General features: G+C 45.8%; 1 protein-coding gene across 1 annotated transcript; it reads left to right on the forward strand.

Moving 5' to 3' along the window:
- The first annotated feature begins 1,758 nt into the window (after positions 1-1,758).
- Positions 1,759-31,550, forward strand: BST1 (bone marrow stromal cell antigen 1). Its single transcript, XM_070371879.1, has 9 exons — positions 1,759-1,964; positions 3,265-3,391; positions 6,401-6,536; positions 14,172-14,254; positions 18,371-18,447; positions 18,993-19,085; positions 20,413-20,499; positions 24,035-24,094; positions 30,137-31,550. Exons 1-9 carry the CDS (start codon positions 1,768-1,770, stop codon positions 30,234-30,236), a joined length of 960 nt encoding a protein of 319 aa, XP_070227980.1. The 5' UTR covers positions 1,759-1,767; the 3' UTR covers positions 30,237-31,550.
- Positions 31,551-71,910: the final 40,360 nt, after the last annotated feature.

The raw sequence follows: 71,910 nt of genomic DNA on the forward strand, positions 1-71,910 counted from the left end.
TCTGGGACAATCACACATGCCTCGGAGCAGCTAAGCCCACACACCGCAAGACTGAAGCGCCTGAGCTCTACAACCTGTCCTCCGCAAGGAGAGAAGCCACGTCAAGGAGAAACCTGTGCACCGCAACTAGAGAGTAGCCCCTGCTCACTGCAACTAGAGAAAGACTGCAGGCAGCAACCAAGACCCAGTGCAGCCATAATAGTAAGTACGTAAGTGTTAGTCGCTCAGTCATGCCTGACTCTTTGTGACCCCATGGACTGCAGCCCACCAGGCTTCTGTGTCCATGAGATTTTCTAGGCAAGGATACTGGAGTGGGTTGCCGTTTCCTTCTCCAGGCAGGGATCAAACCTGGGTCTCCTGCACTGCAGGCAGATTCTTTACCAACTGAGCTACAAAGGAAGCCATAATAAAAATAAATAAATCTTTAAAAAAAAAAGACTTGCTTAAAGAAAGATACAGAAGGCTGCATTTTCCCCCCAGTGTATTTGACTGCAACGAGGTCTTTATTGCAGCATGGGAGATCTTTAGTTGCAGCGTGGGAGATCTTTAGCTGTGGCATGCAAACTTCTAGTTGCAGCTTGTGGGATCTAGTTCCCTGACCAGGGATCGAACCTAGGCTCCCTGCATTGGAAGCATGAAGTCTTGGCTGCTGAACCTCCAGGGAAGTCCTAAGGCTGCCTTTTGAGGATATGTGGAGTTAAAGTTCAAATTTCCTTTTCCACGGTGGGAAGTCAAAGATACTATCCAAGATGGAAACATCAAGAAACAGCATATAGGTTTATTATTTGGAAACGTGGAAGTCAATATCAGGGGGAAAAAAACCTGCTGAAAAAATATTAAATGCTTATTTCTAGAAAGTGGACTTCAGTTATGAAGGGACTGGATAGGACAATGCAGATTTTGACTAAAATTTCAAAAACAAAAAAAGGAGATTAAAATAAAACTTTAATAATGTAAATACTGTCAATTATTAAATTTAATAATGTAAATTATTTATTAAAAGTTAAATTTATTAAATGTAAATTTAATCATGTAAATTCTAGAATCCTCCCACCTTACCTCTCACAGACCTCCCACATTTATCACGTGTCTGCCAGGCACTCAGTTCAAAGCTATCATCACGGAGGGACTGAGGACTTGGCCCTCCACCTGGAGTTCTGATAATCTTTGCTCCCTGCACTGATATCTCAGGAATTCTGCATCTATCTGGAAAGGAATCTTAACATTCGATTTCATTTCCCTGAAGTTACTCACCTGTAAACGGGAGTGATAAGCCTAGCTCAGAGAGGAATTGTGAAAAGGCAATGAAAAATATGCATGCTTGGCACTTAGTAATAAATATGCATGCTTGTATATTTAGTAATAAAAATATGCATGTTTGGCACTAAGGCTTGGCACTTCGTAATAAATAAGAGAAAGCAAACATCATTCACTTATTATTGGGCCGTTGAGAAAGAGGGCGTCTTTGAAAGCTGTCTGTGTGAAACTTGGAAACATCTTCCCTTGGGGGACTGAACTCGTCCTTCTCCAACCCGGCTTCTTCTTGAGAGCTCCCTCCCGGTGGACTCCGGACACGGTTAGCTGAGGGCAACAGTCCTGCCCAGAGTGATGTCCCAACTCGATCCCGGAGCTGAAGCAGAAAGTGGGGGACAGGAAGTGAGCGCGGGTGCCGATTGGGCGAAGAGCGCGGCGCGGGGGCAGCTCGGGGAGAACCCGGCTGGGAGGGGAGGGGCGGGTCCCAGAGCAGAGTCGCCCAAAGTGCCCGCGATGGCTGGCCCGGGGCGCGCGCGCGGGGGGCGCCCGCGGCCGGCGCTGCTGCTGCTGCTGCTGCTGCATCTGCGGTGGCCCCAGGTCGCCGGCGCTGCGGGTGCGCCCTGGAGCGGGCCGGGTACCACCCCGCGCCTGCAGAGCATCTTCCTGGGCCGCTGCGCCGAGCAGATCGCACTGCAGAACCCGGAGCTGCGGTGAGCGTGGCTGGGGGCTAGGGAGCCGGAGGGGGAGGGGAGTGGGGGGAAAAAGGGTGGGGTGGGACAAAGTGGGAGGGAACGGGGCGGCGGGGGGGATAAAGGGGAGGGGAGGGATAAAGGGAGAGGGGAGTGAGGCAAAGGCAGAGGGATGGGATAAAGGGGGAGGGGTGGGAAAAAGGGGGATGGGGGTGGGACAAATGGGGAGGGGTGTGGGATAAAGAGGGAGGGGGGTGGGGAATCTACTGGGTGCTTGAGTGCGCTGTAGGGGTCTGGAGGTGAGTCGTGTGTGTGTGTGTGTGTGTGTGTGTGTGTGTGTGTGAGTCTGTAAAGATGAAGAGAAGGGTGTATGTGGGGGCTCGTGGATGGGGATGAGGCAGCGGTGTGTTTGGATCGCAACCAGCTTAAAATATAAGCAGAATGCTCAGACCCAGGAACGTGGTCCCCAGCTGGAATTCCGGGAGCCCAGCTACTTGGAGAGTTCAAATTTCACATCTTGTCATTTAGAGGGCGTTTAAAAGTCTGAGTCTCTCTTGCCAGCACTGTGGTTCTTAGTAATTTTTGTTCCTTCTTGGGACACACCTTTTCAGTTTTCACAAGGCCCCTTTTTTGTGCCATTTGTTTTTATTGAGACGCATTTTAGGCAAATAAAAAAGAACAGAGAGTAACGCAGGGAACACCCATGCTATTCACTGCCCAGCGTGAGAAATAACAGGTAGGAAAGGCGTGGGAAATGTTTTTGGAAAGCCAGGCGGGACTTAGGCGTTCCTGAGGGCTCTGGAGGTCATGCTTCCTTCCTAGCGGGAGGTGGAAACCCTTTTCCACACTTGGTCCTCACTCCTGATTTTACTAACAGGAGGTCCTGCCTGTCCACCTGATCTCACCTGGCCTCCAAGCCCAAGATGCACCTGTGTCTAAGTGAAGGGGCACCTGAAGCCAGGAGCCCATGTGATTTATCGGGATCTTCTCCTTCTAGCTCCCTGCATTCTCTGCCACCTCTGTGAGCCTGTTCTAAGTTGCACAAGATGTATGTGGCGCCTCTGAAAGACAATTCTACTGTCAGCTTTCTAAATCCATTACCAAAGTTATTTTCCTTCCTCTCCTGAATTGGGGTTAATGCATGAGTCATGGCAATTTTCTGTCTTTTTTGTATGCGCACTTCTGCAGTGCTGATATTTGACAAAATTGCTCATAAAAACACTTGGAGAGAAAAGAGGAAATGTATCACACTGGAATGTAGTCTTAAAAAATGAACAAACAAACAAACAAAAAACCCAAACAAACATGTGCTTTTCTGCAGGGACAAGAACTGCACAGCCATCTGGGAAGCCTTTAAAGTGGTGCTGGATAAGGATCCCTGTTCTGTGCTCCCCTCGGATTATGACCTTTTTATTAACCTCTCCAGACACTCCATTCCCAGAGACAAGGTAACCCTACCTTTGGACACTGCTCTGCTTCATCAAGCAGCCAACTCACAAGGAGTGCCAGTTGGCTGGTGGGAAGGTGGCTCTGTCTTCACTTGTGCCCCTGGGTCTCCTGCCTGTCGTGGGCAGAAGGTGCTTTCTTAAGTCAAGAACTCAGTGTGCAGGAACCACTAGAACATCAGGGTGTCACCACACGTTTCCCACGGGACCGCTGCACCTGGCCAGTTCTGAACAATCTCCATCCTAACCTACCCCAGAGGCTTGAACATTGAGGACTTCAGAAAACCCCCTCCCAATATCCTTCCAGGAGGCCAGTCCCTCCCCTCATCAGGCCTTAAGATGATGTCCATTCAGGCCCAGTTTCTTTAAGAAACTGGTTAACATGTACACAAGTGGCTTACGTGTGTGTATCCTGTCTGCACTCTAATCCCTAATACAGTGAAAGTAAATGAAAACATCCTTGTAAACTGCTTGTTTAGAACAACACCTTGAGTTTAGAGAAAGCTAGATACCATTTTTATTTCTCTGACATAAATTCTTTTTTTCTTAATGAAGGACATATTTATTTTTGACATAAAATCTTTAAATTGTAAAGTCATGTAGCACTGATGTTTACAAATGAAAACATCTGACTGGTTTTGTTTGTTTGGTTTTTTTTTAGGTAAAGGCAGGTGAATGGAACTGGGAGGTTCAAACGTATAATAGGCTGAAAATGTGCTTTTTGAATATATGTTGCCATTTGAATCTTGCAGTTGCTCTGTCAGTGAGAAGAGGAGCTGTTACTGTGTTTTCTTTTCTTTTGGCTGTGCTGTGCAGCACGAAGGATCTCAGTTCCCTGACTAGGAATCAAACCCTCAACCCCTGCAGTGGAAGTGCAGAGTCGTAGCCATTGGCCTGCCAGAAAAGTGCCTGCATGCATGCGTGCTAAGTTGCCGGTCATGGCTGACTCTTTGTGACCCCATAGACTGTAGCCCACCAGCTTCCTCTGTCCATGGGATTCTCCAGGCAAGAATATTGGAGTGGGTTGTCATCCCCTTCTCTAGGGGATCTTCCTGACCCAGGGATGGAACCTGCATCTCTTAGGTGCATTGGCAGCTGGGTTCTTTCCCACTAGCGCCACCTGGGAACGCTCAGGGAAGTGCCTGGGAGCTGCTGTGTTTGTTCTCCTTTCTCATAGACTTTGACTGATAGACTCATAAACACCGCGCCTTTCTTATGTACCAGGCGTTGTTCTCAGGGTTTCAGTTGCAATGGGGAACACAGTCTGCCCTTGGGTAGCATCCAGTCTAGACCAAGCCCCTGGTTGGGATACTGAGGATATGATGGTGTGATGAGGGGAATATTGTTATTTGTGTTATTAGTATCTGGAAACACTGGAACTTTATAGGAGAAAACTATAAAGTATAATCTAAAAGCAATGTGTTTTTGAGGCATCTTACCCTTTAGGAATCCATCTGTGATTGTACGTCATCTTAGGCACAGCTGTGAGAGAAGAGAAAGGGTTCATACTCACTATTTTCTACGTGTGGAAACTGAGGCAAAGGGAAATGACTTGCTGTGTTCACGATCACACATTTAGGGTGTGACAGACCCAAGATTCGAACCCAGGTCCCTTGATTAAAAAAAAAAAAATTCAATCATTTTTTAAGTACTAGAAAATGTAAGTATATGTGTGTGTGTGTGTATGTGTGCTTAGTCACTAAGTCATGTCCAAATCTTTGTGACCCCACGGACTGTAGGCCACCAGGCTCCTCTGTCCATGGGATTTCCCAGGCAAGAATATTGGAGTGGGTTACCATTTCCTCCTCTAGGGGAATCTTCCCCACCCAGGGATTGAACTGTGTCTTTTGCATCAGCAGGCGGATTCTTTACCACTGGCCCACCAGGGAAGCCTCTATATATGTATCTACCTACCTACTTTGTTTTTACTGCTGGGAAAATATTTTGTTAACATTTTCATGTTACCCTTGCAATAAAGGGAAGAGAGCTGGTGTGTGTTAATCACTCAGCCACGTCCAACTCTTTGCAACCCCATGGACTATAGCCCACCAGGCTCCTCTATCCATGGGTTCTCCAGGCAAGAATACTAGAGTAGGTAGCCAATCCCTTCTCCAGGGAATCTTCCCGACCCAGGGATTGAACCCAGATCTCCTGTGTTGCCACTGTCTGAGCCATCATCTAAGCCATCAGGGAATACCTATCTACTTTTTTTCACTGCTGGGAAAATATTTCATTAGCATTTGTATGCTGCTGCTGCTAAGTCGCTTCAGTCGTGTCTGACTCTGTGTGACCCCATAGACGGCAGTCCACCAGGCTTCCCTGTCCCTGGGATTCTCCAGGCAAGAACACTGGAGTGGGTTGCCATTTCCTTCTCCAATGCATGAAAGTGAAAAGTAAAAGTGAAGTCGCTCAGTCGTGTCCGACTCTATGCGACCCCATGGACTGCAGCCTACCAGGCTCCTCCGTCCATGGGATTTTCCAGGCAAGAGTACCTGAGTGGGGTGCCATTGCCTTCTCTGATTTGTATGCTACCCTTGTAATAAAAAGGTTTGCTGGTGGCTCAGATGGTAAAGAATCTGCCTGCAATCTGGAAGACCCAGATTTGATCCCTGGGTTGGGCTTCCCATGTAGCTCAGTTGGTAAAGTATTTGCCTGCAATGCGGGAGACCTGGGTTCAATTCCTGGGTCAGGAAGTTCCCCTGGAGAAGGAAATGGCAACCCACTCCAGTATTCTTGCCTGGAGAATCCCATGGACAGAGGAGCCCAGCAGGCTACAGCCCATGGGGTGGCAAAGAGTCAGACACTACTGAGCAACTAACACACATCTGCAATAAAGAGAAGAGAGTTGGTAGCCTTCTCCAAGGGGTCAATAAAGACAAAGATAATGTTTGCCTGTCATAAGGCAAGTCTCAGTTGAATGAAAAATGATTGTCTTGACTTGTCTTGATGATGCTGTGCCTGAAGGAATCTGTTGTGGTTTTATGTTTTCATTTTGTGCTGATTTTTCCTCAGTCCCTGTTCTGGGAAAACAACCACCTCCTTGTCACCAGCTTTGGAGAGAATGGCCGCCGCTTTGTACCGCTCTGCAACATTCTGTATGGCAGGGTTGGAGATTTCTTGAACTGGTGTCGACAGACAAATGCCTCAGGTAAGACTTCTGCATGTATCGCAAGAAAAGTCAGTGTTCCTATCTACTATGGGACTTCCCTGGTAGCTCAGCTGGTAAAGAAACTGCCTGTAATGCAGGAGACTCTGGTTCTATTCCTGGGTTGGGAAGATCCTCTGGAGAAGGGACAGGCTACCCACTCCAGTATTCTTGGGCTTCCTTGGTGGCTCAGCTTAAAGAATGCTCCTGCTGTGCAGGAGACTTGGGTTCGATCTCTGGGTTGGGCAAATCCCCTGGAGAAGGGAAAAGCTACCCACTTTAGTATTCTGGCCTGGAGAATTCCATGGACTGTATAATCCATGGGATTGCAAAGAGTCAGACACGACTGAGTGACTTTCAATGCATTTGCCATTTTTGTTAAATGCTTTCATATGCATTTATCTCATCTGATTGCCCTCAAACCCTCCCAGGTAAAGTGGTCATAATAATAATAATTAATAACAGTAATAGGGAGCATCCATCTTTGCTAGGTGCTGTTCTAAGCACTTTACATATGCAGTATGTTCCCTACATATGAACGAGTTACATTTCAAGAGTGTGTTCGTTAACTCCAATAAGGTAAGCTAGGTACATGACTAACACAGCTATATAGTACTGTATTGTGATAGGTTCATAATACTTTTCACACAAACAATACATAAAAAACAAACACAAGAATAAAGAAGACATTTTTAACCTTATAGTACAATACCTTGAAAAGTAGAGGACAACAGCTGGCATACCCGGGCTGGCATCCAGTCAACAGGCAAGAAGAGTTACTGACCGGAAGAGAGAGAGGAAGTGAGAGATGGTAGAGCTGAAAGATCATCAGCAATAGGAGACGGAGGGCAAGCTGTGATTTCACTCACGCCCGTTGAAGATGGTACAGGTTAGGGTTCCTTGCTGGAACCAGACGCACACTCACATCTTTGAAAGTTCGCAACTTGAAGCTTTGTAGTAGGGGAGTTACTGTATTAATTCATTGAATCCCTGCAACGGCCCCATGGGACAGTCCTCTCCTGATTCCTATTCTGACAAACGAGGAAACTGAGGCACAGCAAGGCTGACACAGTAGCTCAGGAGTGCGCAGCATGTTAGCAGCACAGTTACACCGTCTGACTTCAGTCCTGCATGACTCTGTCTCACTATCCTTAGAGGGGTAAACTGAGGCTGAAGGCAGTTAAATGACTTGAGGAACTGGGACCAAGATTCACCCCTCTTCCCACTGGTTCTGAAACCACACCAGACCACTAGCCAATATTTTGAAATTCAGATTGTTAACTGAAAAAGAAAATGCACAGTGTTAGAGCTGTGAGTCAGTTTTATTTAGGGCAACATGAAAACTATAATCTGGGAGACAGCATTTCAGATAGCTCTGAGAAACTGCTCTAAAGAGGCCATGGGGAAGGTCAGTGTTATGTATGATTTCAGTGCAGGGGGTGCATACAGTCAGGCACTCACTTTGGCAAAGACTGGCTGCCAGTCACGAGGAGCAGACATCACCACGAAGGATTTTAGTGCTTTTCTAGGTACGAGGAGATGCAAGAATTGGGTTCGTTAAAATCTCTTGAAAATATCTGACTATCCGAAGACCTGTTCTGCCAGTTTTTCCCGGAGCACAGAGCGTCTCATTCTTGATCTCCACCCTAAACTCTTTTCAAGGGGTGTTGAAGGGCAGCAACTGCAGCGGCTCATGATTTAATCCTTGTAGAGGTGGATGGAAAGTGCCAACTTGTAGTTGGCGAAATCACAATGAAAGTTAAAGTCACAGAAGCTGACCTGATGGTAATGCAGACACGTCTCATTCAACGACTCCCGCTGGCGATACAGCGGTCTCTGCCCTCAGGAGCTTGTAGCCTTCGTGGTAGGTGGGGGCGGGCCATTTAGTCCAGAGATGTGTACTCTGAGGCAAGAAGAACTGGGCAGTCAGGAGTAAGCAGAGAGAGACACCAGCCTGGATCCGAGACTCCAGAAGCTTCCCGAGGCTCTTAGTTCTCGGTGAGTCTTACACACTGAGCAGGAGCAAGGCCAGCAAAGAAGTGGGTGCAGGGAGGTGGCCCTTTCGTGAAGACTGGAGAGTCTTCCTCCCTGGGTATTGGAGTCACTTTAAACGTTAACTTCAGTTCAGTCGCTCAGTCATGTCTGACTCTTTGCAATTCCATGGACTGCAGCACCCCAGTCCTCCCTGTCCATCACCAACTCCCAGAGCTTATTCAAACTCATGTCCATCGAGTCGGTGATGCCATCCAACCATCTCATCTTCTGTCATCCCCTTTTCCTCTTACCTCCAATCTTTCCCAGCATCAGGGTTTTTTCCAAGGAGTCAGTTCTTCACATCAGGTGGCCAAAATATTGGAGTTTCAGCTTCAGCATCAGTCCTTACTGATGGGTTAACTTACCGTGTATAACTTATAGGTTAACTTACTATACATAAAAGTTAGCTTACTGTGTATAAAATAGACAACTAATGAGAACCTACTGTGGAGCACAGGGACCTCTACTCAGTGCTCTGTGGTGACCTAAATGGTAAGGAAATCCAAGAGAGTAGATATATGTATATGTATAGCTGACTCAGTAAAGAATTCACCTGCAATGTAGGAGGCCCAGGTTCAATTCCTGGGTTGGGAAGAGCCCCTGGAGAAGGAAATGGCAACCCACTCCAGTACTCTTGCCTGGGAAATCCCATGGACAGAGAAGCCTGACTGGCTACAGTCCCTGGTGTTGCAAAAAGTCAGACACAACTGAGCCACTCACACACACATAGCTGATTCACTTTGCTGCACAGCAGAAACTAACACAACATGATTAAGGAAACTATACACCAATAAAAGTTTTTAAGAAAGTTAAAAAAAAAAAATGTTAACCTAAGCTCAGTTCTGTTTCTCCTCCATTCATTCATCCATCTTAAAGTTCGTAGAGTACTTGCTCCACGCCAGTGTTTGCTCTTCTAGGCACTAGGAGCACAAGAGAGAACAAACCATCAAATCAACACCTGATCCTTACGGGGGTGAAGATAAGACCATAAATAGGCAAGTGATAATTTATAGTCTGCCATACTATGAAGTATGCTATAGTCTGCCATACTACAGAAGGCTATGGAGAAAAACCAAATAGGGAATAGAGGGTAGGGAGTGCTGGCTGATGGGGAAGGGAGAGGAAAGCCTTGCAGTTTTACATGGGTCCAGAAAAGGCCTCACTGAGAGGCTGGTATTTGAGTAGAGGGCTGAAGGAGATGAGGAAGTGCCGAGGTCCAGCCCCGGCTGATCCAGGGTATTCGAAGCGGGGACGGCGTCGGCGACTTATTTAAATATTAATTAGAGATATAAAGAGTAATAGAATGAGGATAGCTCAGCAGGAAAATTCAGTGGAGAAAAGAGGCTGAGTAGCTTGGTTTACGCGGGAAACCAATAAAACTTCAAGACAAGAAGCTTGCACCACTTACGTAGGCCGCAGGCGTCTTTCCGTTCTCCTGAAGGAGAGGAGACACTGAGGCCTCCCTGGTCGGATCTTAGAAGCCCAGGCATACTTAGTAAGCATGGCGGGCTCCGCACTCCAGATGGAGACTCAGCCAGAGTTTGAAAGAGAGAGCGACATGGGGAGACCAGTATTTCGAGAAACTGATCCCAATTCTTTATTTTCCATGGTCTACTTTTATACACTGAGATGTTATGCAAAAGTCACGCGGGGTCAGCAGTCCTGACTTTTATCAAAGTCAGGTGCTTCATACAAATGTATACAGAGGTCTTAGGGGTGTTACATCATCTTCTGGCCAGGGGGCCTGCTGACAATTTATGACCCTCTCCTTGTGACAGCGGTCAGTCAACCAGGACACTTATTTCTCCAGGGGTGATTATTCTTAAAACAGACGCCACCCAAATAAAGTTACATTCCTATAGGGTGAGGGTGTAGTGGGTTTTAGTTAAGGAAAGAATTTACTTAGCCTAAGGTCTAATGTGATTAATATCAAAAGTTAATACTTATTTCTTCTATATATTCATTAATGTGTGTAAGGGCAGGGGATGTGGAGACTTAGCAACAAACATTGGCTCAACAAATGAAAAACCCTTCACCAATACAATTTCTAATCAGCCCATTATACTTATACTAATAGCTTTCTAACTTCTCTAAAGAACCTGTTTTTAGGTTTAAAGCATCTCATGCCTCTCACGGTTGGGAGGCTGTGAGCAATCACATGTGGCCGGACAAGCCTGTCAGGCAGGCTACAGAACCTTCAGAGGAGTTTGTAGGTTGAAACACTCCTATCACGCCCAGGAATTATTATTAACTGGAGCTCTAAGTTAACTCCTTCTCCGAAAGAGGTGGTGGGGGACAGCCCCCGGCAAAGTCAGAGGTGTAGATGAGAGCACAAAGTAGTAAAGTAGGCAGGCTCTGGTTATGGGGGTAGATGCTCGAGGATTTCCAGGGGGACTCCTGAGGCTCGATCCCACCTTTGCATATGTTGAGCCTCCTTCCTCGTGACCTTTGCCATGGGCGGAGTGCCTCACGCCGGCTCCTCGCAAGGAAGAACACTTCCTGCAAGTGCAAAGGCCCTGAGGTGGGAGGGTGTCTGGCAGATTCAAGGAACAGAAAGGCAGGCAGTAAGTGAAGAGGCAAGTCGTTGGCTATGAGGCTAGGGAAATAAAGGGCCAGACGGCACAGGACACTGAGGATGCTTGCTTTCACTTTGAGTGAGATGGGAAGCATGGCAGGGTACAGATCAAACGGCCATGGACATTCTTCCAGTGGACTGTGATCAGGAGACCACAGTTTGATTATTCTGCAGAAGGTGGGGAGGCTGAAGGGGGAACGTGGTGGAAAGACTGCGAAGAGAGGGAGTTGTTACTGGGTCACTCAGTCATGTCCTATTCTTTTTGACCCCATGGACTGCAGCATGTCAGGCTTCCTTGTCCTTTACTATCTCCCAGAGTTTGCTCACATTCATGTCCATTGAGTCAGTGATACTATCTAACCATCTTATCCTCTGCTGCCCTCTTCTCCTTTTGCCTTCGATCTTTCCCAGCATCAAGTTCTTTTCTAATGAGTTGACTCTTTGCATCAGGTAGCTAAGGTATTGGAGCTTCAGCTTCAGCTTCAGCATCAGTCCTTCCAATGAATCAGATCAGATCAGATCAGATCAGTCGCTTAGTCGTGTCCTACTCTTTGCGACCCCATGAATCACAGCATGCCAGGCCTCCCTGTCCATCACCAACTCCCGGAGTTCACTGAGACTCACGTCCATCGAGTCAGTGATGCCATCCAGCCATCTCATCCTCTGTTGTCCCCTTCTCCTCTTGCCCCCAATCCCTCCCAGCATCAGAGTCTTTTCCAATGAGTCAACTCTTTGTATGAGGTGGCCAAAGTACTGGAGTTTCAGCTTTAGCATCATTCCTTCCAAAGAAATCCCAGGGCTGATCTCCTTTAGAATGGACTGGTTGGATCTCCTTGCAGTCCATGGGACTCTCAAGAGTCTTCTCCAACACCACAGTTCAAAAGCATCAATTCTTCATCGCTCAGCCTTCTTCACAGTCCAACTCTCACATCCATACATGACCACTGGAAAAACCATAGCCTTGACTAGATGAACCTTTGTTGGCAAAGTAATGTCTCTGCTTTTGAATATGCTATCTAGGTTGGTCATAACTTTCCTTCCAAGGAGTAAGCGTCTTTTAATTTCATGGCTGCAGTCACCATCTGCAGTGATTTTGGAGCCCCCAAAAATAAAGTCTGACACTGTTTCCACTGTTTCCCCATCTATTTGCCATGAAGTGATGGGACCGGATGCCATGATCTTTGTTTTATGAATGTTGAGCTTTAAGCCAACTTTTTCACTCTCCACTTTCACTTTCATCAAGAGGCTTTTGAGTTCCTCTTCACTTTCTGCCATAAGGGTGGTGTCATCTGCATATCTGAGGTTATTGATATTTCTCCCAGCAATCTTGATTCCAGCTTGTGTTTCTTCCAGTCCAGCATTTCTCATGATGTACTCTGCATATAAGTTAAATAAACAGGGTGACAATATACAGCCTTGACGAATATTCAGGGTTAATTTCCTTTAGGATTGACTGGTGTGACCTCCTTGCAGTCTAAGGGACTCTCAAGAGTCTTCTCCAACACCACAGTTTGAAAGCATCAGTTCTTCGGCACTCCGCCTTCTTTGTGGTCTCTCTCATCCTTACATGACTACTGGAAAAACTATAGCTTTGACTAGACAGAAGAGAGGGAGACTGTGGTATAATGGAAATGAAGGTCTTGGTCCCCTGGTTTCTGGTAAGGCTCTTGAAAACCTTGGCATCGAGGAGGGATAAGAGCGCCTTTTGTATAGTAACGTGATGACTGGTGGTTGGGAGCCCCTAGGTGACTTTTGATGGGGGCTGCTTGCCAAAAACACAGAGGCATCATTAGAAAGCTGGAACTTTCAACCCCGTCCTCTGTCCTCTGGGAAGGGGAGTGGGACTGGAGATTGAGTCAATCACCAACGACTGACTCAGTGACACCTACATCATGAAATCTCCATAAAAACCCTTCTCTGATGGGGTTCGGGAAGCCTCCAAATTGGTGATGCTGGTACACCCAGAGGGGCCAACGAATCATCATGCATTTCCCTTCAAGCAGTTCTCATGGTGCTCTGCTTGGTCCTCCCTGGAATGAATTGTCAATAAGCACTTTCTCCTTCTTTTTTTTTTTTTAAATAGTGTAAATGGGGGACAAATCCCATTATATAGCTGCTGAATTTTGCCCTTAAAATTTTTAAACGTCGTACATTTTAAGTTTTTGTATATTTTAAATGTTATAAAATTTCTGTTTTCTGGCTAAGGACTGTTATTGTCTGGGTCTGTTTTTCTTGTATTTATTTCCAACACTTGTGCTAATTACAGAAAACATTTCTCCCAATAAAGCAAATATATATATATATGTATATATATATAATGCATATACATTTTAAATATTTATAATTTTTAATATGTGTATAATTTATGATATTATATATAATTTTGGATATATATATATGAATATATGTTGGAGTAGGAAATGGTAATTCATTCTAGTATTCTTGCCTGGAAAATTTCATGGACAAAGGAGCCTGGCAGGCTACGGTCCATGGGGTTGCAAAGAGTCAGACAGGACTGAGTGAGCACGCACACACACATCAATATATGTATCACTGGCTAGAACTCCAGCAGAGAAATAATCCATCTGTTCAATTCTCCACCTTCTTCACATTTGTGTGGAGCAGAATGACGAATGTCTTCTTATCAGGGGTTGGATGCTCCTCACCAGGCTTCTTGTGGCCTAGGTAGACAGAGCTATGAATTTTAAGCCCATACACGTTCTGTAGAATGCGGTTCAATGTATTTTGTTGGAGGGACTTCCCTGGTGGCCCAGTGGTTAAGATTTTACCTTCCAAAGCAGGGGATGTGGGCTTGAGCCCTGGTTGGAGAGGGCTCAAGATCCTACGTGCCTCTTGGCCATAAAGCCAAAACATAAATCAGGAGCAATATTGTAACAAATTCAATAAAGATTTTTTTTTTAATCCACTAAAAATTCTTTATACCTATAGTGGACCCAGCAAATATTTTCAATAAATCCCTTCCTGTTATAATCTTTGAAATGAAATGTGTCTGTCTGTCTGCCCTGTAGGACTCGACTACCAATCCTGTCCAACATCAGGAGACTGCGAAAACAACCCTGTGGATTCTTTCTGGAAAAGTGCATCCATCCAGGTAATCCTGGGGTGCACGGCTGGGCGGCAGAGCAGGTGTGGGACCTGTGAAGAGGGCGCCGGAGGGTTCAGAGGCATCACTGGGCCATCGCGTCAGTCCTTCATTTCCCTGTGTCTCACTTTCTGCCACGTTCTGATTCAGCCTCTTTGCTCCATAAAGGCTTGAGGATTTAAGAAGCTGAAATGCTTAATGCATTGCCTGGCGCAGAGAAAATATTCTAAATAGTAGCTTCAGCTGAGGATCTTAAACAGTTGTTATTATTACAGTTGGGTCGCGGTTGTTGTTACTGTTTCAAATCAATGTGATATTGGTTGCGATGTGAAGTGGCGTAATCCCTGCTTTACGGGAGAACCTGGGCCTCCTGAGACCTATATGTGGGGGTCAGAGGCGTCCAGAAGGCTGATATTCTTGGGGCAGGAGATGATACACACCAGAGATAAACTGGAGGTGCAGAAAGTGAAAGTGAAGTCACTCAGTCGTGTCCGACTCTTTGCAACCCCGTGGACTGTAGCCTACTAGGCTCCTCTGTCCATGGGATTTTTCCAGGCAAGAGTACTGGAGTGGATTGCCATTGCCTTCTCCAGCAGATCTTCCCGACCCATGGACTGAACCCCGGTCTCCTGCATTGTAGGCAGACGCTTTACCGTCTGAGCCACCAGGGAAATCCCACAGTCCCCTAATGGCCACGGAGAATATCATCAGCAGAATCGATAGCGATCAGTAGCTAGAAAACACCAGTGACTGCAGCTTACATTTCCTGCCACCAGCATTAGACCAAAGATTCCAAATAAGAAGGTGACATTTTTAGCTCAGTGCCTGACGAAGAGCAGTTGACTGTTATCTGCATTGGCTAGGGCTCTGGCGATGTCCGGTCCTGCCACTGAGCCCCTTTCAGGGTTATCTGTGTCCCTTTCGGTCTCATTTCCTGCCCTGGATCACCAGGTGTCCACCGGAGCCACTGTTCATCAGGGCAAGAGACTCTTCTGTTATATCTTCCGCTACAGGGGCAGTTTGGAACTAAGCGGAGGGTGGCTCCCGACAAAGGTGTTCTTATTCCTCTCTCTCCTGCCAGCTCCGGGGAGCCCTCGGTCTGTGCCTGCTCCCCACAGGTTCTGCCTGGAGTACAGAACCACTCCAGGGGGTGAGCTGCCCAAGCCCCTCATTGAGGAGTGGGGGGCTGTGTGTGGCATCATCATCTGAACATGGGGTCCTAAGGACCACACAGGAGTGACATCAGCATTGTATGCAGAGAAACCCAAATGTTACCCGTGGACCTACCCCATTTCAAAGTGCGCTCCAAGCCACCTCCAACCCTGAAATGGGAGTTTCGTAACCATGCTCACCTTTACGACTGGAGAAGGAATTGGCAACCCACTCCAGTATTCTTGCCTGGAAAATCCCATGGACAGAGGTGCCTGGCAGGCTGCAGTCCATTGGAGTTGCAAAGAGTGGGACTCGACTGAGTGACTAACACAAACACACACACATTTTATGAACCCTCAGAATATGCTGGGTAGTCTGAACGTGAAGTGAGATAATATAGTATTGATATACTGATGAGGAGAGGGTCCGAACCATGGCAGAGAAATATGCCATAAATAGTAGTATCATTTAAAATAATTTGATCATCACAGCGATCCTATAGGTAGAGACTCTTACTACCCTTGTTTTACAGATAGGCCTTGGTGACGAGGCCAAGGAACTTAATCCGTCTAATTACTGAGCTAACAAGTGCAGCAACTGGACACTGTGACTTCATACAGCCTCACTGCATCTGCATTCCTTTTTCTTTTTCTTGGCTGTGCCGTGTGGCATTCAGGACCTTAGCTCCCCGACCAGGCATTGACCCTGTGCCCCCTGCAGTGGAAGAATGGCGTCCTAACCACTGGACCACCAAGAAAGTCCCGACATGCTTTGTTTTAATGAAAAAAAATTTTTTTTGTATCACCAGTTTAATAGCTGCTCATGATAGAGAATGATAATTATAGAATGTATAAAGAAAAAAACTAGTTATTCACATTCCTGCTACCTAAGAGCAAATCATTTAACACAGTGGTCATCAGACTTTGGCATTTGCAGATTTAACCTCGAATGTTCGCATGTTTGGAAGCAAGCTGAGACAGGTGTGGTGGCATGGAGCGGAGTGTTGCAGCCGGTATTGGGCGGCCAGGCTCTCCTGGTGGTTCAGATGGTAAAGAATCCACCTGTGATGCAGGAGACCAGGGTTCGATCCCCGAGTCAGGAAGGTCCCCTGGAGAAGGAATTGGTAACCTACTCCAGTGTTCTTGCCTGGAGAATTCCATGGACAGAGGAGCCAGGCAGGCTACAGTCCATGGAATCACAGAGTCCATGACTGAGCAACTTACATTTAACACTGCCAGAGAACAAGCCCGGCCTTGCGAATCTCAGATCTGCGTGACAGCCCTGCCCTGCTCCACCTCAGTCCAGAAGAAGCATTTTATCAGGGAAATTATATGCTCCAGTAGTGTGCTGAGCAGGAGATTGGGGAATTTCTCTGGCCCTGTGTCTGCCTTAGGAATTTCGGGGGTTGACTGATTCCCACACTTCTGCCCATTCATTTTTGTGTTTTTCTTTATTTATTTGACTCCACTGAGTCTCAGTTGTGACAGGCAGGATATTTTCAAGTTGCAGCACACGGGAGCCAGGTCACTGACCTGGGATCGAACCCTGGCCCCCTGCACTGAGAGCACAAGAGGCTTAGCCACTGGACCACCAGCCAAGTCCCTGCCCATTCATTTTGAACAGAGTTGAGCGCGAGCCATCTCATCTCACACACTGCTCTGGATGTAAGCACTTCTTGGGCTACGGCCAGTCTTTCGTAGTCTTTTACCAGCAGCTGGGTTGTATTTCAGACGTGTGAGTACCACGATGGACTTACCCTTCCCTGTAGCTGACCGTTTTAGATTGGTTACAAACCGTGCTGCAGTATAATTCTGTGCACCGGGGGATCCTTTGTGATGTTTCCTGAGTATTTCTGGCTCATCGTCTGGGCGTGTGTTTCGCATTCATTCTGTCTCTTGAAGTTACTTCTGTGTGACTTGCGTTGGCTAATAGGATATGAGTAGGAGTGACTGCCTGACTTCTGGGTGTGTGCGTGCATGCACGCCAGGTCACTTTAGCCGTGTCTGACTCTTTGGGACCCCATGGACTGTAGCCCGCCAGGCTCCTCTGTCCATGGGATTCTCCAGGCAAGGATACTGGAGTGGCTTGCCATTTCCTTCTCCAGGCGATCTTCCCACCTCCAGGATCAAACATGAATTTTCTGTGGCTCCCACATTACAGGCAGGTTCTTTACCACTGAGCCACTGGGGAAGACTTGAAGAACTGGTCTGTGGCGTGCCACTTTTCTCTCCCTTCACTGATAAACTATGACTCTGCAGATGTGGAGACTTCATCAACTTGGGTTCCAGAGCAGGAGCATATGTAGGAAAACCCAAACCCCAAATCCGAAAACCAGTGATACACATGTAGCATATGCATGAAATAAACCTTTCTTGTTTAAAGCCACTGGGATTTTTGAGACTGTTTGTAATGGCAGCAGCATAAGATAGTGTACACTGGTTGATACAGGGTTGGAATCTGATAGTTTTGGATTCTTTTATTTTTTTAAAAATAGTTCTTTATTTATGTTGGCTGTGCTGGGTCTTTGTTGCTGCTTGAAGGGGCTTTTCTCCAGTGGCGGTGTCGGAGTTCTCTTTGCAGTGGCTTCTATTCCTGCAGAGCCCAGGCTCTAGAGCACAGGCTCAGTAGTTGGGGCGCACGGACTTAGTTGTTTGGTGGCCTGTGGGATCTTCCCAGACCAGGGATTGAACCCATGTCCCCTGTATCGGCAGGCAGATTCTTAACCACTGGACCAGCAAGGGAGTCCTGTATTGTTTTATGATGGTAGATGACAGGCATGAGGTTTGCACATTTCAAAGCAATTTGCTTTCCAAGATATGCCAATTTACATCCCTTCTAGCTCTGTGGAATACCAGATTTATCACATCCTTGTCAGTATTGAGGATTGTTAATTGAAAAAAAAAAACGGTTGACTATTTCATAGGTGAAAAATGGTGTCTTGGCTAACTCAAAATGCTTGTTTCTTTTTTGCAGTATGCAAGAGATAGTTCTGGGGTGATCAATGTCATGCTGAATGGCTCAGAGCCAGCAGGAGCCTATCCTGTAAAAGGGTAAGAATGCGAGCCCTAGCATATATGACAAAGATGCCAAGATGTCTTTTTAATTGTTTTGAATGGAGGCTTAAGAGGATCGTCCGCATATCCCAATCTAGTGCTTTTGTAAGTTCAGCTGGAGCAAAACCACTGAATGACCTGAACATCAGAGCCATGTGCATACCTTTATACCACTAACAGCTGAATGCACGAATGCAATAGTAACCTAAAAGTTAAAGCTAAAAGGTAATCCCCAAAGGGCTTCCCTGGCGGCTCTGTGGTAAAAAATCCACCTGCCAATGAAGGAGACTCGGATTTGATCCTTGAGTCAGGAAGATCCCCTGGAGAAGGAAATGGCAATCCATTCCAGTATTCTTGCCTGGAGAATCCCATGGAGACAGGAGCCTGGTGGGCTACAGTGTGCATGAGGTTGCAAGACTTAGCAACAGAATCGCCACCACCAACAACCCCCAAAAGTGTTAAAAGTAACGTGTAAGTCAGCTAACAACGGTATGGGAGCAGTGTCATATTGCTCTAGGACTTCACAGAACGTGTTTTCTCAGTTTTTTTGCAGATTTTGAAATTCCCTACCTCCAGAAGGATAAAATCACACGAATTGAGATCTGGGTGATGCATGAAATCGGAGGACCCAAGGTGTAAGTTACCGTGCTACTGGTGATGGTCATGGTACAAACATGCTTTTCTTGGATGTGACATGACCCAGTCTGATTTACATGTACAGTTCTGGGGAAGCCACTGTCTTCTCTGTTCATAGTGTGGTGGGCAGAGAAAGGCAAAGGCTTGACTTTCTGAAATGCCACGAGTCAGTCCTGAGCCCAGAGAGAAAGCTTCCTTTATCCAGAGACTCCTCTCAGCCTTTCTGAGTGACCAGGGCAGCATCAGATAGGAGAGGGCCTCATGCATTCGTGTGGGGCAAAGCCAATTTTTTCTCTCTGTCATTAGAAGTCCAAAAACCTCACCAGGAGTTCTCAGAATTGACTCATGGACTATGTAATGAAGACATTCTTTTCACAGAACAACCAGTTTCATAACTGGGTCTCAGATAACTGGCTGAGAAAGCTTTTAAGATCCATACTTTTCTGGGAAACCACTAACTCAATGGTTGCATCAGCTCAGATATCAATGCAAGCTTGAAGTCCTCCTTTTTTTTTTTTTTTAACTTTTTATTTTGTATTGGGGTATATAGCCAATTACATGTTGTGATGGTTTCAGCTGAACAGCGAAGGGACTCAGTCGTACATGTATCCATGTAGTGTCAGTGGCACTGAAATGTAGGACTGAACCTTTAACAACAGGGGACTGCTTTTTATGAATTATGCTCAGACTGTAAAAGGAGCCCAAGCAGGAATTAAAAATAATGGCAGAGAGGTACATACGTGGACACACAGACATGGGCAAACGCAGATTAAACACGCATTGGGCAGCAGAATTGGGTTGTTATGTTTTCAGTCTCGTCGGAATAAATACATTTAAAAAGTCGAAAGTGATGTACATCAACATGTGAGCAGCGGTTATCGCCAAGGATGTGAGATTTAGGCTCCCCGCCCTTTTTGTTTATTTGAGTTTTCTAATATTTTTTGATTTTGTATGTATTTTCTATTTCCATCTGAAGATCGACTTAATACGCTGTGGGTTGGATAAGGGGGCAGTCAGCTGGCTCGGAGCCCAAGCTCAGCGCTGCGTCTGTGGTGCGGCTGGGATGCGCCCTGTGGTCCACCGCGCATGCGCCGGCGCGGGCCTGAGCATGGATGTGCGTGACTCGCGGGCTTCGGACAGGTTTAAGGTTCAGAGCATCTCCACGTGGGAGCGGCGGCTCGGGTTCCGGCAACACCTCTGGATTCAGAGAATCTGCCACGTATTTCTCCAGCGAGGAGTAGATCTCAGTAGCACGTGGCCAGTATAACTTTTCATTAACACAGAAACAGCTTCTTTGATGTGTATGTGTCTGTGTTTGTGTTTCAGGGAATCCTGTGGAGAAGGCAGCGTGAAGCTCTTGGAAGACAGGCTGGACAAGATGGGTTTCCAGTACAGCTGTATCGATGACTACACGTAGGTGGCGGATTGTAATCCGTTGTTCAGTCGCTAAGTCATGTCCGGCATTTTGCAACCCTCCCTGTCCTTCACTGTCTCCTGGAGTTTGTTCAAATGCATGCTTATCGAGTCTGTGACACTGTCTAACCCTCTCATCCTCTGCCGTACCCTTCTCTTTTTGCCTTCCATCTTTCCCAGCATCAGGGTCTTTTCCAAAGAGTTGGCTCCTCACATCAGGTAGCCAAAGTATTGGAGCTTCAGCTTCAGCAACGGTTATCAGTGCTTATATTCAAAGAAGGAGCAGGGGGCTGTTGGAAAGGTTTTTCAGAGGTCAGCCCCAGAGGCCATGGAACTGTGCCTTCCTGTTGTCACTGGATCTGGGGACCGGTAGTGCTTTCCAGCTAGAGTTCCCCCTGACCCCCATCCCCTACTGTCCCCAGCCCTTTTTAAGGATGCTTAAAGGATGGACATTTGCCATTTATCATTTGTGAGTATCTGGTGTCCTCCTCACTCGCTTACCTGCTTGGGGAGTCACCTGCACACTGCTTCTCTGGATGCCACACTACCCGTGATTTATATTAAGGGGAGTTTGAGATACTTACAGAGAGATGCTTGGTGGCTGTGGACCAACCGAAGTCATCATAGCTACCATTTATCACGGACTTTATGGGCCAGGTACTTTATATACATGTAGTCAGAGATCATTTCGGGGTGCTCCTGATTCTTGGAAATGTAAGTTTGGCTCAAATTCTGGGATGATTGAAAGCCCTCCCCTGGCCTGGGAATTACTCACCTATCGCTTCCTGCTTCTCTATGTGTCTTTATGTGTTGGCTCCTGAGTTTGCGGGCCTGTTTGTTTCCCTGGGGGCCGGAGCCCAACACTTCAGTGATTTAGGGGCTTTCCCGAAGGTTTGTGAGTGCGGCAGGGTGCATGTTACATCTGCAGCCTTTACCAGCACCAGGGACTGTCCAGCTGGCCCTGCCGCCCTCTGGCCTTCTCAAAAGGGACCTGGTGACCCTCCCACCTGAGCAAAGCCCCCAGAAGTGTGGGTCTCCCCCTCCTCAGGCCTCCCCCCAAGAACAGGCCTGTTCTTTTCCCATAGCTTGAAGCTGGACTCTTTCCCTTCTCTGTTATTGCTAACAGTCTCAGAAGACTCTGAAGTTAGTTAGGTGTTATCATCACCCTGTTTTGAACACAAAGTAAAGCACATACTCTTGTTTTGGAAACATAATCTGTGTTCAGAAAAATGCAGAAACCATAAGTATCCAGTTGGATGAATTTCCCCAGGGCACTGAACACGTGTACCCGGATTAAGAGGCAGAGCGTCACCAGCACCCCCAGTCTCTTCTTGGTCTCCCTTTCAGGCTCCCCATCCGCCTGTAGTAGGAACCACTCTCTGGACTTGTAAAAGCATAGATTTGTTTTGTCTGTTTTATATAAATACCCCCTGTTTATGCATGGGTAAATGAAAGGTCAGAGGTTAAGCAAGTTTCCCAAAGTCACCACTCGGTGACACAGCTGAGTTTTGAACCCATCACTGTGTGACCCTGAAGCTTCCCCTTTTTCTTTCTACTCTGAGATTCCTCCTTTCTTACAGCATCAGGTTTTTGTAAATTAAATAAAAGGCAATTCTGATTCTAAAAGAGCTCAGGGATAGGAAAAAAAATAATGGCTAAAAATTCCACAGTTGTGAGCACTTGGCTTTGGCCCAGGGACTTCCCTGAGGAGGCTGTCTTTTTACAAGTCATCAGGTCAAATGGGGGCCCAGGGCTGCCTTCCCGACTCACAGCTGTGAGCCTCAAGGACTCAGCCTGCTTTTCCTGAGTCACGTTGCCCCGCCTAAGCTGGACCCAGGCTCCGCCCTTGCATGCCTGGCTCAGCCCCCAGTTCCTATTTCTGTACCACCTGTGGGCTCTCGCGTTCAGATGGGGTTTTATTTCTCCTGGGCCCCCAGAGAGATAACAACAGGCTTAACACAGGGTGAGCAGCCAGGGTTAACAGATCAGACTCAAGCCCAGATGTAAGTGAGAATCCCCTGCCCGTCAAATTTCAGGTGACACTGACCTCTGTGCCACGGCGGTGGAACTTTCTCCCCACATCCTGCAGATCGTGGCAAGGTCCTTGTTCAAAGCCTCTCTTGCCTCCTGTTTTCTGCTTTGCGTTGTATTGACCCACACTCCGTGAAACTCAGTGCGTTTTGGTGGGGGAAGTGGGGAGTCATGACAGCAATACCAAGCTACTTTTTAAAAATTAATATTATTTTTTGGCTGTGCTGGATCTTTGTTGATGTGAGGCAGCTTTCTCTCATTGCAGCCAGCAGGGGATTCCTCTCTAGCTGCGGTGCTGGGGCTGCCCTTGTTGTCAAACACGGGCTCCAGAGCTCAGGCTCAGCAGTTGGGGTGCTTGGGCTGAGTTGCTCTGCACTGAGTGGAATCCTCTGAGACCAGGGATCGAACCTGTGTCCCCTGCATTGGCAGGTGGATTTTCAACCAGTGGCCCACCAGGGAAATCCAATAACAGACTACTCTTGTTAAAGAAAAATGTATCTGAACGGTGTCCACTGAGAAGTAGAGAGTCCTAGGGAGGGGTCACGTAGCGTGCCATAGACAGAATGCTTTCCTGTTCTTCCCAAGTCCCCTCCAGTCACCCTGTGGCTGACTGACATCCTCTCTTGGCCTGCCTCTCACTGTCACCAGGCTCCTGTCCTCATTGCTACTTTCCCTTCCCTCCGGACTGTCCTGGAACCCGCATCTTCTTCCCTGAAGCCTGGGCACCAGCCATCACCCACGTGCTTCAAGTCCAGCCTTCTGCCCGAAGTTCTTATCAACAGATTTTCCCAGAAAAGTTGTACATCTTTACAGAAGTGGTTCCATGCCCAGGCTTTGGAGGGGAGGTTCAAGTTCAGCTCCGCAACTTGCTACTGTGAGAACTTGGCCAAGTTCCTCTGGACAGTTTTCTCAGCTGTCGATCGCAGATAATAATTTGTTGTTGTTGTTCAGTTGCTCAGTCGTGTTCGACTCTTTGTGACCCCATGGACTGCAGCATGCCAGGCTTCCCTGTCCTTCACCATCTCCCAGAGTTTGCTCAGATTCATATCCCTTGAGTCCTCGATGCTAACTATCTCATCCTCTGCCACCCGCTTCTCCTGCCCTCAATCTTTCCCAGCATCAGGGTCTTTTCCAATGACTTGGCTCTTTGCATCAGGGGGCCAAAGTATCGGAGCTTCAGCTTCAGCTTCAGCATCGGTCCTTCCAGTGAATATTCAGGGTTGTTTTCCTTTAGGATTGACTGGTTTGATCTCCTTAGTACATGCTTTGTTCGGTTGTTGTAAGGAGGGAATGACATCATCTATGTAAAATATTTAATATATCATCAGATTTTCTGGTACATAGTAAGTGCTCAACAAATGCCAGCTAATATTTTTGAAAATAAACTGTGTCCTTCAAGGTCAGAGACTTTGTATCTCTAGTACCTTGCAGGTTCCCCATAAATGTATGATGAATGAAAGTCACTTGAATCAGCCCTTAAATATTACTTCTTTTCATTTTGCAGACCAGTGAAGCTCTTACAGTGTGTGGAACACAGCACTCATCCTGACTGTGCCTTAAGTTCGTAAGTAAATTTTTAACCTAACTTCCTTGCTTCCTGAAGATGGCCAGCCCTTACCATTTACAGGATGCCGGTGGGTCACAGTGTCATTTTACGCCCACCCGCTGAGATGCCCGGCTGCAGAGTAAGGTTGGTACGTGTGCACTGCCCCTCTCCATCTCTGCGCTGCTGGTAAGTGCAGGTTTGCTGAGCATCTGTGCAGCTGAGCTGACCCCCGCGTGCACCATGGGAGCAAGGCCACTCCAGCTGCACCGGCGGCAGCACAAAGCCTGGACCTGGGGTGGCAGGACCACCTCTTAAAATTTACTTCTGTGGACCTCAGAAATGAAAGCTATTTTACCAGCAAAAGTGGGCTTATTTTGGGGGACCTCCCTGGTGGTCTGGTGGTTCAGACTTTGCCTTCCAATGCAGAAGCTGTGGGTTCAATCCTTGGCTGGGGAGTTAAGACCCCCACCCCACCCCCTGTCTCGTGGTTTAAAAACCAAAATGTGCAACTGAAGCAATATTATAACAAATTCAATAAAGACTTGAAAAATGGTCCACACCAAAAAAACCTTTTTTTTTTTAAAGAAAGTGAGTTTATTTGGGACCAGTAGAGGAATTGCAGTTTGGAACAAGCAAGCTATAGCAAAAGCCACAGGCAATACTGGAGTGGTAGCCTTTCCCTTCTCCAGGGGATCTTCCCAACCCAGGGATCGAACCCAGGTCTCCCACATTGCAGGCAGATTCTTTACCAGCTGAGCCACAAGGGAAGCCTGTGAGAATGGATGTGAGAGTTGGACCATAAAGAAGGCTGAGCACTGAAGAATTAATGCTTTTGAATTGTGGGGTTGAAGAAGATGCTTGAGAGTCCCCTGGACAGCAAGGAGATCAAACCAGTCAGTTCTAAAGGAAATCAGTCCTAAATATTCTTTCCCTCTACCCCCATTTCCTCTAAGGAATTTCTTTCAGCATTTTGGTCCATTTCTGCCCATACATCCCAGTACACACATATGTTACCAGACACAGATGTGAGTTTGTTCATCTGTTTGTTTTTCATTTCATCTTATTTTCATTTATTTACTTGCCTTTTCAGAAAAGTTATTTATTTTTAATTGGGGGGTAATTGCTTTACAAGACTCTGTTGGTTTCTGCCATACATCAGCGTGAGTCAGCCACAGATATTCGTATGCCCCCTCCCTCTTGAACCTCCCTCCTACCTCCCACCCCATCCCACACCACAGAGCACCAGATTTGAGCTCCGCGTGTCACACAGCAAACTCCTCCTGGCTGTCTGTTTTACCTATGGTAATGTATTTGTTTGCACGCTTCTCTCCTGGTTCGTCCCCCCGCTCCTTCCCTGCCTGTGCCAACGAGTCTATTCGCTATGTCTGCATCTCCATCGCTGTCCTGCGAATAGCTTCACCAGTACCATCTTTCTAAATTCCGTGTATAGGTGTCAATATATGAGAGTTGTTTTTCTGACTTACTTCGCTCTGTGTAATAGGCTCTAGGTTCATCCACCTCATTAGAACTGACTCAAATGCCTTCTTTTTTATGGCTAATATTCTACTGTATATATATGTAACACAACTTCTTTATCCATTCCTCTGTCAATGGACATCTAGGTTGCTTCCATGGCCTAGCTATTGTAAATAGTACTGCAGTGACCACTGGGGTACATGTGTCTTTTAGAATTGTGGTATATGCCCAGTGGAAAGAATATCCTTTGGCTCTTCCCCAAAATGATTACCTCTATTGTAACATAGATGTATATTTTTATTAAAAAGAAATCAATGCTGAAATTCAGTTCAGTTCAGGTCAGTCGCTGTCGTGTCTGACTCTGCGACCTCATGGACCGTCCAGAAGTGGGACTCCTGGATCATATGGTGGTTTTATTCCTAGTTTTTAAAGGAATCTTCATACTGTCTTGCATAGTGGCTGTACTAGTTTGCATTCCCACCAACAGGGCAAGAGGGCTCCCTTTTCTCCACACCCTCTCCAGCATTTACTGTTTGCAGATTTTTTGATGATGGCCCTTCTGACTGGTGTGAAGTGATACCTCATTGTAGTTTTGATCTGCATTTCCCTAACAACCAGTGATGTTGAGCATGTTTTCATGTACTTCTTGGCCGTAAGTGAAAAAGAGAAAAACAAATGTCATCTATTAATGCGTATATGGTGGAATCTAGAAAAACGGTACAGATGAACCCGTTTGCGGGCAGGAATAGAGACACAGATGCAGAGAATGGATGTGCGTGGACATGGTGGGGGAAGCCGGGGCAGAATGACTCGGGAAATTGGGATTGACATGTACACACACTACCATGCAAGGAATGGCAATAAAGGAGACAAGACGTTTACATCATCAGTTCCTGCATGTGTCCCTGGAGTGGCTGGCGAGGTTAAGTCCCTCCCTCCAGTGCTCTGCTGGTCACTCCCTGTGAATTAGGCACGCCTGTTTTTGAGGCCTCTCACAGGAAGGGAAAGAATAGACGAGGGCCTGGGTCTTCACTTTCCTCTCCTGAGAATGAAACCCACCCTCCCTTCCCTGCTTAATATTTATCTCAAAGGCAACACATCCCAAACTGGACTCCTGAATTTACCCACTGTGTTGGGCTGAGTCATACATCTAAATATGTGCAGGTCCTAACCCCTGGAATGAGTGGGTTTTACTTTATGTTACAAAAGGAGCTTTGCAGATATAAGAACGTAAGGGTCTTGAGATGGGGAGACAGTTTTGGACTGTCCACGTGGGCCCTGTATGTAATGTAAGTGTCCTGACAAAAGGGAGGCGGAGGAGGCTTGGTTCGAGAGGAGGAGAAGGTGCTGCGGTCTCGGAAGCAGAGATCGGAATCCTCGCAGGTAGATGCCCCGGCATGCATGCTCAGTTGTGTCTGACTCTCCTCAACCCCATGGACTGTAGCCCACCAGGCTTCTCTGTCCTGGGGATTCTCCCAGGCAAGAGTACTGGGGTGGGTTGCCATTTCCTTCTCCAGGGGATCTTCCCAGTGGTGCACTTAAAAAATATGTTTTTAATTAATTCACTAAGTTTTTGCTGCGCATGGGCTCTCTTGTTGCAGTGGGCAAGCCTCACAGCGGTGGCTTTTCTCGTTGCGGAGCACACGCTCTAGGCACGTGGGCTCAGTAGATGTGGTGCGCGGGCTTAGTTGCCCTGCAGCAAAGTTTGTAAAACACACGGACCTTTGTTTAAAGAAAAAAAGTTAAAGAGTAGATGGTTTATGTCACATATCTCCATAAAGCTGGGGGTGGTGGAAAACCATGTAACAATACGGAAACATTCTCACAAACAACTAAAGTAAGAAATGTGTAGTAAACAGTCTTATCGACTTATAAGTTAATGGACAAAAATTCAGTGTGTGGATCATCTGCAGGATTGGTGAGGATATGAGGAAGCAGACATAATCGTGTTACTGACATAAGGCCTTGCTGTGTCAGTCAGGGTTCCAAGGAGAAAATCAGATTTCTCATCTTGGCCCCAGTTTACGGTTCAAAATGTATTCCCCTACTCCGCCCTGGCCCTAGGTCACAAAAGTAGGAGAGCAAATTTCACTTGCTTAGGGATAGTGGAGAAAAGGACTTTTCATCGGAAGAAATTCAGAATCTAATGAGCAGCTGTTGATATAAAGCCAACTTATATTACTTTTGTGTTAAGTTTAGTAACAGTCTGTATTTTTTTTATATATTTAACTTATTTATAACATTTTAGAGGATTTAGCATATACGAATAGCTCTTGGAATAGCCGTGTGATTCCAATATAAATTTAACTTTTAAATAACTGATTTTAGACTTAGAATTTTTAGTTGAAAGTTATTAGCGATTTTTACTTTTTTAAATCAGTCATTGCTGCTGTTCAGTTGCTAAGTTGTGTCTGACTCTTTGTGACCCCATGGACTGCAGCATGCCAGGCTCCCCTGTTCTTTAAATCAGTGTTGAAATGTTTAAGAGAATTAAGATTAAATTTTATACATTTATTAAATTTACTAGCATCAAGTATTTAAGAAGATTTTGCTCACTTGAAGTCACTTAACAATATTTTATAAAGAAAATGTAATATTTTAAAATGAAAGTTTAAAAGAATCTAACCTAAAATGTTCTGGGAATTAGAATAATTTTGAAGTCCCCTTAGAAGTTATTATCAGAGCTCATTCGGCTTTTAAATTAGAACAAGACTATTCATAAATGAAATAGAAAAAGTGTATGGGAAAGTTAAGATTTTGAATTTGTTAATGTAATAGCTAGAATTAATTTTTAAAACCAAAGTAACTGCAAGTAATGTGTTTTTCTCTCTGCATAAATGCTGTCCTCAAGCACAACTCCACATTGGCCTGAAAAGCTTAAGCTAACATGTGACAAGTCAGTGCAAAGAATGTGGACCCAAACATGTAAAGTAAAAGAAAACAAAAGTATATTTCTGTTTGTGCATGATATTGAATGTAAATGGTAGAAATAGATCTGAAGTGATAAACTCCCAATCCCTAACAGTGATTACTTCTAGGGAAGGGAGACCCACTATTACTGTGCTTAGTTCTGTATTATTTTATTTTATTAAAAAGTAAAAATAAGTTTATCTCTGTCTTAATGGGTTAATTATTTAAAAGCAAAAACTAATCAATTTTGAATGAACGAAGTCTAGAAGAGGAACTGAATCAGATGTGCAGTTATAGAAAATGTCCAGCAGGCAGAGCCATAGTACACCTTTGTGGACTGCTGGAGCTTGCTTTAGCGAAAAAGAGGTGATCAGCACTCACTCTAACAATAAGCCACTAGTAGAAAGCCAGGCAATGGCACCCCACTCCAGTACTCTTGCCTGGAAAATCCCATGGATGGAGGAGCCTGGTAGGCTGCAATCCATGGGGTCGCTAAGAGTCGGACACGACTGAGCGACTTCACTTTCACTTTTCACTTTCATGCACTAGAGAAGGAAATGGCAACCCACTCCAGTGTTCTTGCCTGGAGAATCCCAGGGATGGGGGAGTCTGGTGGGCTGCCGTCTATGCGGTCGAACAGAATCGGACACGACTGAAGTGACTTAGCAGAAAGCCAGGGAATAAAGACATCAGGGTGTTTCCTAAATTTAAAAACGTTGTCTTTGATTGCTTTCAAAGAATTCATTACTTCTGTTTTTAAAAATCTGGAGGTTGGATCCTAATCGCTATGGCCACAGTCCCTATTTTGGCCAGAGCCTCTCTCAATGTCTTTATGTCATAACTGGTTCTTCATCACCAGTTAAACTCTAATGGTGTAATATCCATCAGTAGATATTGCTGCATTTGGGTAACTTTATGGTGCATCCATACAATCAGAATTCCCCCAGGAGAAAGGATGAGTACCTCCATATGTACCAGTATGGAAGCAGGTCCAAGATGTCGTGTTGGGTGAAGGAACAAATTGTAGATTCCATTGTGCTTAGACGAAAGGATGTGGTAATTTTTTTGCACGCACGTGGGACTGTCCTGAGAGGACAGCTCAGACTATCAAGAATTATCTCTATGCAAAGTGGGAATAGGGAGGCCTGGGTAGGGAAGATCCCCTGGAGGAGCAAATGGCAACCCACTCCAGGATTCTTGCCTGGAGAATCCCATGGACAGAGGAGCCTGGTGGGCCCCAGTCCATGGGGTCGCAAAGAGTCGGACCCAACTTAGGGACTGAACAACAAAGAAGCTTTTACTTTTCACTTTGTAACTTTCTGTGCTATTTCTTTATTTTGAATTGACTTATTAATTTTGGCTGTGCTGGGTCTTCATCGCTGTGTGTGGGCTTTGCCTAGTTGTGGTGAGTGGGGTTCCTCTCTAGTTGCGGTGCTCAGGCTTCAGTAGTTCATGCTTACAGTCTTAGCTGCCCCATGGCATGTGGGATCTTCCCGGATCAGGGATCCAACCTGTGTCCCCTGCATTGGCAGGCAGATTCTTAACCACGGGACCGCCGGGGAAGTCCCTTCCTGTACTATTTAGATTTTCCTGCAGTGTGCATGTAGTTTTTCGAGAGTAGGTGCCATGCATCAATACTGACTTTTTTTTTTCTGTTTCCTTTTTAATTTGCAGGGCAGCAGCATCTACTCAAAGGGAAGCCTTTTATGCAGTACGAGGTGCCTGCTTTATCTTTTCTCTCTTAGCAGCTTTCACTTCAGTTGCTCAGATGTAACTAGAAACTCAGTTATGCTGCCTTAAGTGGCCCACAGACCTGAAGCCTGCCCTTGCCCAGTCATCCTTGTTCTGTATACACCAAGTGGTTCCATTGTCTAAAGAAGCTTCGTGCTGGCTGAACAATGTTCTGAAATGGATTGTGAGTGATATACATGCTCAGGATTTCAGAAATTAATCTAGCTCTATTTAGCTGGTTAAAAACAACTTCATTAGAGCAAAGTTAATTATTATTTTCTTATTTTCATAATACAATGCATTGAGACACAGACTGTCTTTTATATAAGCAAACATTTTAAGAAAATTTTAGTACAACTGTGTATATATTTTCATATATTCTTATGCCACCAACAGGGCATACTGCCTGTTTGTTGACAGCTTCAAATACATGTATACTATATAAGTATATTCAAAGATGTTTGGTAGGCAAAGAGTTGTGTATGAAGATGCCCATGTAATGGTTATTTATAATGAGGGGGAACTAAAAATTCTAATAATAGGGAACTCTTTGCATATGATTTAGTATATCTGTAGGATGGGATACTGACTCTGATGCTGGGAGGGATTGGGGGCAGGAGGAGAAGGGGACGATAGAGGATGAGATGGCTGGATGGCATCACCGACTCAATGGACGTGAGTTTAAGTGAACTCCGGGAGTTGGTGATAGACAGGGAGGCCTGGCGTGCTGCGATTCATGGGGTCGCAAAGAGTCGGACACAACTGAGCGACTGAACTGGACTGAACTGAGGATGGGATATCATTCAAATAGGAAAAGTCATGCTTATCAGCCCAACTGTCCTTCAACCGGTGAATGGAGGAGCTAACCTTGGTACATCTGTACAGTGGAATCCTACTCAGTAGTAAGAAGTAGCCAGCTATGGATAAATGAAGCAGTGTGAGCGAGTCTCAATTGCACTGTGCCAAGTGAAAAAAGCCAGACCAAAAGGCTACGTACTATATAATTCTATTTACAGGACATTCTGAAAAAAAGCAAAATTATAGGAATGGAGTACTTTTCAGCCTCAGTGTTAAGACTGGAGAGGGCACTAACTAAAAAGGAGCCCTGTAGGGGCTCTAGTTGGGGAGACAGATTGTTCTGGGTCTTGACTGTGGTGATGGTAACAGGAGTCTATGTGTTTGTCAGCTCTCCTTCCAGTTTTTTCAGAATTGCATGCAAAGGAGTCATTTCATTGTATGTAAATCATTTTCAAAGAACATTTCATGCCATAGAAAAATGTCAATGATAAGTGTAAGACGTAGAGCATAAAACTGTTTCTCATGTGATCCACTTGTCAAATAAAATACAAATGTAACACATCAATGTGTGTGTGTTACCTATACATAATTAAATGAATAAATCAGACCAATCGATCCTGAATATTCACTAGAAGGACTGATGCAGAAGCGGAAGCTCCCATACTTTGGCCACCTGATGTGAAGAGCTGACTCATTGGAAAAGACCCTGATGCTGGGAAAGATTGAAGGCAGGAGGAGAAGGGGGTGACAGAGGATGAGATGGTTGGGTGGCATCACTGACTCGACATGAATTTGAGCAAACTCTAGGTGATGGTGAAAGACAGGGAAGCCTGGCGGGCTGCAGTCCATGGTCACAAATAGTGAGGCACGACTTAGGAACTGAACAACAAAATCGATGAAAGGAAGCGTTAGTCGCTCAGTCATGTCTGACTCTTTGCAACCGCATGGATTATAGCCTAGCAGGCTCCTCTGTCTGGAATTCTCCAGGCAAGAACACTGGAGTGGGTTGCCATTTCCTCCTCCAAAGGATCTTCCCATCCTAGGGATCGAAAAGCGGCCCAAATGCAGAGTAGTAATCTCTGCAGAATGGTCTTTTCAGTGATTCCTATTCTTGACTTTTGACCTTTTGTGTTTTCCAAATTTTCTCTAATAAGCGCACATCCCTTTTCTAATCAGGAAGAGAAAACTAAACCTGCCTTCTGTGTATGGTCATTTAACGCAACACACATTTCCAGAAGACGAAAACAAAACCAGAAGTTGTCACGGCCACTTCTCTGTTCTTGCTCCTTATTTTTTCACAGAGATCGGTGTAGGAGGTTCAGATGTGAGAACTGGCGTAATCTGGTGCCCCAGTGCCCACAAGTAGTAATGGGAGTTTTCACTTTCTGTCATTTCCTGTAAACCTCCGGAGAGAAAAAGAATTGCCCATCGCAGGCAGAGCTGTTCCTCAAATGTGCTCACCTGAGAGCAGGGCTCTCTCTTCCTCCTGACTTCACTCCATTTTTTGTAAACACTTGCCCAGAGTCTGATGGTCATTGTGTATAAGATGTATTTACAGCCCAACCTCGTGCGTCTCTAGAGAGCAGCTGAGATGCTGCCCTGGGCATGTCTCACTGGCAGTGATCACAGGTCTCCTAGTTAGCTCCCCGTGCTGCCCGTCTCTTCCTCCGCTGGTTGCTCCTCATCACCCACCACTATCCCTCTTGTGGGGTTCATACGTCATCCACCCCTCCCCATGGTGCTCACTGCAGGGTTCAGGAGAGGCCAGGTTCCTTGACATCAGTATCGGTCACCTTTATCACCACCATCATCACCATCTTCGTAAGCTTCAATATCATCACCATCACCACACCTACTATTTCTTGAATTCCTACCAAAAACCAGTCATTGTTATCTACTTTAATAATTCACGAAATTCTTATTACTCTCCTCATTACTATCTCATACTATCTCATCCTCATTACTGTCTAATCTTTGCAGAAAGTCAAGGATTGATAAGGTTAAATCACTTTTTTCAAGGTCGCCCAGTTAGTCATGGAGGGGAAGTGTTACATCTAGGTGGACTGACTCTAGAGTTGGGGTGCCTTCCCATCTGCTGCTCGAAATAAGTCCCCAGGAATGTTAAAAAAAAAAAAACCAAAAACTCAGATTCTGTTCTGGAAACCTCTGAACTCGCTCCCGCGTCCTCTTTCCACTTTCTCAGTCTTCTTAGATCTCCAGCCCTACACTCCACCTACCATTTATGGTTTTGCTTCTCCCTTACACTTTGACATAAGAAATAGTCTCTCTTGTCTCAAACTGGGCTCCCCTTTTCTCTACACTTGCATCGCTCCTCCTCACCTCAGCACACTTAAGGACACGTGTCAGGGTAACATGCTTTCTATCACTCCTTCCCAGAGCGGACATTGTCGGACCCCTATTCAGACCACCTGAGCCCTGCAGGTGGGAATTAGACTTACAGCTCGAATCCCTCCAGGTGTGCAGATGAGCGTGCAGTATTACCAGCATCAAGGCGCTTTTTTGCTTTCTATAGCCGAGGCCCCATGGGTTTTGGAGAAGCCTGGTTTGGATGGTTGAATCTTGGGGTGTTTTTTCTTTTTATAGAAATGTTGAACACATGTATCCTTTGTCATGAAATACCGGGTTATGGATGTCTTACTTTAGCTCCAGAGAATACATTTGACCAAAGTTTCATAGAAGAAAGAGACAAAAGGAAAGAAAGAAAGAAAACCCTCTCTGTAGTGTTTCACACTTCTGTCCCAGTTCACTCACCATAACAACCCACATCCTGTGACAAGAAGTACAGCGTTGTGAAGACAGCCAGCTTGCCAAAGCGACTTTTGTTCCTGCTTCAGCTTTGGAATTCATCCTTTGTCCTTCTTTGTGTAGGTCCCAGAATTTTATGACACCTCCCTTCCCTACACAATGAGCTCTGATAGGTTTCCAGATGGATCCAGACCTTACCAGTTATCTTATTATTGAGGATTATCACTTGAGTTACCACCTCTTTCCACCATGTCCAGCAACAGTAGGTTATACAAGTGTCCAAACAACATAAAGCTGGTCAACCTGGAGGAAAAGGAGGCAGGCGTTGTGATCCATGCAGTGCGAGGACCCATGCTCAGAGAGGCCCACGCTTGGTCTAATTCCTCTGTCTTTATATTCTTAATTTTTGGACAAGGAGCTCAGCACTGTAATTTTTCACTGGGACCTGCGAATCATGTAGCTGGTCCTGAGTGGAAGTAAAGCATTCCAAGACAAAGTGGGTCTTGGTCTGTCTAAGGTGGCCTGTTAATGAGGAAGAAACAGACGACAGAGTGTCTTGGGTGACGCAGGTTGCCATGACTGAGCTCAGCGGTGCTGCTGGGTGGATGGACGTTGCTGATTTGGGAGTGGTTCCAGATTGCTTCCCTGGTGGCTCAGTCGGAAAAGAATCTGCCTGCAAATGCAGGAGGCCTGGGTCTGATTCTTGGGTTGGGAAGATCTCCTGGAGAGGGAAGTGGCAACCCACTCCAGCATTCTTGCCTGGAGAATCCCATGGACAGAGGAGCCTGGCAGGCTACAGTCCTTGGAGTCACAAAGAGTCGGACACGACTTAGTGGCCAAACCACCACCACCACCACCAGGGGGGCATAGTCTGCAAGCTCCATTCCTTGGCTTTCCTGGAGATTCTATTAATAGGAGTGCTTTCTGCTTAAGCTGGAGTGGTTCTGTTGTTTGCAGCTGAGAATCCCGACTGACAACTCCCAACTCTAACTGAAGCCCTCCCCAGCCAAAGGAAAAGGGGAGAGATGTCTTGGCTCACCGTGTCTGCACATTTGGGAAGCTTATGAGGTTGTTATTATTATTTTTTCACTTTTTACTTTGAATTGGGGTACAGCTGATTAACAGTGTTAGGATAGTTTCAGGTAAACAGTGAAGCGACTTAGCCGTACATACGCCTGTGTCCCTTCTCCCCTACAATCCCCTCCCGTTGCTTATGAGGTATCTCCGTGATGAAGGACGGCATTCTTACATGAGACGGCAGCTCTCGGCAACGTGGCCAGAGTTGGATGAACTGGCCTGTCCAGCCTAGGCAACTTCCTGCTGCCTCTTGCTGTGCGCTCTTTCTAACCTGCCGTGGGGGACAGAGGTGCCAAGCCCATTGCTGTGCACTTCAGCTGCTCGCGCTTTGAACCACCATCTCTTCTTAAAGAATCTCACTAACTCTTCTGTCCCTTCCCCACCAAAAAGAAAGATTACTGTCTTAGTCCATTTGGGCTGCTGCTATAACTAAATACTACAGACTGGGTGCTGGCTAAGTCGCTTCAGTCATATCCAACTCTGCGATCCTGTGGACTATAGCCCGCCAGGATCCTCTGTCCTTGGGATTCTCCAGGCAAGAATACTGGAGTGGGTTGCCATTTCCTCTTCCAGTGGATCTTTCTGACCCACAGATTAAAGCTGTATCTCTTAGGTCTCCTGCATTGGCAGATGGGTTCTTTACCACAGGTACCACACTGGGTAACTTAAAAACAGCAGAAATTTATTTCTCATAGTGCTGGAGGCTGAGAAGCCCAATGTCAAGGTGCTAGAAAAGTCACGTTCTGGTGAGGGTTCTCATCCTGGGAGATAAGCCAGAGCATCCCTGCTGTGTCCTCACATGGAAGGAGGAGCTCAGGCTCTCTCTGGAGCCTCTTTTTTAGACACTAATCTCATGTATTGTGACTCCACCCTCAAGGCTTACCTGTCCCCAAACCATCACTTCAGGCATTCGGATTTTAATGTTTTGGGAATGAGTCTGGGGGTGGGGGGACACAAACATTTAGACCACAGCAGGCACTGATGCCCAAGTCAACTCAGAACACTTCACAGCTCATCAATCCTGCATCTTACCCCTTCTCCTTAGAAGATTCAACCAAACTCCGCCCACAAAGTGGTCTGGGTCTCCCTTTGTGCTCACAACGCTCTTCTGTTCCACCCCTACGTCTTTGCCAGTTATCTCCTGCCCACCATTTGGATCTCAGCTCAAGGCTCGCTTCCTCCCCGAAGCTTTCCCTGACCACCGTTCCCAGTCTAGGTCAGGTTCCAAGTTCTTTCCCTTATTTCAGTTTGTAATTATATATTTATCACTATCAATATTGATTAACATCTGTATCTGCCCTCTCACAAGGCCAGGGAACAGTGCTGTGCTTAGTTGCTGAGTCGTGTCCGACTCTGCGACCCCATGGACTGTAGCTCACCAGCCTCCTCTGTCCACGGGGATTCTCTAGGCAAGAATATTAGAGTGGGATTCCATGTCCTCCTCCAGGGAATCTTCCCAGCCCAGAAATAGAACCCAGGTCTCCCACATTGCAGGTGGATTCTTCACCAGCTGAGCTAACAGGGAAGCCAGCCAGGGACAAGAGGTGACATGAAACATAATTAACCATCACTGTGTCACAGGCCTAACCAATCAGAGCGGACGCCAGATGTTCTCATCAGGAAAACCACTAGCTTTAGCAACAGCAGCCATGGAGGGATGGGGTTAACTCTGTTCATTGTATCTTCAGCCTCTGGCCCAGTGCTTGACACATAAAAGGTGCTCAGTAGGATTTCCCTGGTGGTACAGTGGACTGCAGCCATGAAATTAAAAGATGCTTACTCCTTGGAAGGAAAGTTATGACCAACCTAGACAGCATATTAAAAAGCAGAGACATTACTTTGTCAACAAAGGTCTGTCTAGTCAAGGCTATGCTTTTTCCAGTAGTCATGTATGGATGTGAAAGTTGGACTATAAAGAAAGCTGAGTGCTGAAGAATTGATGCTTTTGAACTGTGGTGTTGGAGAAGACTCTTGAGAGTCCCTGGGACTGCAAGGAGATGCAACCAGTCCATCCTAAAGGAAATAAGCCCTGAATATTCACTGGAAGGACTGATATTGAAGGTGAAACTCCAATACTTTGACCACCTAATGTGAAGAGCTGACTCATTTGAAAAGACCCTGATGTTGGGAAAGATTGAAGATGGGAAGAGAAGGGGCTGACAGAGGATGAGATGGTTGAATGGCATCGCTGACTCAATGGAAATAGGTTTGGGTTGGTGATGGACAGGGAGGCCTGGTGTGCTGTGGTTCATGGGGTCGCAAAGAATTGGACACAACTGAGCGACTGAACTGATCTGAACTGAACAGTGGATAAGAACAGCCTGCCAATGCAGGGACATGATGGGTTCAATCTGTGTTCAACTACTGAGCCCAAATACTGCAACTGCTGAAGCCCAGCAGCTTAGAGCCTGTGCTCCACAGCCAAAGAAGCCACCACAGTGAGAAGCCCGTGCACTGCAGTGAAGAGTCGCCCCCATCCTGTGCAACTAGAGAAAACCCTCGCAGCAATGAAGACCTAGAGCAACCAGAAAGAAAGAGACAATACATTTAAAAAAGATGTTCAGTAGAAATCCCCATGAGTAAATGACTGTTCTCTGTTGTTGATCCTAGATTTGCTCCACAGCTTTTTCAGACCTAATGTGTTGGACCCATTGTGACTTCCTAGCCTGCCCTGACTCAGGACATGGACACCAGTTAGCCTTGCCTCCTGAAGCTCCTGGTCAAGCTTTCCAACTTCCAAGCCCAACAGACACTCGGGCAGCTGGAGGAAGAGTGAATGCCTTTCTTCAATCCAGGACACGCTGGGGAGCATGGTGTGATGGGACACCAGCTCGACAGGGAGTGGAGGGGGCTGGGAACAAGGTCAAGCTCAGAGTGGGTGAAGTGAGCAGAGTATGGCAAGAAAGATAGCAGAGAAACAAAATCCAAGAAGAACTGGAATGATGTGGAATGTTTATGGTGTGGCCACTGCTATGAATCGTAAGAGTGACGTCAGTGTCTTAGAGAGGCTGTGCCCAGCTAGGCTTCCCTCATGGCTCAGCTGGTAAAGAATCTGCCTGCAGTGCAGAAGACCTGGGTTCGATCCCCTGGAGGGAAGATCCCCTGGAGAAGGGAAAGGCTACCCACTCCAGTATTCTGGCCAGAGAATTCCATGGACTGTATAGTCCGTGGGTTGCAAAGAGTTGGATACGACGGAGCGACTTCTTTCACTTTTACCCAGTGGGCACCATCAGACCAAGGACTTGCCATGAGCCACACGTGTCCTGATCTCTCACTCCTTATGTCTTGAATGGGTTGGTCTCTCTGTGCTGATATCCCTTCCTGCTCTGCCATCTCTTTGTCAGATTTTAAGCCCCTTAGGCCTCGGGGCTTCCCAGATGATTCGGTGGTAAAGAATCTGCCTGCCAATGAAGGAGACAGGGGTTCAATCCCTGGGTCAGGTAGATCCTCTGGAGAAGGGAATGGCAACCCACTCCAGTATTCTTGCCTGGAAAATCCCATGGAAGGAGGAGCCTGGTGGGCTATGGTCCATGGGGTCGCAAAGAGTCGGACACAACTGAGTGACTGAACATGAGCACATACACCCTAAGCATCACTTTGTAGGGGAGCAAAACTTTCCTCCCTGAAATGTCTCTTTGGCATGTGGATTATTTTGAGCTGAAAAGAATCAAGACTCAAAAAAGTCGGGAAGAAACCTTGAAATTCCTCCTAACTGCCTAAAAGAATTTAGATGGCGGGGGTTCCCTAGAATAGAGCTATCATCAGAGATATCTGCAAAGATCTGGGCTCGGTGGGGGTGGAGGAACTCGACAGGGCTTAGCGATCAGAGCCCACTCTGTGACCCACTGTCTCTGCGTAACCCAGCAAATATGTGTTTACCAGACATTTGCTTGGCTATTCATGTGAATTGCATTTTTACCCTTTGTGGTTCCCAAGCACTACCCACCACATCCTCTTTCATCTTTGGCTGAAGATGTTATTTAAAGTGAAGACTTCAGTTATTTTGGTGAGTGCCTTAGTTTATCTGGATCTCTCCCATGTATACTAAAGAAAATGAAATCGCTCAGTCGTGTCCGACTCTTCGAGACCCCATGGACCGTAACCCATCAGGCTCCTCTGACCATGGGATTCTCCAGGCAAGGATACTGGAGTGGGTTGCCATTTCCACCTCCAGCGGATCTTCCTGACCCAGGGAGCGAACCTGGGTCTCCTGCATTGCAGGCAGACACTTTACTGTCTGAGCCACCAGGATATATACTAAACTTCTGTTTGATTGTCTCCCGTTACTCCATCTCACATCGATTCAGTTCTTAGTCTGACCAGAAGCGTCTAGAAGGGTAGAGGAAAATCTCTTCCTACTGAAAACCTTCTGAGTCCTCTGGTTCCTCTGCCACCAGGGCCTTGGTTGTTCTTTGCTGCCCCAGGCCCTGTGAATTTTCCTGACATGATTCATCTGCCCTGTCTTGTCATCGCTAGGACTGTGGTTTTTTCTGAAGACATGCATAATTTCCTCCCTGGCTCAGCCTCGGCTGGGTAAAGTGGATACTTCATGTGCGGCTTCATTGAGAAAGTAGACTTGTGAATGAACAGGCTTCAGAGAAGAAAACACAGGATGGGTGATTCTTTGATTTGCTTTTAATGTAAATTTTGTTGGAGGAGATCAGGGATGGTACAAGGGAAGATTAAAAGCGTTGCATATCACCTTTCTTTCTTTTTTTAAAAAAACCTTTTTATTTGGCATCAGAGTATAAGCCAATTCCTGGTGGCTCAGGGGTAAAGAATCTGCCTGCAACTCAGGAGATGCGAGTTCGATCCCTGAGTCAGGAAGATCCCCTGGAGGAGGAAATGGCAACCCACTCCAGTATTCTTGGAAACTCATGGACAGCCTGGGAAAACTCATGGACAGAAGAGCCTGGCAGACTACGACCCATGGGGTCGCAAAGAGTCAGAGACGACTGAAGCGACTGTGTCTGCACGCAAAGCCGATGAACAATGTTGGGATAGTTTCAGGCGGACAGCGAAGGGCCTCAGCCCTACATACACGTGTCCACTGTCCCTCCCATCCAGGCGGCCGTGTGACACTGAGCATCGTTCCCTGTGCTGCACGGCCGGCTCTGGCTGGCTATCCATTTTAAATAGAGAGATATCACAGGACATCCCTCATATGCGGATCTAAAAGAAGACAGTAGGAATGAAATTATTACAAAACAAAAACAGATTCACATACTTAGAGATTAAATTTATGCTTGGGGGGTGGGGGGGATGGGGAGAAAGGATAGGGAGTTGGGGTTTGACATGTACACACTGCTGTATTTGAAATGCATATTTATGCTCTACTTCAGTGAAACGTGAAATGTGTGATCTACTCTAGTGTGGGTGAGGGGAGCAGCAGGGAGCATGACAAGAGGCCTAAGAACTTGGGGTTCCTAGAAAGGAAAAGAAAGATCCCTCCTGACTTGCAATTCAGCTTGTCTCAGGGCCAGCCGGCTCCTCAGGCTAATCCCATGGAAACCCGGCCAAGAGCATCTATTAGGCTGGGCTCGGAGAACACAGCGTCCCTTGCCTTTGGGTTGCCTGGGTAACCAGTGGATTTGCACAGTCTCTCACAGCACGCTGGTCTGTGACTTCATTAGATGTCATTTTGAGCTCCGTGGAAAGGAAAGGGATTTTTTTTTTTTTTAATGACATTACTTTTTTTCTGAATACAAAAATAAGGACAATGGCTCCCTTGAAAAACTTTGAACAATACAGAAAGATTAATGTAAAAGGCAATATGGGTCTTCTGTCGTACTATGTGCAACATAACAGATTTTTCTCTACGTATGTTCAAACACACTTGTTGTCCTAGTTGCTAAGTAGCATCTGACTCTTTGTGACCTCATGGACTGCAGCCCACCAGGCTCCCTTGTCCTTCATTGTCTCCCAGAGTTTGCTCAAATCCATGTCCATGGAGTTGGTGATGCCATCCAACCATCCCATCCTCTGTCGTTCCCTTCTTGTCCTGCCCTCAATCTTTCCCAGCATCAGAGTCTTTTCCAATGAGTTGGCTCTTTGCAACAGATGGCCAAAATATTGGAGCTTCAGCTTCAGCATCAGTCTTTCCAATGAGTGTTCAGGGTTAATTTCCTTTAGGATTGACTGGTTTGGTCTCTTTGCTGTCCAAGGGACACATGCTCCTGTTTTTGAACACAGGAGGCTGTATTTGACAACTGAGAGCAGAATCATTTGACTGCAGATTCTAGGCTTTTGACATGTCAAAATGTTGATTTCAAAAAATTGCTGATCCACTTCCCCCCAGCCTAACTTCTACAGAGGTGCTAGAGAAAGCATCCTAAGAGAGGATCCCAATTTCACGATCCCCTTATTAAGATATCGCAGGAAACTGGGACCCAGAGGATGGTCATGTTCCAGAGCTCAGGTGAGTCCTTGGGGCGGGGTGCCAAATGTGGGTCCTTGGCTTCATGCACAAAATAATTCCAGAGTGAGTTGAAGTAAAGTTAGAGCAGATTTAAAGCAGACTTATTCAGGGAGAAACACATTCCATAGACAGTGTGGGCCATCTTAGAAGGCGAGAGGCTCTGAAATATGGCATGGTCTGTACCCCACCAGGCTCCTCTGTCAGTGGAATTTTCCATGAAGAATACTGGAGTGAGTAGCCATTCCCTTCTCCAGGGGATCTTTTTGACCCAGGAATTGAACCCAGGTGTTCTGCATTGCAGGCAGATTCTGAATTGTCTTAACCACCAGGAAAGTATCAGTTTTTATGGGCAGGATAATTTCCTTGGAAGGAGAGCTATAACTAACCTAGACAACATATTAAAAAGCAGAGGCATCATTTTGCCAACAAAGGTCTGTACAGTCAAAGCTGTGGTTTTTCCAGTCATCATGTATGGATGCGAGAGTTGGGCCATAAAGAAGGTTGAGCCCCGAAGAATTGATGCTTTCAAATTGTGGTGCTGGAGAAGACTCCTCAGAGTCCCTTGGACTGCAAGGAGATCAAACTTGCAAGGAAATTAACCCTGAATATTCATTGGAAGGAAGTTCCAATACTTTGGCCAATTGACATAAAGAAATGACAAATTGGAAAAGACCCTGATGCTGGGAAAGACTGAGGGCAGGAGGAGAAGGGGCGACAGAGGATGAGATGGTTGAATGGCATCACCAACTCAATGAATATGAGTTTGAGCAAACCCCGGGAGATAGTGTGATAGTGAAGGACAGGGAAGCCTGGCATGCTGCAGTCCGTGGAGTCGCTAAGAGTCAGACATGATTGAGCGACTGAATAACAACAATCCACACAGAACATTTCTGGCACTCCTGGTTGTCAAATATGTGGATTTTTTCCCACCCCAAGCAATTCTCTGACACCAGCTGCATGTCCTACAATTCAACTCAATTCAGAAGCTACCTACCTGGAAACAGCGTCAGATTCCACAGGTTACAGGCTCAGCCTCACAAGACTGCCCTCCACTAAGTCCTCTTCAGCTGCCTGTCCATGGCCCAGGTTTGTTTCTGAACCAAAGTTGGGTCTGCTCACCCACAGGCAGTAAAGCCAATCTACTGACACCAAGTTGTGGTGAAGGAAAGTGCAGCATTTGTTGTAATATGCCAGACAAAGAGTCCAGGACAGGTAGGGCTCAAAAAGCCAGAACTCCCCACGGGTTTCAGCAAAGCAATCTTACAGGCCAGGTGAGGGGGAGGGGGAGGGTCACAGAGTATGCGGCCAGTTCGCGCACAATTCTCTGATCAGTTGATGGTGACATAACAGGTCACTGTCATAATGATAATTCACATTATCAGTCTTCAGGCTCCAGGAGGCCTGGGGGCTGTGGGCTCAGGGTCATCAAGTAATTAACATCTCCCTTTGGTCAGGGTTTTAGGATCTGAAAAAACAGCTCAAAAAAATGTGCATCATATTCTGTCACCATGTACTTCATTTCAGTCACTCAGTCGTGTCCCACTCTTTGGGACCCCATGGACTACAGCACGCCAGGCCTCCCTATCCATCGCCAACTCCCGGAGTTTACCCAAACCCATGTCCATTGAGTCGGTGATGCCATCCAGCCATCTCATCTTCTGTCATCCCCTTCTGCCCTCAATCTTTCTCAGCATTAGGATCTTTTCAAATGAGTCAGTTCTTCACATCAGGTGGAGTTTCGGCTTCACCATCAGTCCTTCCAATGAACACCCAGGACTGATCTCCTTTAGGATGGACTGGTTGGATCTCCTTGCAGTACAAGGGACTCTCAAGAGTCTTCTCCAACACCACTGTTCAAAAGCATCAATTCTTCGGCGCTCAGCTTTCTTTATAGTCCAACTCTCACATCCATACATGACCACTGGAAAAACCATAGCCTTGACTAGACAGACCTTTGTTGACAAAGTAATGTCTCTGCTTTTTAATATGCTGTCTAGGTTGGTCATAACTTTCCTTCCAAGGAGTAAGCATCTTTTAATTTCATGGCTACAGTCACCATCTGCAGTGATTTTGGAGCCCAGAAAAATAAAGTCAGCCGCTGTTCTATTTCCCATGAAATGATGGGACTGGATGCCAGGATCTTAGTTTTCTGAACGTTGAGCTTTAAGCCAACTTTTTCACTCTCCTCTTTCACCTTCATCAAGAGGCTTTTGAGTTCCTCTTCACTTTCTGCCATAAGGGTGGTGTCATCTGCATATCTGAGGTTATTGTTATTTCTCCCGGCAATCTTGATTCCAGCTTGTGTGGTGGGGGTTTTAGCATCTGAAAAAACAGCTCAGAAAATGTGCACCAGATACCGTCAGCACGTACTTCAGAGGAGAACGAAAGCAGAGCGTATGGGAAGGGGAGTCTGTCCCGGGAAGGCCCCTAGGGTCCTGCTGAGGTTGTCCCTTGTGCTTCTGCTCTTGTCCAGTCGCTCAGCCATCCAGACTCTTTGTGACCCCATGGACGCAAGAAGCGTGGACTGTGCTTCTGCCTGACCCGCTCAGCCATTCCGACTCTTTGTGACCCCATGGACGCAAGAAGCGTGGACTGTGCTTCTGCCTGACCCGCTCAGCCATTCCAACTCTTTGTGACCCCATGGACGCAAGAAGCGTGGACTGTGCTTCTGCCTGACCGGCTGTAGACCAGAGCTTCCCACGACCTTCTCTTTGGAAAGCCAATTCTGGCCTCTGTACCCTGACACTGAATTAAACCTTGGGGATGGTTTTAGGTGAAGTAGAAAAGAATGGCTTTATTGCTTTGACAGGCAAAGGGGGCCACAGTGTGCTAATGCCCTCAAACCCGTATGTCCTAAGTTGGAGACTTGGAGAAGTTTTATAGTAATTATCCAAAGAGGGCATGATCATCTCATGGACATTCTTCTGATGGGTTGGTGGTGAGGTAAGTAGGAGTCCAGATCATCGACCTTCATGTTCCAACTGGTCTGGGGTCTACATGCTTGTGGGCAGCATCTATGGTTAATCATTCACTTCTCCTACCTGGAGGGAATTTCAGTGTCTGCAAAATAGCTCAAAGGTATTGATTATTGTGTGTACTGATGGGGAAGCAGGACCTTACCCTGTTGTTTATCTTGACTGTTTGCTTTTCCTGGTCGCACATCCCCTCCCTTCCCTAATGAATAACTGCTTGAATCTGCCCAGTGGAACTCAGGGAAGGTCATAGAGGCTGAATGAAACCTATTTCCCGTAATCAAAGAAATGGGGGTCCCAGGAAGGCTGTGTGCCCAGGAGCCCCACAAGGCCTAAGCCCCACAAGGCTTGGTATCATTTGTGATTGGTTTGCCAAAGTGGGTCACATAACTCAGGAAACCTGTCCACAGGTTATCATTTAATAAAAAGGCTGTGACTTTTTATTAAAAAAGTCACACCACCAGCAAGGGGTCCCCTGGTGGCTCAGTGGTAAAGAATCCACCTGCGAATGCAGGCAATGAAGGTGAGGCAGGTTCAATCCCTGGGTCGGGAAGATCCCTTGGAGAAGGAAATAACAGCCCACTCCAGTACTCTTGCCTGGGAAATCCCATGGACAGAGGAGCCTAGTGGGCTACAGTCCGTGGCATCACAGAGTTGGACACGACTTAGCAAGTAAATAACAACAATAAAACTCAGGAACAGCCAGACGGAAGAACTGCAGAGACAAGGGACAGGGAAAGGGAGGGCATAGAGCTTCCAAGCTGTTTGCAAGCCCTGCTTCTCCCACACCTCCATGGGTTCAACAACCTGGAAGCTCTCCTTTGAGGTTTCCATGGAGCCTTCCTTACCTAGGAAGGCATGATTACCTAGGAAGGCATGACTGATTAAATCGTTGACCATTAGTGATTGAACTTAAACTCCAGCAGCCCCCCTGCCCCCTAGGTCAAGGGGGTGAAATTGAAAGTTCCATCCCTCTAGTCCTGTGGTTAGTTCCCCTGGCAAGCAGCTCCCACTCTTACATAGGGTCTTTCCAAAAATTCAACTATTAACATAACAAAAACCACCTTCACTGTCCTTCTCACTTAAGAAATTCTGAGGGTTTCAGGAGTGCTGTTGCAGGATCAGGGATGCAGACCAAATATGTATTTCTCATCAGAAGTCACAGTATGACGGAAGCCAAGTGGGGTCGCTGCCCAACACCATGGCTAAGAGCAGATTCTGTGAGGTGTGAATGAAGAATTGCCATCAATAAACAAAGGATGTTGCAGCCATCAAACCATCACATTACAGTCATCCTGTCTGAGGAAACTCATAGAAACAGGATGTTTGGCATCAGCCCCTGCAGCCACTCCCCCCAGCCCTCATCCCAGTGTTGTACTCCAAGGAGACTCAAGGTGAGAGTCACAGGGTGCTGGCCCCAGATGGCTGAGGTGCCTATCGAAGGAAGGGTTTCAGTGAGCCCAGACTCTTGCATCTTCCTATACATAGAAAATTGCTAATTTCCTTAACTTGAGGTCACTGGACTTTTTAATTAATAGTCAACCTTTGATGTTCTGACTACTTGTTTTTGTTGCAGAAACTCCTCTATATCCCGGCTCCTCCCTCACCTCTTTGGAGCAGTCCCTCAGAGCTATCTGAGATCATGTGTCCCAGGCTGAAGACCTCAGTTTTGTTTGCCAAATAAAACATAATTCTCAACTTTTAGGTTGTGCTTTTTTTTCTTTTTCAGTCAACATCAGTTCAGTGTAGTTGCTCAGTTGTGTCTGACTCTTTGCGACCCCATGGACTGGAGCACGCCAGCCTTCGATGTCCATCACCAACTTCCGGAGTTTACTCAAACTCATGTCCATTGAGTCGGTGATGCCATCCAGCCATCTCATCCTCTGTCGTCCCCTTCTCCTCCTGCCCTCAATCTTTCCCAGCATCAGGGTCTTTTCAAATGAGTCAGCTCTTCATATCAGGTGGTCAAAGTATTGGAGTTTCGGCTTCACCATCAGTCCTTCCAATGAACATCCAGGACTGATCTCCTTTAGGATGGACTGGTTGGATCTCCTTGCAGTCCAAGAGACTCTCAAGAGTCTTCTCCAACACCACTGTTCAAAAGCATCAATTCTTCGGTGCTCAGCTTTCTTTACAGTCCAACTCTCACATCCATACATGACTACTGGAAAAACCATAGCCTTGACTAGACAGACCTTTGCTGGCAAAGTAATGTCTCTGCTTTTAATATGCTGTCTAGGTTGGTCATAAGTTTCCTTCCAAGGAGCAAGCATCTTTTACTTTCATGGCTGCAGTCACCATCAGTCAGCATAAGTCTAGCTAATCCTGCCTTTATCACTTGCTCGCTGTGTGGCCCTGGGCGGATCATGTATATCTCTGAGTTGCATCACCTTGTTGTAGATAGAGGTTATAAGTACTCAGAATGAAATGAATCCATGTGCATAAAGAACCCAAGACAGTGCCAGGCATGCAGTAGGTGAGCACTGTGGAAGTGTCAGTTGCTAGTGCTGTTATTGAGACTGGAGGCAAGAGGGCAGGGCATAACTTTTAGAATGACACAGTCATTGTGGATACAACATAAACTGGCCGGAACCAATGATGTCCAAGATGGCAGAAGATTCAGCTTCCATAGACCTTGAGCCTCCTTATACCTTCATTGTGATGCCTCAACTTGCTAAATGACACACCTACATGCACCATAACAGTTTCAAGGCCAATGATAACAGGCCAAAACGTGAGCTGTGATCCAGTTCCTGGAAATCCCTGCCCCTTCCCCAAATAGTTGGGATAATCTTCCCATGTAATAGCTTATGAAACGGCCCAGCCCATAAAAACTAACCACCCCATGTTTTGGAACTTTTTGCCTTCTGAGATAGTCCACACTCTGTCTATGGAGTGTGTATTTCCCTAAATAAACTTGCTTTCCCACATAACTCTGGGGGCAGAGCCACCCCCTTGCCTGCCCACTTATATCCCTGACAAGCATCCTATATTAATACGTCTACTTCTTGCCTATCACTTTGCCTCTTGCTAAATTCCTTCTGTACTGAGACGTTAAGAACCTGAGCTTCAGTAAGTCCTGACACCAAGTAAGTGATTTTAATTAAAAGACAAGAGGGTTCAAGTCCCAGCCCATGTGTTCAAGTGCCAATCTGAGTTTCGGCTGGTTTCAAGTCCCAGTCTGAGGTGTGCGCTTTTGTTATTACTACTAGAGATGTTAGATAATTCTTTAAACACTATCTACCAAGACAGTGCTTTCTAGTGCAGTGCAGGAATTACTGTGCAGCCGGCACTGTGCCAAGCATTTTCATAGATGCCCCGTTTAGTCTTCACCTGCCCCATGAGATCAGTTCTTTACATCCTGTTTTGCAGAGGCGAAACTGTAGAAGCAGAGAGCTTCTATTACAGGGTTAAGACCTCTGAGAATTCCTCCTGCTCTGGGCAGAGAGGGCGGCTGTCAGTCTTAGCAGAAGTGTGATGCACCAGCTCTCCTTCTTTATGAACTGACATATCCAGTGCCAGCATCCCACTTGGCACTTAGTACATGCTTAGTCATCTGCTGAGTGAGTGAATGAGGATTGTCATTAAAGCACAAATGAAACGCTCGTGAACGGCCCCAGAGCACAAGACTGGGCAGGCACGCGGAGGAACTGAGTCTTTGTCTTTCCTGTTCTGCTCTGGGTCTCCATGGTAACCATCCCCAAAATTGGTCGTTTTCTCTCTAGTACGACATACTTGATACCAAGCGACTTTTGGAACCTGAAGAGGACTAGTAGAAACTATTATGGTGAAGATTGTTAACCACAGACAATAAAACAGGCAGTTACTCTACCAGCAAAATGGGGTTTTGGTGGGGAGGGATGGGGGGCGCGGTGGGGAGCAGCAAAGAATTACAACTTGGGACCTGCAACTACAGTAACCCTATGGAAGTCCAGTGAAACAAAGGCGAGGAAACTCTCTGCTGGAGGAGAAGGGGAAGCTGCGGGGGGGACTGTTATAAACAAAAAGTCCATTGGAGGAAACTAAGACTTCGAAGTATGGTGGCTTTTCATTGGCTGGGTTGTTGCCAGGCAAAAAGGAAGAACTTTTCTTTCTTCTGCGTGGTAGTCAAGTAGTGTCATTTGCTGTGGAAGATGCAAACTACGTTTCTTCCTGTCGGGATCGGTATGGACTGAGTGGTACTGGCATGAGAATGCCCTGCTTCAACCCTCCTGACTCCATTTTAGTGAGGTTCCCGTTTATTAATTTTCACAAGATACTGACAGCTTACACGTGCATGCTAAGTCACTTCAGTCATGTCCGACTCTCTGCGGCCTTATGGACTGCAGCCTGCCAGGCTCCTATGTCCATGGGGTTCTCCAGATAAGAATACTGGAGTGGGTTGACATGTCCTCCTCCAGGGGATCTTCCAGACCCAGGGGTTGAACCCAAGTCTCCTGGGTCTCCTGCATTGGCAGGCGGGTTCTTTACCACTAGCGCCGCCTGGGAAGCCCTCAGCAAGTGCAGCGGCACAAATGCCTTTGACTTCCACAGAAAGGAGGCCAAAATCTCCAGGGGCCCTGGCTGAGTTCAGTCTGTGTCAATGTCCCTCAAAAACTTCAGAAGCAACAGGACAACATAGAAGCCCAATTTGAAAAGGAACTTCCGAACTTTGAGAAAAAATGGGAAGTCTGTGAGCCCTTCCTCACTAAGACGCTCAGTCTCTATGGTGCATGTATCACTATTAATGTAAGGGAGGGATGTGCCCAGAGGTGAAGAAATGCGATGTAAAACAAGGAGGACCTGAATTCTGAGGCGTGTGATGATGCTGGTAAATAAAAAAGGAGGCAAAAGAACAGGAAAAAAATCCTAAAAACATCTCTGAATATTGGTTGATTTTTCCCTGGTGGTCCAGTGGGTAAGACTCTGCCTGCCAATGCAGGGGCCACGGGTTCAATCCCTGGTCCAGGAAGATCTCACATGCCATGGAGCAACTAAGCCCTTGGGCCACAACTACTGAGCCTGCTCTCTAGAGCCCATGAGCTGCAGCTACTGAAGCGCCCTAGAGCCTGTGAGCCTCAGACAGAGAGGCCACTCGCAGTGCAACGAGAAGCCTGTGCATTGCAACAAAAAGTAGTCTCTATTCGATGCAACTAGAGTCTGCATGCAGCAATGAAGACCCAGTGAAACATAAACAAATAATTTTTTAAAACCCAAATATATTGGAAGGCAAAAAGACTTTGATTAAAAACCATGGCGACCCTCTCTGAATGATCTTCAAAGATGTGAAGTGGGAGTGACTACGTCTTGGCCAGCTGATTGGTTGCCTGTCTGAAATTCTCCTTGAACACAAACTTCACAGACTAAACCAAGTTCCTCCCCAATTCGTGGTTCTTTATTCCAGCCCCAGAAAACCAATTCAACAGTGAGTATTTCAAAAGTAAGTTATAGAAGCCGATGTGCTGAATGGAAAACCAGCTTTCTGGACTCCTTGCTCCATGAGATAATGACAATTGAGGTTTACAACGGTGCTAAGGGGATATGATGAATAAGAGTGTCACCTAGATGAGAATTCAGGGCCCTACCCACATGGGACAGTCCAAAGCAGAGCTGAGCCAGCCCTGAAGGCTATTCTTCCTTTTTTTGAAGTCTTTCCAAAATTCCTCCGTGACCCAAAGTGGAACTTGTGAAAATGAAACTTCACTGAAGAACTTGTCGTTGCTTGAACTTACTTAATAGGCTTTTGAAACACAGAGTTCAGCTTTACACTTAAACAAGGAGACTTGTGCCACCAAAGGAAAGGTCAAATTCAGACATGGAACGGGCAAGCAGGACTTAACTATTGTGGAGACTGGGAACCTGTCTTTTTAAGACGTGGCCAGGATGCTGAACATCCACTTAGTAACCAATGAAGCGGGCAGCAGGATCAGCACGATGCTAATTTCAACACAACTATTCCTTACTTACAGCCGTATGTTTCCGTGCCTTTTTGATAGAGTCTATCTCAAAATATGTTCCAATAATGAGAAAGGTGTATGTTTTCAATCACCTTATTTGGAATTTCAGGCAGGTCATTTTTTTTCCCCAAAAGATATGGATTGAAGCATGTTCTGAAAAGCATATTGATTTGTTGTTGTGTTATTTGGGTACTTTAGAATTCCACATTGTCATGTGGCTATTAAAAGGTAGCTGTCAAAATTACCCAGATGCTTCACTGAAATGACTTATTTATTTGAGAAAAGTACATGTTGAAAAGTCAGTCTGAGTGTGTGTGTTTCTGCTCTGTGCAGAAATAGAAAGGGTTTGATTTGACTTCTACCAACTGCACCTGCATGACTTTATGATAGAAATGTGACATGATAACTCTAAGATGGTACTTTGTAAAGCTTTACTATTTGGGAATAGCTGGTTCACAGTTAAAAGCTCTTGGAAGAACACATTATGCTTGTTTGGACTGGATTCTGGGTGACACTGTGATCTGCACAGAATTGTAATCAGAATGAAGTTTTACCACTGCTGCTGTTAATAGAACTTAGGAAGGATGGCAGGAGGCAGGGAGGAAGAAAGACTCTTCTGACCCTGATAATTAAACTGGGAATTGCTCTCTTTCTTTCTATATATGTGGTGGAGACACAGGGTGTTTTGGCATTGCAGAGTCAGGACCTAGCCCAGTGTATCATCAGGAAAGGAAGGCTTCCTGGAGGAGGAGACCTGTAAGTTGAGATGGAAAGTTCAGTTCAGTCGCTCAGTCGTGTCCTACTCTTTGCGACCCCATGAATCGCAGCACGCCAGGCCTCCCTGTCCATCACCAACCCCCGGAGTTCACTCAGACTCACATCCATCGAGTCAGTGATGCCATCCAGCCATCTCATCCTCTGTGGTCCCCTTCTCCTCCTGCCCTCAATCCCTCCCAGCATCAGAGTCTTTTCCAATGAGTCAACTCTTCGCATGAGGTGGTCAACGTATGGGAGTTTCAGCTTTAGCATCATTCCTTCCAAAGAAATCTCAGGGCTGATCTCCTTCAGAATGGACTGGTTGGATCTCCTTGCAGTCCCAGGGACTCTCAAGAGTCTTCTCCAACACCACAGTTCAAAAGCATCAATTCTTCGGTGCTCAGCTTTCTTCACAGTCCAACTCTCACATCCATACATGACCACTGGAAAAACCATAGCCTTGACTAGATGGACCTTTGTTGGCAAAGTAATGTCTCTGCTTTTGAATATGCTATCTAGGTTGGTCATAACTTTTCTTCAAGGAGTAAGCATCTTTTAATTTCATGGCTGCAATCACCATCTGCAGTGATTTTGGAGCTCAAAAAAATAAAGTCTGACACTGTTTCCACTGTTTCCCCATCTATTTCCCATGCCCCACGTCCAAGGTAAGAGAAACCCAAGTAAGATGGTAGGTGTTGCAAGAGGGCATCAGAGGGCAGACACACTGAAACCATACTCACAGAAAACTAGTCAATCTAATCACACTAGGACCACAGCCTTGTCTAACTCAATGAAACTAAGCCATGCCCGTGGGGCCACCCAAGATCCACAGGTCATGGTGGAGAGGTCTGACAGAATGTGGTCCACTGGAGAAGGGAATGGCAAACCACTTCAGTATTCTTGCCTTGAGAACCCCATGAACAGTATGCAAAGGCAAAATGATAGGATACTGAAAGAGGAATTCCCCAGGTTGGTAGGTGCCCAATATACTACTGGAGATCAGTGGAGAAATAACTCCAGAAAGAATGAAGGGATGGAGCCAAAGCAAAAACAATACCCAGTTATGGATGTGACTGGTGATAGAAGCAAGGTCCAATGCTGTAAAAAGAAATATTGCATAGGAACCTGGAATGTCTGATCCATGAATCAAGGCAAATTGGAAGTGGTCAAACAAGAGATGGCAAGAGTGAACGTTGACATTCTAGGAATCAGCGAACTAAAATGGACTGGAAGGGGTGAATTTAACTCAGATGACCATTATATCTACTACTGCAGGCAGGAATCCCTTAGAAGAAATGGAGTAGCCCTCATGGTCAACAAAATAGTCCAAAATGCAGTACTTGGATGCAATCTAAAAAATGACAGAATGATCTCTGTTCATTTCCAAGGCAAACCATTCAATATCACAGTAATCCAAGCCTATGCCCCAACCAGTAACGCTGAAGAAGCTGAAGTTGAACGGTTCTATGAAGACCTACAAGACATTCTAGAACTAACACCCAAAAAAGATGTCCTTTTCATTATAGGGGAATGGAATGCAAAAGTAGGAAGTCAAGAAACACCTGGGGTAACAGGCAAATTTGGCCTTGGAATACAGAATGAAGCAGGGCAAAGACTAATAGAGTTTTGCCAAGAAAATGCACTGGTCATAGCAAACACCCTCTTCCAACAACACAAGAGAAGACTCTACACATGGACGTCACCAGATGGTCAACACTGAAATCAGATTGATTGTATTCTTTGCAGCCAAAGATGGAGAAGCTCTATACAGTCAACAAAAACAAGACCAGGAGCTGACTGTGGCTCAGATCATGAACTCCTTATTGCCAAATTCAGACTGAAATTGAAGAAAATAGGGAAAACCACTAGACCACTCAGGTATGACCTAAATCAAATCCCTTATGATTATACAGTGGAAGTGAGAAATAGATTTAAGGGACTAGATCTGATAGATAGAGTGAGATGGGAAATATAAGGGCTATTTAGCCAGATGAGAGCTGGGAGCACAAAGAGGTGGGTTGGAAGTATTTCCAGGCATGAAGACTAATATATACAAGTGTTTATGTCCTCACCTTATTGAGTCTGTCATAAATGTTTGCACTTAATTTAACAAATTTATACTACTCAGCCAATTTGTTGTTTAGCACACACTAAGTCATGTCTGGGCTGGAAGAAGCACAAGCTGGAATCAAAATTGCCGGGAAAAATATCAATAACCTCAGATATGCAGATGACACCACCCTTATGGCAGAAAGTGAAGAGGAACTCAAAAGCCTCTTGATGAAAGTGAAAGAGGAGAGTGAAAAAATTGGCTTAAAGCTCAACATTCAGAAAACAAAGATCATAGCATCTGGTCCCATCACTTCATGGCAAATAGATGGGGAAACAGTGTCAGACTCTATTTTGGGGGGCTCCAAAATCACTGCAGATGGTGATTGCAGCCATGAAATTAAAAGATGCTTGCTCCTTGGAAGGAAACTTATGACCAACCTAGATAGCATATTCAAAAGCAGAGACATTACTTTGCCAACAAAGGTCCATCTAGTCAAGGCTACGGTTTTTCCAGTGGTCATGTATGGATGTGAGAGTTGGACTGTGAAGAAAGCTGAGCGCCGAAGAATTGATGCTTTTGAACTGTGGTGTTGGAGAAGACTCTTGAGAGTCCCTTGGACTGCAAGGAGATCCAACCAGTCCATCCTAAAGGAGATCAATCCTGGGTGTTCATTGGAAGGACTGATGCTGAAGCTGAAACTCCAGTACTTTGGCCACCTCATGCAAAGAGTTGACTCATTGGAAAAGACTCTGATGCTGGGAGGGATTGAGGGCAGGAGGAGAAGGGGACAACAGAGGATGAGATGGCTGGATGGCATCACTGACTTGATGGACATGAGTTTGGGTAAACTCTGGGAGTTGGTGATGGACAGGGAGGCCTGGCATGCTGCAATTCATGGGGTTGCAAAGAGTCCGACACGTCTGAGCAACTGAACTGAACTGAACTGAAGTCATGTCTGTTTTGCATCCCCATGGACTGTAGCCTGCCAGGTTCCTCTGTCCATAGGATTCTCCAGGCAAGAATAGTGGAGTGGCTTGTTGTGCCCTCCTCCAGAGGATCTTCCCAACCCAGGAATCGAACCTGAGTCTCTTTTGTCTCCTGCATTGGCAGGGGGTTTCCTTACCACTAGTGCCACCTGGGCAGCTGGGAAAGAGAGCTGGGAGGCTAGGCAAATTAGGCAGGGAGAAGTGTTGAAACGTTCTGTCTGCACCCTTGATAACCTTCATGAAAAATCACAGTGGTACACATGGAAGCAACCTAAGTGTTCATCCAATGGTTGCTTCCTCTGATGGATAAAATGACATACACATATATTATAATGGAATATTACTTGGCCATCAAGAAGAATGAAATAATACCTTTTGCATTAACATCGATGGATCTAGAGAGTGTCATACTAAGTGAATTAAGTCAAAGACAAATATCATATGATACCACTTATATGTGAAATCTAAAAAAAAATACAAATGGACTTGTTTACACAGCAGAAACAGACTCACATTCTTTACAAACATACTTATGGCTACCAAAGGGGAAAGGCAAGGGGGGATAAATTAGGAATTTGAGATTAACATATAAACACTACTGCTGATATATATAAAATAGAATAGATAATCAATAAGGACCTACTGGATAATGCAGAGAACTCTACTCAATATTCTGTAGTAATCTATATGGGAAAAGAGTCTGGAGAAGAATGCCTGACTGAATTACTTTGCAGTACACCTGAAACTAACTCAACACTAACTCAACACTGTAAAACTAACTCAACACTGTAAAACAACTATACTTTAATATAGAATAAAAACTTTAGAAAATCCTGGTGATAGATGCCCAGAATCTCTCAAACTTAGAAAGGGCTCCCACCATAGTGGGCGTTGCGGGGCGGGGGAGATAAAAACTGACAGGATTCCTGGGAGTCTGGGTGTCAATGGCCCACAGGGGTCGCATTTGACTCAACACTTGCTTTTTATGCAACCCAAAAGCCACACGGAGGTTTTATATTTTTAAATAATTGAAAAAAGCCAAAGAAGAACAATATTTCATGACATGTGGAAATAACATGAAGTTCAAGTGTCAATGTCTGGAAGTAAAGCTTTATTGAAACCCAGCCCAATGTTTATGCATTATGGGTGGCTGTTCCTGGGCTACTGCGGCAGAACTGAGTATTGCAACAGAGATTGTATGATCAGCAGAGTTGAAAATACTTATTACTGGGCCCTTTGCAGAAAAATGGGCTTCCCCTGTGGCTCAGCTGGTAAAGAATCTGCCTGCAATGCAGGAGACCGGAGTTCGATCCCTAGGTTGGGAAGATCCCCTGGAGAAGGGAAAGGCTATCCCCTCCATTATTCTGGCCTGGAGAATTCCATGACTGTATAGTCCACGGGGTGGCAAAGAGTCAGACATGACTGAGCGACTTTCACTTCACTTTGCAGAAAATGCTTTCTGGGACTTTCCTGGTGCTCTGGTGGTTAAGAATCTGCCTTCCAATGTGGGGGGAGGGGAGCACAGGTTCAATCCCTGGTTGGGGAACTAAGATCCTACATGCCGAGGGGTTACTAAACCCCAGTGCTGCAACTAGAGAAGCACACACACAGCAACGAAGACCCAGCACAGCAGAAAAGGAAAAAGAATATACTCGCTGACGTATGACCTGCAAGTCTGAGGTAAGTAGCTCTCACCCCCGTGCTACACTGGGAGAAGTACGGGTGGTCTGGTTGATACACGATGGCTCCACCCTCTCCTTCCTTCAGACACGTGAAACAAACAGATGCTATCACATTTCCTTCCAACACACTCAGCTCTGCCGTCTTCCACAGCTGGGACAATTCTGGGACAAGCAGTTTCTCAAGGAGCAGGAGAAGAAGGTCTTTTTTTGTCAGGCTTTTGTTGAGCTGTCTTCCCTCGAGAACTTGAGAATCAGGGAATCCCTTTTATTACTTGTGCCCGTTTAAGTTGTTTAAGTTAATACTTAGTTAAGTTGATGCTTTTGAACTGTGGTGTTGGAGAAGACTCTTGAGAGTCCCTTGGACTGCAAGGAGATCCAACCATCCTAAAGGAAATCAGCCCTGAATATTCATTGGAAGGACTGATGCTGAAGCTGAAACTCCATTACTTTGGCCACCTGATGCAAAGAGCTGACTCATATGAAAAGACCCTGATGCTGGGAAAGATTGAGGGCAGGAGGAGAAGGGGATGACAGAGGAGAGATGGTTGGATGGCATCACCGACTCAATGGACATGAGTTTGAGTGAACTCCGGGAGTTGGTGATGGACAGGGAGGCCTGCTGTGCTGCAGTTCATGGGGTCGCAAAGAGTCGGACACGACTGAGCTGAACTGAACTTGAGGTTAAGTTGTTGACTGACTTCATAACATAGTCAAAAGTTGCTCTGACTTTCCTTAAAAGCAGACCCAGTGACAGAAACTAAGTCCAGGGTGAGTCCCAAGTCAATCTGGGAGGTGCTGGCAGGAAACACTGGTGAGGAAGCGGGAAGTGAATCCACGAGTGCAGGAATCCAAACCAGTTATCAGGGGAGCGGCTGCAGGCAGCGTAGACGATACTTCAGAGTTTCTGCACTTGAGGCAGGAGGAGGTTGAGACATTTTTCTACCGGTCAGTCATGAGTGAAGGACTGCTCCCAAGAGCACGTCTGCTCCATGCTGCAGTGGCAACTGGTGGCAGGAACAGGGATGGGGCCGTGATGCTGGCAGTGCCACGCCCTTTGCCCTTTTGTTCCCAAGCCTGTGCTTGGGCAGCTGCACAAATACTAACTCTCTGGCCTGAGACCTGTGACAGAAACTGCCAGTTGTAAATTATATTGGTTCATTATTACAAAACCAAAGTGTATATGTGGGCAGCAAAGCAAAACACATCTGGGAATTATTGGAATTTTTCGAAGAATTTAGACCCACTGGTTTTGAAAACTGCTGCAACAATCCAAAGCAAATGCCCACAGGCTTAGAGCTAAATTTAAAGATTGCTGCAATGGACAGAAAAAAACCAATGTGCTCATGGGGAGAATGGATACATGTATATGTATGGTTGAGTCCCCTCCCTGTCCACCTGAAACTACCATAACATTGTTAATCGGCTATACCCTAATGCAAAAGAAAAAGCTTCAAGTTTGAGAAAAATAAATTAGAAAAAAGGGGAACAATTTGTTTACATGAAGTTTCAGATGAAACAATGTAAGAAAGAGTTTTAAAGTTGATTTTTCCTTATAACTTAAGATACAGTGAAAGATTGAATAGAGGAACATTTAGACTTAGGTTCAAACCTTGAAGCCACTTCCTGTTTGTTGCACAATTGCTACACGTTATGGAAACTATCACAGGAAACATCAAATTGCTGTTGCATAACTTTACATTTAAAATCAAATCCAGGGACTTTCCTGCTGGCCCAGTGGCTGAGACTCCAGGCTCCCAAGGCAGGGGGCCCAGATTGGACCCCATGTGATGCAACTGAGAATTCGCACGCCTTAACTAAAGATCTCACATGCTGCAGTGAAGACGGAAGACCCCATGTGCCACAACCAAGAGCTGGCACAGCCAAAGAAACCCCCACGAGTCCAGACTCACACAGAACTGACTTGTGTAAAGAGCTCATTGTTTTTAGAAAAATTTGTTTTGCAAATCATCAGTTCTATGCATACTAAAATTTGTATTATGAAATAATTTCTTAAAGGAAATCAACCCTGAATATTCACTAGAAGGACTGATGCTGAAGCTTCAATACTTTGACCACCTGATGGGAAGAACCGACTCACTGGAAAAGATCCCACTGTTGGAAAAAATTGAGGGCAGGAGGAGAGGGGGCGACAGAGGATGAGATAGTTGGATGGCATCACCAACTCAATGGACATGAGTCTGAGCAAACTCCAGGAGATAGTGAAGGACAGGGAAGGCTGGTGTGCTGCAGTCTGTGGGGTCACAAAGAATCAGATGTGACTTAGCTACTAAACAATAACAACAATGAAATAATTTATTGTATTTATTCCATTGCTTTCAAAGCCTATAAAATACATTTTGGTGCCAGTAACAGTTGTATCAGTACAAATTCCTTCTCAAATCTTAAAATTATCAAAAATTATTTACAATTTTGCCAAGAGTACATGACAAGTTTCAATTATATTGACTGAAAATCAAGTTGCTAAAAGTATGAACTTTGATGACCATGAATTTACAGAAAGGTGAACAAGAAAAATTTTATGATCAGTAGAGATATCACATTAATAAAGTATTTTTATTTATTATATTATATATTTTATGCTGTTTTATATAAAATAGTATATAAAACTATGACATCAAAATATTACATTCTTCTGAGTTTATGTTATTATTCATTGTCACATTTTAGAAGTAACAAAATATTTTTAAAGGAAAATCTTAACAACTTTACCTGTACTCGTTTCTCTGCTTTTTGGATGGTTTGCACTGGGCCCAACAAATTATGTAGCTGGCCCTTCGTCTGAGATCCAGGGCCTCTCTGCAGAGCCCTGAAGGAGATGCAGAGTATGCTACCCTAAAATATGGCTCTTTAGAGTATTGATTATTTTGAGTTAAAGTTAGTTGAGAAACAGCCAGTACAAGAGGAACACTGTACCCATCCTCTGTCCCCCTGTAAGCAGGAGTTAAGTCTCCCCTATAAAAGGTACCCTCTCTGGCCCAGGAGGGAAGTAGTCATCCTTAACAACAGAAATAGGAAATTTGGGCAAAGGAGGCTGTATAAACAAACCCTGTTACTTCTTCATTCACTTACTACCCTAAGCCCCAAACCCTTTTTCTTATTAGTTCTTCACAAATTGCTGTCTCTGTCTAAAAGGTACTAAAGCTCTCTGCCTTGGTCACTTCTTTGAGTTTCATAGTTTAATAGGACTCCTGTATATATGAAATTAGTTGTTCTCCTTTTAATCTATTTTATGTCAATTTAATTATTAGACCAGCCAAAGAACCTAAAAGGGAACACGCACAAATTTTCCATCTCTGCAGTGTCCCCTTGTTATCAGAGACATTAAAAATCAAGTCTTCCAACTTACACAATTTGGAATCCGAGCCATATTCCCAAGTGATTTATCCTGCCTTCAACATCCAATGACATCTTTCAAGGACCATGAGTGCGCATGGAGTTGCTTCAGTTGGGTCCAACTCTTTGTGCCCCCACAGACTTTAGCCTTACTTCTTATGTATTTATTTGGCTGCTCCACATCTTAGTTGTGGCGTGTGAAATCTTTTTTAGTTGTGGCATGTGGGATCTAGCTCCCTGACCAGGTCTGGAACCCAGGCTCCTGCATTAGAAGCTCAGAGTTTTAGCCGATGGACCACAGGGAAACCCCCTCCCGCATTTTCCTTATAATGCCATTTCCCTTACATCTCTCAGTGGCTCAGATCGTATGTAAGTCAACAGGTCTGTCTTCCTTAGCCCTTGAGCGCCCCTCCTGTGAGGGTCTTAGTGATTGCAATGTCACCAAGTGCATTGCTCTTAGTAATGTGTCCCAGGGCAGTAATGAGTGCCAGGGGAGGGGGCTATTGAGGCCAGGAAGGGAAGAAGCTAATAATGGATGCATTCCCAGGCAAATCATCACCAAGGGCAATTAGAACTTAACCCCAAAGGGAGTTCTGGGCTGACAGGGTAGGACATTTCTGAGCTGTTTCACCTGAGGCACACATGAACTGAGGTCTTTATTCTTCCTTCCACTCAGTCAGTGTTGGAGGGCTGCTCCCAGGAAGGGTGTGAATTTCTGGCCAATCTCAGGCTGCCCTGTGTGTGGATAGAGCAGATATTCAAAGTCAGAGGAAGCTTCCAGCCAAAGGGTTGAGGTGCCTCTCATGGGAGGTTGGATAAGTGCCCCAAAATTCCCCAGGGGATTAGCATCGGATGTTAGTATTATCTGCTATGGTTGTTGTTTTTCTCTTCCCTGGTCACTCAGAGGGTAAAGAATCTGCCTGTAATGCAGGAGAACGGAATTTGATCCCTGGATTGGGAAGATCCCCTGGAGAAGAGAATGGCTACCCGCTGTAGTATCTTTGCCTGGAGAATCCCATGGACAGAGGAGCCTGGCAGGGCTACAGTCCCTAGGGTTGCAAAGTGTCAGACACGACTTGGCGACGAACACGATCACTTTTCAATTGAGATAAGGTATTTTATTTGGTCCTTGTACTTCATTTAGAGATTCTTTCTGGAATCCTTTCAATTTTGCCTCTGCCTCGACATCCTTTCTTGCTAGTGATTGATTGATTGCCTTCACTCAGTCGTGTCCGACTCTTTGCAACCCCATGGACTGTAGTCTACCAGGCTCCTGTGTCCATGGGATTTTCCAGGCAATAGTACTGGAGTGGATTGCCATTTCCTTCTCCATTTCTTGCTACAGTGCTACCTAAATCCATGGCGGACTTCTTACTTTATCACTTTCCTGGTTACTTTCTTTTTTTTTTTCCAAAGCAAAGAATGCCTTTGAAAATAAAGCTATTTAATTAAAATAAAGGTGCTTCCTTGTTTAAAACTATAACAAACCCCAAATGTAGCAGATGTGGCTTTTTCCAGCTAATGACAGTGAAGAATATTTAGCAATCCATTCCCACCCCTTCAGGTGCATGCGTGCTCAGTCTTTCAGTTTGTATCTGACTCTTTTGTGACCGCATGGACTGTAGCCCACCAGGCTCCTCTGTCCATGGGATTCTCCAGGCAAATACTGGAGTGGGTTGCCATTTCCTTCTCCAAGGGATCTTCCCGAACCAGGAATCAAACCTGGGTCTCCTGCATTGCAGGCGGATTAAGTGAAAGTACCTTTGTCAAATTCATTCACAAGAGATAACTGGTCTGAGTGTGGTGGATATTTTTCCAAGCTACTTTTCTATTTGTTATTTAAATTTCTATTATATTTGAATGCTGACTGGGTGCCTTGGAGAGTTCTAAGTGCTTCACATGTGTTAACTCATTTAATCTCTATACACATGTTGATATCAGGGAGTGAAGACGGGAGACTTTTCATAACGGACCAGCCAGTGTGAATCCTGGCTAAAAGCCTCCAGACACCTGTCCTGAGGCTGGAGTACTGCCCTGAGGTCCTGGCCTGCTCCCTCTTGGTGTGGGCTCTGGGGGGTGGGTGCAGCCAGGGAGGACAGTCCCCAAGTGCTGTGGTCCTCCCCAGGCTCCTCCCCCAAGCAGCCCCAGTCTTAGGTGCTCAGTCTTAAGTCCCCGATTACAGGACCTTCTTTTCAAGCAGTTGAGATTGACATCAACTGGTGAGTTCAGTCTTCCCTGGTGGCACAAATGGTAGAGAATCTGCCTGCAACACGGGAGACTCGGGGTTCAATCCCTGAGTCTGGAAGATATCCCTGGAGAATTGAACGGCAACCCACTCCAGTATTCTTGCCTAAAGAATTCCATAGACACAGTCCATGGGGTCGCAAAGAGTCAGATACGACTGAGTGGCTAACACGTTCCCTTGTAACTGGTGCTTTACTTGCCTGTGAAACCACGTGGCTTTTTTCCTCCTGCTGACCCTGGCGGGAGACTCCGGGAGAAGCACTAGAGCAATGGCACCCTCTCTTTCACCTCACTCTAGTCAGGCTCCTCTAAACCCTCAAGACCCTGATTTGGGGCTCTGTTCGGTCTCGGTTTAGCAAAGATTCTTGCTGAACCAGAATCCTGCTGGGTTCGATCAGCCAAAGTCCGCCACCCCTGATGGACGGTGACGTTTCTCATGCCCCACCCGCATATGTTAGCACCCTTCCCTGTGAAGGGGAGGAGAATAAGTCACCCCCTAAGACGCCTCTTTGGCCAAAGGATTGCTTTGCACCAACTGTTTTTGAGAAAGAGCAGACACTTAAACTCTGAAAACTTAGGATCGGTTTCCCTTTGGTAAGGGAAATTTATGTTTATAAAGTGAATCTCCATTTGTAAGGGTGTCCACATCTCTGCACCAGGAAGACACTAGGTATACCTTGGTTTAAGAGGAAAAGGATTAAAAATTTAAAAAAAAAAAAAAAAGAAGTTTAATACCATCAGGAATATTTGCTATTTGTTCCAGCTGTAACCTGATAATAAGATATTTGAAAGAATTTTTTTTAACGGTTCTATGGTCAGACCTTGGCCACCTTGGAAGCTGGTATGCTGAGGCTGATCAGAGCTATTTTTTAAAGGTCTTGCAGTCCTGTTGTATTTGATGATGTTCCTCCCGTGGGAAGCTCTCAGTTGCCAGAAATCCCCTTCTTAAATTTCTAATTATGCTCTGTCAGCTCTGGCCATCCCCTGTCAGCGCGATTTTGCTGAGGATGATTTGAAACTTCCTTGGCTTCTTTGAGAAACAGAAGTGCTCCCCAAAGTGGCTCTGGTAAACTTGTTCCTCTTCGTGACACTTTCTGTCTTCCATCCACCCCCTGGAGTCCTTTGATGCGTGTCTGCTCAAGTGAGGCAGCAGAGAGAGGGGCACCCTGAGCAGCAGGGATCTGTCCTCTAAGATGAAGGTACTGGTGGCAGCCAAGAGGAGCAAGTCCTGCTTGGTTGGAAGATAAAGTGAGTGAAGTGAAGTCATTCAGTCGGGTCCAACTCTTTGTGACCCCATGGACGGTAGCCTACCAGGCTTCTCTGTCCATGGGATTTTCCAGGCAAGAGTACTGGAGTGGGTTGCCATTTCCCACCTATTTCTCACTCTTGAGGTCAAGGAGACTCTCACACTACATGTGCACAGAAAGGCTCCTCAGAGCTCAGAGAAGGGAGGGCACCAGACCATAATATGTTCTGTCAACTTCCCAGACACCCTTGCTGTGGAATCCATCTTGGCTAAGAGATCCACATGCACACGGTGGGGAGGGCCCTGAGTTAGACCAAATACGGACTCGGAGATCAACAAAGCAAGATGACTGGCCAGAGGAAGCCAGGAAGAACTGCCCCCATATAAATGATTTAAATTTCCCCAAAGCCTTGACTCTCTCTAAGCCTGGCCCTGTGTGTCTATCCGCATGTACTTTTCTGCTCCTAATAAACACTTAGACTTCCCTGTAGCTCAAATGGTAAAGAATCTGCCTGCCATGCAGGAGACCAGGGTTCGATTCCTGGGTTGGAAAGTTCCCAATGGCAATCCACTCCGGTATTCTTGCCTGGAGAATTCCATGGACAGGGAAACCTGGTAGGCCACAGTCTGTGGGGTCACAAAGAGTCAGACACGACTGAGTGACAAACACACACAAAAAATAAACACTTGTTTCACTACTTTCTATTCCTTTGTTGAAATTCCTTTCTCCCAGCAGATGAGCCAGGGCGTTATCACCAGTCACTGGTCCTCAGGTCCAGTGGATTTGGTACTCTCGCTGCTGAGACCCTGGTGGGGTCTTCCTTGGGGGCTCAGACAGTAAAGTGTCCGCCTACAATGCAGGAGACCTCGGTTCAATCCCTGGGTTGGGAAGATCTCCTGGAGAAGAAAACGGCAACCCACTCCAGTGTTCTTGTCTGGAGAAACCCATGGACGGAGAAGCCTGGTTGGCTACAGTCTATAGGATCGCAAAGAGACACGACTGAGCGACTTCATTTTCTTTCTTTCTTTTCTTCCTGCTGAAACCTGGTGTCAATCTCTGGGTGGGGATCTGAGATCCTGCTTCAAGCTGCCACAGGCTGAGATCGCCTGAGATCACAAGTTCCCCCACTCTTCTGTCCATCCTTCCCAGACTTCTCATTTTCCAGCCCTCCAGCTCCCACAGTCACTTGAACTTTGGGCCCCCATTCTCCACTGGGGGCTTTCCAGGGACTCAGGGAACCCCCAAAACAACTACCTGAGGCTGAAAAGGAAAAAGGAGTTATTTGGAAGCAAAGTGAATGAAACATCTTAGAAGTCGAAAGCTCACGCTCAGCTTAGTAACTTGCCTTGCTTGAGAAAATGGGACCTGGAATCTCCTAAAGAAACCCCTGACCTCCTAGACAATCATGCCTCATTTCCATGTCACCTCTTCTAATATTGTTTAAAGCTTCCTTCTGCCAAAAATTTCTAGGGAAGAGCACTCCATGGCTTGTGAGATGCTGTAGTCCCCCAATCCATGGATTGTCTTCCCTTGAGTAAAGGACATCAAAACCCTTACTAAAGTGTTTTTAAAAGAATTTTATTAGAGTCTATTTTTTTTTACATTGTTGTAGTTTCAGGTGTACAGTAAAGTGGATCATGTATATATCTCCACGCTTTTTTACACTGTTTTCCCATTTAGGCCATTACAGAGTAGAGGTCCCTGTTCTATACAGTAGGTCCTGACTCGTTATCTCTTTTGTATATAGTAGTGTGTATATGTCATCCTAGAGCTTCCCCGGTGGCTTGGGGGTAAAGGATCTGCCTGCCAGTGCAGAGATGCAGGTTCAATCCCTGGGTCAGGAAGATCCCCTGGAGAAGGAAATGATAACCCACTCCAAGTATTCTTGCCTGGGAGATCTCATGGACAGAGAAGCCTAGTGGTCTATATTCCATGGGATCTGACAAATTCAGCAAGAGTCTGACACGATTTAGCAACTAACCAACAAGAACAACAGCGTATATGATCCTAATCTCCCAGTTTACTCCTCCCCCACCTGGTAACCATAAGCTTGTTTTCCTTTTTTTTCCCCAAATGTCTCAAAGTTTATTAAGATCCTTTATAAACATATTTGTTTGCTACTGAAAATTAAAACAGCACATCAAAAATCTTTATTATAATTCAGCACACTGCTCTAACAGTGCTCCACACAAGCCACCCCATTTTCTTTATATTCTCTCCACAAGTTTGTTTGTTTAATTTGTTTCAAATTCTTGATGTTGGGTTTCATCTTACAGGGAGCTTCAGGCTTATGAAACAGGCATTACCTGAGACTTAATAGCACTTCTTTGTGTCAAATCAAAGTGGAACTAAAGTACATTCAAACCATTTCAAGTGCAAGCTACATAGATTCCTCATAAGTTAACTGTGTGTGAAAAAGTGTTAGTCGGTCACGCTTGTCCAACTCTTTGTGATCCCATAGACTGTAGTCCACCAGGCTCCTCTGTCCATAGTATTCTCCAGGTAAAAATACTGGAGTGGGTTGCCATGCCCTCCTTCACGGGTGCCGGGGACCAGCCCCGGCTGATCCAGGGTATTCGAAGCAGGGATGGCATCGGCGACCTATTTATTTAAATATTTTATCAAAGATATAAAGAGTAATAGGATGAGGATAGCTCAGTAGGAAAATTTAGTGGAGAAAAGAGGCTGAGTAGCTTGGTTTACACGGGAGACCAATAAAACTTCAAGACAAGAAGTTTGCACCACTTACGTAGGCCGCAGGCGTTCTTCCGTTCTCCCAAAGGACAGGAGACACTGAGGCCTCCCCCGTCGGATCTTAGAAGCCCAGGCATAATTAGCAAGCATGGCGGGTTCCGCGCTCCAGATGGAGACTCAGCCAGAATTTGAGAAAGAGAGCAACATGGGGAGACCAAGTTTCAGTGAACAAGGCCCGCACTTTATTTTCCAAAGTATTTTTTATACCTTAAATTGTGCATAGAGGATAATGGGGGAAGGGGTGGAGTCATGCAAGGACAGCAGCTCCTGGTCCTAATCGAAGCCAGGCTTTCAAACTTGTCATATGCAAAAGTTCAGGTGAATTACATCATCTTCTGGCCAGGAGGCCTGTTAACATTTTAAGAAACTTATCTTTCTCTAAAGGTGATTATTTCAAAGTCAGGCACCGGCCTCCAAAAAAGCATTAACTCAAGGGTCCAAGGTTACAAACATTGAGGCTACTACTTACATTTCTATACACCCATTATATCAATCAATACACTGCCAAGGACACAGTAGGTAAGGAGTATGGAGACTTAGCAGCAAACATTGGCCCAATAAGTGAAAAACCCTTCACCAATACAATTTCTAATCAATCTTTTAACTACTCAAAGGAATCTGTGTTTAGACAGTTTAGAACATCTCCTGTCTCTCACAGTTGGGAGGCTCTGAACAATCGCATGTGGCCGGAAAAACCTATTCAGGCAGGCTAGAGGATTTCTAAAGGAGTTTGTAGGTTGAAACACTGTCACACCCAGGAATTATTAACTGGAGCTCTAAGCTAACTCTTTTTTCAGAGGGAGGTAGTGGGGGACAGCCCCCCGTAAAGTCAGAGGTGTAGGTGAAAGCACAAAGCAGAAAGTAGGCAGACTCTGGTTTTGGGGGTAGATGCTCGAGAATTTCCAGGGAGACTCCTGAGGCTTGATCCCGCCTTTGCATATGCCGAGCCTCCTTCCTCATGACCTTTGCCACGGGCGGAGCTCGCTCCCTGCACACGGGATCTTCCCAAGCCAGGAATCAAACCCACATCTCTTATGTCTTCTGCATTGGCAGCCAGGTTCTCTACAACCGGGAAGCCCTTTCTGTTTTCTAACTGTTGACTAAAAAAAATGTACAATTTGAGAGTTTGAATTAAGTTTTGTTTGGGGCAAAATGAGGACTGCAGCCTGGGAGGCAGCATCTCAGATAGCTGTGAGAGACTTCTCCAAAGCAGCAGTAGCGGAAAGTCAATATGTAAGGTTTTGGTGAAGGGGGAGTTCAATACCATGAAGCACTCATTTTACAAAAGGTTTTGTTAGGATCTGATGTCACCATGAAGGGACTGAGTGCTTCTCTAGATATGAGGAGAGGAGAAAGTGCTGCACTCAGTATGCCAGCAAATTTGGAAAACTCAGCAGTGGCCACAGGACTGGAAAAGGTCAGTTTTCATTCCAATCCCAAAGAAAGGCAATGCCAAAGAATGCTAACACACAATTGCACTCATCTCACATGCTAGTAAAGTAATGCTCAAAATTCTCCAAGCCAGGCTTCAGCAACACGTGAACTGTGAACTTCCTGACGTTCAAGCTGGTTTTAGAAAAGGCAGAGGAACCAGAGATCAAATTGCCAACATCTGCTGGAAAGCAAGAGAGTTCCAGAAAAACATCTATTTCTATTTTATTGACTATGCCAAAGCCTTTGACTGCATGGATCACAATAAACTGTGGAAAATTCTGAAAGAGATGGGAATACCAGACCACCTGATTTGCCTCTTGAGAAACCTGTATGCAGGTCAGGAAGCAACAGTTAGAACTGGACATGGAACAACAGACTGGTTCCAAATAGGGAAAGGACTACATCAAGGCTGTATATTATCACCCTGCTTATTTAACTTATATGCAGAGTACATCATGAGAAGCACTGGACTGGAAGAAGCACAAGCTGGAATCAAGATTGCCGGGAGAAATATCAATCACCTCAGATATGCAGATGACACCACCCTTATGGCAGAAAGTGAAGAGGAACTCAAAAGCCTCTTGATGAAAGTGAAAGTGGAGAGTGAAAAAGTTGGCTTAAAGCTCAACATTCAGAAAACGAAGATCATGGCATCCGGTCCCATCACTTCATGGGAAATAGATGGGGAAACAGTGGAAACAGTGTCAGACTTTATTTTTTGGGCTCCAAAATCACGGCAGATGGTGACTGCAGCCATGAAATTAAAAGATGCTTACTCCTTGGAAGGAAAGTTATGACCAACCTGGATAGCATATTGAAAAGCAGAGACATTACTTTGCCAACAAAGGTTCGTCTAGTCAAGGCTATGGTTTTTCCTGTGGTCATGTATGGATGTGAGAGTTGGACTGTGAAGAAGGCTGAGCGCCAAAGAATTGATGCTTTTGAACTGTGGTGTTGGAGAAGACTCTTGAGAGTCCCTTGGACTTCAAGGAGATCCAACCAGTCCATTCTGAAGGAGATCAGCCCTGGGATTTCTTTGGAAGGACTGATGCTGAAGCTGAAACTCCAGTACTTTGGCCACCTCCTGTGAAGAGTTGACTCATTGGAAAAGACTCTGATGCTGGGAGGGATTGGGGGCAGGAGGAGAAGGGGATGACAGAGGATGAGATGGCTGGATGGCATCACTGACTCGATGGATGTGAGTCTGAGTGAACTCCGGGAGTTGGTGATGGACAGGGAGGCCTGGAGTGCTGCGATTCATGGGGTCGCAAAGAGTCGGACACGAATGAGCGACTGGACTGAACTGAACTGATTGAGATATATTCCACATACCATAAAATTAATCCTTTTTAAGGTATTGATATAAAGGCAAAAAGTAGTATGAACAACAGCACAAACAAGTCCTTGTTTAACTAGCAGAGACTTTATGGCACCTTTGTTATCTAATTTTACTTGGACTCAGGAATTTAGGCATCTCTGTTATGTGGCAATGCTTTTGCAGTCTCTTTGGCTTTTTGACCAAGGGTGCTGGTAGGTTTTTAATTATATTTCTGTTCACACGTTCTTCCGCACTGGGAACTAAGATTCCCAAAAGACTTTGTCACCAGGTACCTTGATATTCTGCTAGCGTGGATCTCTTGAGTCTGTAATGAAGCCAAAAAGGAAGTCCTCTCTTTCTTTATATATAGGCAATGGGTAATGTAAACCCGATAAAAATAAACCTTCTATTTTCAAGTTGTCAACATAAAAGAAAAATTCACAACAAAAGAGTTCTGAGTTAAGTTTTATTTGGGGCAAAATAAGGACTGCAGCCCGAGAGACAGTATCTCAGAGAGCTCAGAGGAACTGCTCCAAAGAGGCAGTGGGGGAAAGGTCAGTATATATGAGATTTTGGTGAACAGGAAATACTTGCAATCAAGCACATATTTTTCCAGAAGGTTTCTACTAGTCTCCTGAAGCTCTGCTAGTCATAAGGAACATTCAGCACCATGAAGGATTTTGGTGCTTTTCTAGGTATGAGGAGATACAAGAATTGAACACGTAAAATCTGCTCCTGAAAATACCTAACTACCTGAAGACCTGTCCTGCCAGTTTTCCCCCCAAGCACAGAGTGCCTCGTTTTTGCTTTCCACCCTGAACTCCTTTCAGAGGGTGTTGAAGGTTAGCAACTGCAGCGGCTCATGATGTAATCCTTCTAGAGGTGGATGCCAAGTGCCCATGGCAAGGGCCAATGTATAGTTGACACAGCTATGAAGACATTTATGTGACTATCCTTGGGAAGGCGGGTCAACTTCAATACCACGTGTGAAGATAAAACCTGGGGGAGGAAGGTAAAACCTGGGGGAAGAAGGTAAAACCTGGGGGAAGAAGATAAAACCTGGGGGAGGAGTATAAATCCCTCCCAGGGGGCTCTCACTGACCATCTCATTAATTGGAAATCTTGTCAACTCAACACTAAACATGGGTTGTTTCTCTTAGAAGCTTTCCATAAGTCATTTGTGTTGTATTTGCCATGTGGGAGTTGCTGGCCTACTTACTCATATTTTTCTCTTTAGAACATTTTTCAATGAAGCAAGGGAAAGAACAAAGGAATCCTGGGATGTACTGTGCTTGGTCTCCAAGAATTGGGGATGGTATCAGGCAAGGGCTGAAAGCATTAATATGTTAAAAAATTTGAACCGGAAGTGTTGCAGGAATGGGAACCCTTTCCCGGGCCCCAGAGCAGGCTCTTGTCTAATACTCAGAAATGAATTGTCTGAGGAGACATACATATGCTGACAAAGCAAGAGACCTTATTCGGAAGGGGTGGCCTGGTGGAGAGTAGCAGGGAGCCCAAGAGGACCACTCTGCCATGGGGCTCAAGATCTTAAGTTTCACGGTAAGAGGGTTAGTTTCTAGATGGTTTCTGGACAATCAGTCTGACTCAGGATCCTTCCTGGTGGTGCACGCATTGCTCAGCCAAGATGGATTCCAGTGTTGAGGATCCTGGGAGGTTGGTAAGACGTATGGACCGGAGTCTCCTCTCTCTTTTTGGCCTTTCCTGAATTCTTCCAGTTGATGGTAGTTTATTAGTTCTGTGTTTCTTACCAGGGCTTCCTGTTTTAAGATAACTCATGTAAGTGGTTACTATGGAGCCTGGCCAGGGAAGTCAGTGTTAGTTAATGGTTCCCCTAACAAAAGGTTGGGGAAGTCAGTCTATGTAGGTGCTAACATTAGGAAGATCTGAAAAGTTGGTGACAAGGATTATGAGAGGCTTATATGAAAGCTGTGGGCTTCCTTGGTAGCTGAGTTGGTAAAAAATCTGCCTGCAGTGCAGGAGACTGGTTCAATTCCTGGATCGAGAAGATCCCCTGAAGAAGGGATAGGCTACCCACTCCAGTATTCTTGGGCTTCCCTAGTGGCTCAGCTGGTAAAGAATCCACCTGCAATGCAGGAGACTTGGGTTCAACCCCTGGGTTGGGAAGATCCCCTGGAGAAGGACATGGCAACCCACGCTAGTATTCTTGCCTAGAGAATCCCCATGGACAGAGGAGCCTAGTGGGCTACAGTCCATAGGGTCACAAAGAGTCGGACATGACTGAGTGCCTAAGAACAGAACAGGACAGCACATATCAGTATTGTATTGACTTGGGAATGTGATAACAGATCCAACAATTGCTTAGATTGTGTTCAGTAGCTATACTTTGTGAAAACTTTACACTAAAGAATTTTCTTTCCATCCTATATATTGGGGCAAGAGACATCTAGAAGTAAAATAGTAGTTTTTGGTTTTGATTGGGAGACAAACATTTGGGAAACAGTTCAGTTGAGCTAGGAGGATGGATCATACAGGCCTGGTCCAGACCCTTGAGTTACAGCTATCTAGTACTGTCTTATTCTAATCTTCTGCTCATCCTGTGATCCTTTTAAAAAAAGGATTACTTCATGGTACATTTGCTTCCCAGTTAGCTCAGTGGTAAAGAATCCACCTGCCAAGCAGGAGACATGGGTTCCATACCTGGGTCAGGAAGATCTCCTGGAGAAAGGAATGGCTACCTGCTCTACTATCCTTGCCTGGGAAATCCCATGGATAGAGGAGACTGAAGGGCTACAGTCCATGGGGTCAAAAAGAATCAGAGATGACTCAGCGACTAAACGACAACAGCAACATGTTAATTTAGAAATATTTAATCTGTGAGCATTTAGTTTAAAAAGATTATGCATTTTAATGTATTTGGCTGCACAGGGCCTCAGTTGCAGCACATAAGATCTAGTTCCCTGACCAGGGATCAAACCTGGGCCCCTTCCACATCAAGGGTGGAGTCTTCAGTCACTGGACCACCAGGGAAGTCCTATAAGCACTTACGTTTCAACAGAATTGAATAGAACTCTTCTATGGATTAATCTTGGCAATACAATCCAGAAACAGAAACATACCATGTTTGTAACACACAGACAGACATCTAGATAGACAGAGAGATCGCCTAGTTTCCATTTTAAAACATGGTCGTGAATCATGTATTAGAGTATAAAATTCATCATGTGTGTGCGCTCACTCAGGTCTGACTCTGCGACTCCACGGACTGCAGCCCGCCAGGCTCCTCTGTCCATGGGATTCTCCAGGCACGAATACTGGAGTGGGTTGCCATGCCTTCCTCCAGGGGATCTTCCTCACCTGGGATTGAACCCACATCCCTTGTGTCTCCCACACCGGCAGGCTGATCACTAGTGCCCCCTGGAAAGCCCTATAAAACTCAGTAATAGTAGTAGTTTAGTTGCTAAGTCATGTCCAACTCTTGCTACCCCCATGGACTGTAGCCCTCCAGGCTCCTCTGTCCTTGGGATTCTCCAGGCAAGAATACTGGAGTGGGTTGCCATTTCCTTCTCCAGGGGATCTTCCTGACCCAGGGATTGAACCCAGGTCTCCTGCATTGTAGGCAGATTCTTTACCAGCTGCTGCTGCTAAGTCACTTCAGTCGTGTCCAACTCTGTGCGACCCCATGGACGGCAGCCCACCAGGCTCCCCCGTCCCTGGGATTCTCCAGGCAAGAACACTGGAGTGGGTTGCCAATTCCTTCTCCAATGCATGAAAGTGAAAAGTGAAAATGAAGTCACTCAGTCGTGTCTGACTCTAGCGACCCCACGGACTGCAGCCCACCAGGCTCCTCCGTCCATGGGATTTTCCAGGCAAGAGGACTGGAGTGGGGTGCCATTGCCACTATATATATAATGTATATGAATAATCTTAGTTGCAGTGCATG

This window comes from Bos mutus, chromosome 6 (assembly GCF_027580195.1).
Source record: "Bos mutus isolate GX-2022 chromosome 6, NWIPB_WYAK_1.1, whole genome shotgun sequence".
Taxonomy (NCBI): Eukaryota; Metazoa; Chordata; class Mammalia; order Artiodactyla; family Bovidae; genus Bos; species Bos mutus.

What these genes read in the sequence shown, in the direction of transcription:
- BST1 (XM_070371879.1), top strand. Translation starts at nt 1,768, where the DNA reads ATGGCTGGCCCGGGGCGCGCGCGCGGGGGGCGCCCGCGGCCGGCGCTG. An exon ending in ACTCCATTCCCAGAGACAAG is followed by an intron (nt 3,392 to 6,400) that starts GTAACCCTACCT and finishes ATTTTTCCTCAG; the next exon opens with TCCCTGTTCTGGGAAAACAA. An exon ending in GAAATCGGAGGACCCAAGGT is followed by an intron (nt 19,086 to 20,412) that starts GTAAGTTACCGT and finishes TTTGTGTTTCAG; the next exon opens with GGAATCCTGTGGAGAAGGCA.